This window comes from Carlito syrichta, unplaced genomic scaffold (genome assembly GCF_000164805.1).
Source record: "Carlito syrichta isolate Samal-C Ts95f unplaced genomic scaffold, Tarsius_syrichta-2.0.1 Scaffold311524, whole genome shotgun sequence".
In the NCBI taxonomy this organism is placed as follows: Eukaryota; Metazoa; Chordata; class Mammalia; order Primates; family Tarsiidae; genus Carlito; species Carlito syrichta.
In genome coordinates, this window is record NW_007255620.1 from 469,060 (window position 1) to 534,981 (window position 65,922).

Sequence of the window (65,922 nt, forward strand, 5' to 3'; positions counted from 1 at the left end):
ATATTTTAAAACAACATGCTGTACATGATAAATATAATTTTTGTTAATTAAAAAATAAAAAAGGCTGGGTGCAGTGGCTCAAGTCTGTAATCCCAGCACTTTGGAAGTCTGAGGCGAGAGGATTGCCTGAACTCAGGGGTTCAAGACCAGCCTGGGAAACTTGGTGAGACTGCCTCTCTACAATAAATAAAAAAAAAAATAGGCTGAGCATGGTAGCACGCGCCTGTAGTTCCAGCTGCTTGGAAGACTGAGGCGGAAGGATCACCTGAGCCCAGCAGGTCAAGGCTGTAGTGGTCATGAGCCTGGGTAACAGAGTGAGACTCCAACTCAAAAAATCAATCAATCAATAAAAGAATAACAATCATGCAATCATGTCAGTAGATATGGAAAAAAAATAATTTGACACTAAATTTACTCATGATAACTTGTAGTAAACTAGAAATAGAATGTCCAAACAATGCTATAGCAAATGCCATATTTAGTACTGAAATATTGACAGCTTTCCCTCTGAGGTTAGTAAAAAGAAAACGATGCTTACTATTGTAGTTTCTGTTCAACATTATACTGGAGTTCCTAGTCAGTGCATGAAGACAATAGAGAGAAATAAAATGCTAAGCACTGAAAAAGAAGAAACAAAGCTCCCAATATTTGCAGAATACTCGGTTATGAATGTAAAATATCTAAAATAATCCAAAGACAAATTACTAGAATGACAGGCGAATTCATCAGAGTAGCTGGATATAAGGTCAGTATCAAAATCCAATTTATTTATTTAGCTGGCTGTAAGGTCAGAATCAAAATTCTGTTTATTTACTTATTTATTTACTTAGAAAGCAGGATTTATTGAGAGGACAGAAAAGCTCCCACAGTGGGAGGGGACCTGAAGGGGTTGCCCTAATTATTATTTAAATAGCTTTAGAGATACATGCAGTTTTTGGTTACACAGATGGATTGTACAGTGGTGAAGAAGTCTGGGCTTTAAGTATAACTGTCACCCCCACTAGTGCACATTTTACCCGATAGGTAAATTTTCATCCTTCATCCCCTTCCCATCCTCTGAGTCTCCAGTTGTACCATTCTACCATTCTATATACTTATACAGACCCCTAGTTTAGCTCCCACTTATAAGTGAGAACAGGCCGGGCTCGGTGGCTCAGCCTGTAATCCCAGCACTTTGGGAGGCCGAGGTGAGTGGATTGCCTGAGCCCGCGGGTTCGAGACCCACCTGGGCAACTTGGTGGGCCCTCATCTCTACAATAAATCAAAAAAATCAGCCGGACGTGGTAGTGCATGCCTGTAATTCCGGCTACTTAGAAGGCTGAGGCGGAAGGATCGCCGGAGCCCAGCATGTCGAGGCTGCGGTGGCCGGGAGCGGCGACTGCACTCCAGTCTGGGTGACAGAGTGAGACTCCAACTCAAAAAAAAAAAAAAAAAAAGTGAGAACATGTGGTATTTGGGTGGTATTTGGTTTTCCATTCCTGCATTACTTCACTTAGGATCATGGCCTCCAATTCCATCCATGTTGCTGCAAAAGACATTATTTTGTTCCCTTTTAAGGCTGAATAGTATTCCACGGCATATGTATACCACATTTTCTTTATCCACTGATCAACTGATGGGCATATAGGTTGATTTCACATCTTTACAATGTGGAAAGATGTGCTGCGATAAATGTATAAATGCAGATTTAAAAAAATATAATGATTTCATTGGGTAGATACCAAGTAGTGGGTTGCTGGATCTAATGGTTGATCTTCTTTTGAGGAATATCCATACTGTTTTCCATAGAGGTTTACTAATTTGTATTTTGTTATATACTTTAATTATATTTATATTTAATTTATGTTGCATTCTCATCAACAGCATATAAGCAGAATTAGGGATATCTAAGTTGGAAAAGAAGACAGCAAACTACCTCTGTCAATGATTTGATCTTATACTGAGAAAACCCTAAAGACGCCTCCAAAAGACTCCTGGACTTGATAAACGAATTCAGCAAAGTCTTAGGTCACAAAATCAAGACACACAAATCAGTAACACATTTTTCCTTGGAAAATCAAAGCTGAGAGAATTCGTCTCCAGCAGTTCTGCAATATAGGAATTCTTAACGGATGTTTTAAAGTCAGGAAAATAATTATGCCAGATGTAAAGGAGAATGAAAATTTTCAGAAATGGTGGATATGTAGGTATATATAAAAGTATTTTTTTACTCATCTCAAATTTTTTAAAAAAGATAATAGCTATTTACACAAAAGAGTAATCATGTATTGTGGGGTTTAAAATATATGTAGAAGTAAGATATATAATAAAATATCTCAAAAGACAAGTGTGGGAAATGAAAATACATTTTAAGGTTTTTACATGCTATATCAAGTGGTATGTTATTATTTGATGGTAGACTATAATAATAACATACACATATGGCACATATATGCATATATACACATAGATTATATAGATTATATACATAGTATACATACAAATTATACATATATTAAACTCTATACAAATACCTAGAAAAAGAGATAGCTAATAAGCCAATAGTGGAGACATGATGGAAAATATAAAAAGTACACAATTAATCTGAAAGGAAACAGGAAAATAGGGGAGAAAGACCAAAGAGTAGATGAGTTAATAAACAAATAGCTCCCGCGCCTTGGGAGGCTGAGGTGAGTGAATTGTCTGAGCCCTGGGGTTTGAGACCCACCTGGGCAACTTGGCGAGACCTCATCTCTACAATAAATCGAAAAATCAGCCGGGTGTGGTAGTGCGCGCCTGTAATTCCAGCTACTTGGAAGGTGAGGCGGAAGGATCGCCGGAGCCCAGCGGGTCGAGGCTGCGGTGCCTGGGAGCGGCCACTGCACTCCAGTCTGGGTGACAGAGTGAGACTCCAACTCAAAACAAAACAAAACAAAACAAAAAAACAAATAGCTATCCATGCTTGTCAGTACCTAATCCTGACTTGGACCCCACACCTCTATATTAAAATAAAGTAAAAAACAAAACAAAACAAAAAACAAATACAACTTGGCGAGACCTCATCTCTACAATAAATCGAAAAATCAGCCGGGTGTGGTAGTGCGCGCCTGTAATTCCAGCTACTTGGAAGGTGAGGCGGAAGGATCGCCGGAGCCCAGCGGGTCGAGGCTGCGGTGCCTGGGAGCGGCCACTGCACTCCAGTCTGGGTGACAGAGTGAGACTCCAACTCAAAACAAAACAAAACAAAACAAAAAAACAAATAGCTATCCATGCTTGTCAGTACCTAATCCTGACTTGGACCCCACACCTCTATATTAAAATAAAGTAAAAAACAAAACAAAACAAAAAACAAATACAACTTGGCGAGACCTCATCTCTACAATAAATCGAAAAATCAGCCGGGTGTGGTAGTGCGCGCCTGTAATTCCAGCTACTTGGAAGGTGAGGCGGAAGGATCGCCGGAGCCCAGCGGGTCGAGGCTGCGGTGCCTGGGAGCGGCCACTGCACTCCAGTCTGGGTGACAGAGTGAGACTCCAACTCAAAACAAAACAAAACAAAACAAAAAAACAAATAGCTATCCATGCTTGTCAGTACCTAATCCTGACTTGGACCCCACACCTCTATATTAAAATAAAGTAAAAAACAAAACAAAACAAAAAACAAATACAACTTGGCGAGACCTCATCTCTACAATAAATCGAAAAATCAGCCGGGTGTGGTAGTGCGCGCCTGTAATTCCAGCTACTTGGAAGGTGAGGCGGAAGGATCGCCGGAGCCCAGCGGGTCGAGGCTGCGGTGCCTGGGAGCGGCCACTGCACTCCAGTCTGGGTGACAGAGTGAGACTCCAACTCAAAACAAAACAAAACAAAACAAAAAAACAAATAGCTATCCATGCTTGTCAGTACCTAATCCTGACTTGGACCCCACACCTCTATATTAAAATAAAGTAAAAAACAAAACAAAACAAAAAACAAATAGCAAGATGGTAGGCATAAATCCAATCATATCAACAAGCACATTATATATAAATGGCATAGATATTCTAGTTGAAATGACTAGATACTCTAGTTGAAAGGTAGAGATTGTAAGATTGAGTTTTTAAAATGTCAAATCCAACTTTCTATGCCCTCTAAAAAAAAGAATACACTTTAATTATAAAGACACAGACAGATTTAAAGGATGAGAAAAGATATACCATGCAGAAACTAACAATAACTAACAATAAAAAACCTGGAATGGGTATATTAATATTATACAAAGTAGACATCAAAATAAGGAATATTACCAGAGATAAAACAGGGACCTTCCTGCAAAGAAAACTCCAGGTCCACATGGATACACTGTGAAATAATACCAATCTTACAGAAACTCAGTCAGAAATAATGAAGGAGCGAACATGTTCCTACTTACTTTACCAGGTCAGCATTACCAAAACCAAAGATGTTATAAGAAAAGGAAATTATAGATCAAGATCCATCATGAACATAGATGCAAAAAATACTTAATAAAAGATTTACATTTTGATTCCAGCAGTATATGATGTTAAAACATCATAACCCATGATGAGTGAAGACATTTAAGAATCAATCAGGCCTGGCTTGGTGGTGGCTCAGCCTATAATTCCTGCACTTTGGGAGGCTGAGGTGAGTGGATTGCCTGAGCCCACCGGTTTGAGACCAGCCCGGGCAACTTGGCAAGACTGCGTCTCCATAATAAATAAAAAATTAGCTGGGTGTGGTAGCACGTGCCTGTAGTTCCGGCCACTTGAGAGGCTGAGGCGGAAGGCTCACCATAACCCAGCAGGTCGACGCTGGGGTGTGTGGTGGCCGTGAGTGTGCCACTGCACTCCAGCCTGAGCGACAGAGTGAGACTTCAACTCAAAAAAAATAAATAAATAAAAATAAAACTCAATCAAGCTGAGAATGGTGGCTCATGCCTACCAAGTAGTACCAGCTACTTGGGAGGCTGAGTGGGAGAATCATTTAAGTCCAGGAGTTCAAGGCTACAGCAAGCGATGACTGTGTCACTGTACTACAGTTTGGGTGACAGAGTGACTCTGTTTTAAATTTAAAAAAAAATCAATGTAGTTTACTTTTACTTTTTTTTTTGAGTTGGAGTCTTACTGTGTCATCCAGACTGGAGTGCAGCGGCACGATCCTGGCCACCGCAGCCTCGACCTGCTGGACTCCGGCGACCCTTCCGCCTCAGCCTTCCAGGTAGCTGGAACTATAGGCGCACACTACCACGCCCAGCTAATGTTTTGATTTATTGTGGAGATGAGGTCTCGCGAAGTTGCCCAGGCAGGTCTTGAACCCGTGGGCTCAGGCAATCCACTCACCTCCACCTCCCGAAGCACAGGATTACAGGCTGAGCCACCAAGCCCAGCTTACTTTTAATTTTTTGAAGAAATACTGTACTGTTTTTCATATGGCTGTACCAATTTACATTTCTACCAACAGTGTGCAAAGGTTCTCTTTTTTTCATGTCCTCACCAACACTTGCTAATCTTTTGACTTTTTGAAAATAGCCATCTTAACAGGTGTGAGATAATATCTTATTGTGGTTTTTAGTTGATGTGGTTTTGATTTGATGTAGTTTTGATTTGATCTGATCTGATAAACAGTGAGGTTCAACCTCTTTTCATATACTTGACCATTCAGTATGATTCACATTAGTCAAGATACGGAATCAGCCTAAGTGTCTGTTGACAAATGGATAAAAAAGATATAGTATAGAATGGGTGCAGTGGTGCATGTCTCTAGTCCCAGTTACTCGGAAGTCTGATGTGGGAACCCAGGAGTCTGAGACTAACCTTGGCAACATAGTGAGTCATAAAAAAGATATGGCATATTTATACAGTGGAATATAATTCAGTCTTAAAAAAAAAGATAAATCCTGCCATTTATAGCAACGAGAATGAACCCTGGGAAAATATGCTAAATGAAGTAAGCCACACACACAAAGACAAATAATGACCTTACTTATATGTGGAATCTAAAAAAATCAAACTTATAGTAACAGAGTAGAATGGTGGTTACCAGGTGCTGGGGAGGGGAAAAGGGAGTTATTGGCCAAATGGAACATATCTTTAGTTATAAGATGAATAATTACTGGGTACCTAATGTTTAACATGATGACTATAATTAATGCAGAATTATATACTTGAAATTGTTAAGAGAGTAGATATGAAGTGTTTGTTTCATCACTAAAAAAAGATAACTGTGAGGTGAAGGATATGTTAATTAACTTGATTGTGGTAATCATTTTACAATGTATACATATATAAAAATGTATACATATATCAAAACATATTGTATGCCATAAATATATACACATTTTATTTGTCAATTATACCTCAATAAAGCTTGAAACAAGAAGCAACAAATGAAATTCTCAATATTAACAAAATAAAGGAGAAAAATTATATGGTACTGTCAATAGATGTAGAAATAGCATTCAACAAAACTGATGACAGCAAACTAGGATTAGAAGGTATTAATGTGCTAGAAATTTGAGATTATAGATCAAAGTTTGGCAAACTGTAGTCCATGGAATCAAGTGCAGCCTATCACAGGCAAAATTCAGCCATAACCCTTGGTTTATGTATTTGTCTGTGGCTCTGGTTGTACTATTAATATCATAGTAAAGTTGAATAGTTGTAACAGATGCTGTATGGCTTGACAAGCTGAAAATATTTACTATTTGGCCCTTTATAGACAAAGTTTTCTAATCACTGTTATAGTGCAATCATAAAGAGACCCTAAATGGATAAGCAAGCCAAAAGAATGAACACCATTAAAGTACACACACATCCACACATGAAACTATGAGCAAACATTAGGAGAATCAAATAAAATGTTCAGAAACAATAATGTTAATAATTGACTAAAACTCAGTAAACTAACCAGACACTGAAGAGAAAATTAGCGAACTGGAAGGTAGACCTAAGGAAATTGCCTATACCACATTGCAGAGAGATTAAAAAAATATGAATACAAGATTAACAGAAGTAAAGCCTAAAATGAGAAGGTACAAAATACATTTAATATGAGTTCAAAAATACATTTAATTAGAGAATATTGAAAACCTGGGGGAAAAGCAAAGTTCAAAGAAGTAATGCCTAAGAATTTTCCAACACTGGTGAAAGATATGATTCTGAAGGTTAAGATGCATATTTCCAAAGCAGGAATAATAAAAATGTACTAGACACATAGTAGTGGAATTGCATAACACCAAGACACAGAAAATCTAAATGCTGCAATACATAAAGAGGCAAAATAACCCACAAACTAACTGGATATTTAGCAGACTTCTTAAGAGCAAAAACAAAAGCCAAAAGACAGTGAATAATGTCTTCAATTAGTGGAGAGAAATAAATTGCCAGTTTAGAGTTCCTTACTCAGTAAAACTATTATATAATAGTGAAAGTGAAGTTAAAAAATTTTCTAGCAAAAGTCCAAGGAGTTTATTATTCACAGATCCTTCCTGGAAAACAAATACAGAATCCACATCCAGAAGATGGAGATCAAACCACAGCAAGAATTAAGATACAAAGAGAAATAATGAGCAAAGATATTGGTAAATATATAAGTAAATCTGAGTAACTATGGATTGTAAAAATAATTTAATTATATGATTAACTTTGAGGTGCTTAAAAATGTAACAATGTAAATATCAAACAACAGTAGCGATAGTGCTGTAGAAATTATGCAATGTGGAAAGCACTAGATAAGGTATCACAAGCAAAACTGAATAAATCAGTAATCATCATAAAATAGAAATGATTTAAATTCCCTACTTAGAAGACATATATACTCAGATTGGGAAAAAAGATCGTTATTTTCTATTTACAAGAGATAATGGAATCGGAAAAGCCACATAATAGAGAAAGACCCGGCAGAGGAAGGTATTAACCAAAAAAACTTTTCAGTTAAAATAGAATTTAAGACTGGGTGCGGTGGCTCATCCTGTAATCCCAGCACTTTGGGAGGCCGAGGTGAGAGGATTGCCTGAGTCTGCAGGTTCGAGACCAGCCCGGGCAACTTGGTGAGACCTTGTCTCTACAATAAAAAATCACAAAAACTAGCCAGACATGGTGGTGTGTGCCTGTAGTTCCAGCTACTTGGAAGGCTGAGGCGGAAGGATCACCTAAGTCCACTAGGTGGAGGCTGTCAGTGTGCCACTGCACTCCAACCTGGGCGACAAGAGTGAGACTCCAACTTAAAAAAAAAAAAAAAAGAATTTAAATCAGAAATTATTATTTGGAATAAAGGCTATTAGTAAAATTGATAACCAATTCTTCTGAAAGAATCTGGATACAGTGTAAATTGTATAAAGCAAAATTATATCTCTTTACAGAATATATTAGAAAATCAAAGAAATAGAAAACCTGGTAATATTATGAGAGTCTGATAAGTTACATGAATCAAGATAAATACAAAAATTACTTTCCTCTATACTTTTTTCTTAGCTTTTTTATTTTATATATTTATTTTTTTGAGTTGGAGTCTCACTTTGTCACCCAGACTGGAGTGCAGTGGCCGCTCCCGGCCACTGCAGCCTCGACCTGCTGGGCTCTGGAGATCCTTCTGCCTCAGCCTTCCAAGTAACTGGAGCTATAGCCACGCGCTACCACTCCCAGCTAATTTTTGATTTATTGTAGAGATGAGGTCTCACCAAGTTGCCCAGGCAGTCTCGAACTGTGGGCTCAGGCAATCCACTCACCTTGGCCTCCTGAAGTGCTGGGATTACAGGTTGAGCCACTGAGCCTGACCTGCTTTTTTATTTTAAAGATGTGGGGTACAATTCAGGGTTAGGTATACAGATGTTCATTATGCAGGTACCCTTGTTGATGAGGTGTGCCCTCCCCCAGGCAATCTCGCTTCCCCACCCACTTCTGGCAGTTTCCTGACTGCCAATCCTTTCCTTACAGTATTACGATAATTGTTCAAGTTCTGCTTATGAGGAGAATATAGGATACTCAGTTCTTTGTTCCTGTGAAAGATCACTCAGAATTATAGACTCTAAGTCCATCCAGGTTGCTGTGAAGTTCATGATTTTGTTCTTTATGGCTGCATAATATTCCATCATGTACATGTGCCACATTTTTTTTATCCAGTCCTCTTTTGATGGGCAGCACAGTTGTCCTCTATACTTGTTAAAATTAATTAGAAAAGGGAATTTAAAAAATCACACAGTGACCACAAAACATTATAAGTACCTAGGAGTAAATATAACAAGAATTAATATCAAGACTGAAACTAGCCGGGTTCAGTGGCTCAGCCTGTAATCCCGTGCTTTGGGAGGCCGAGGTGAGTGGATTGCCTGAGCCCGCGGGTTTGAGAGCTGCCTGGGCAACTTGGCAAGACCTCATCTCTACAGTAAATAAAAAAAAAATTAGCCGGGCGCCTGTAGTTCCAGCTACTTGGAAGGCTGAGGTGGAAGGATCGCCGGAGCCCAGCAGGTTGAGGCTGCGATGGCCGGGAGTGTGCCACTGCACTCCAGTCTGTGCGACAGAGTGAGACTCCAACTAAAAAAAAAAAAAAACAAAAAAGACAAACTGTGAAGACTCATATAACAATTCTGGGTGGGGTGACTTCAGTTATAATAATATCAAATGCCTCTAATTCATATAAATTTAACTTGTTTTTAGTCACAATGCTAAGTTTTTTTGAAGGGAGTCATGCAAAATTATTTTAAAGTTCATATGGCAGACTATATGTCCAAAAGAGCCAAGAAAACAATGAAAAAAGAAGAGTAGAATAAGACATACTTTCCATAAAACCCATGTTATCAAAGCAGTGTGGTATTGGCACTTTGAAAAAATTATCATCTCCCTAAGGAAACTTTTTTTTTGAGTTGGAGTCTCACTCTGTCACCCAGACTGGAGTGTAGTGGCATACTCATGGCCACTGCAGCCTCGACCTGCTGGGCTCAGCCTTCCAAGTAACTGGAACTACAGGCATGCGCTGCCATGCCTGGCTAATTTTTGTGATTTATTGTAAAGATGAGGTCTCACCAAGTTGCCCAGGCTGGTCTCGAACCCCCAGGCTCAGGCAATCCTCTCACCTTGGCCTCCCAATGTGCTGGGATTACAGGCTAAGCTGCTGCACCCAGACAGGAAACTTTTAAAGACATTTTTTATTCTAATTGCCTCCCTTCATACAATTTTAATATTACAAATATACTGTATGTCAGCTTATGTATTTTATAAATATATTATGTATCTGTTTATATACTTTATAAATATCTGTAATTTATGCATAAAAAGAATAAGTCTTTTTATGTCCAGCCCCAAACCAGTTTTTGGTCCTTGGAGGCAACTTTGCTCACATTGAGAGTGCATGGTTTAGTGGCAAAAAGAGTTTATAAATGCTGCGGTCATAATTTGAGATCCATCTGGAAGGAAAGAAAACCAACCCCCTATTTCACTCCAAAGCAAAATGGATAAAATATTTAAGTGTAAAAGAGAAATAAAATATTTAGAATAAATTAAGTGAATTTAAATGTGTACCATAGTAGTCAAGGAGACCCTTTATGAAAGCCTAGAAGTCATCAAAGATAAGGTAGACACATTTTACTAAATGAAATAAAATTCTGTATAGTAAAAAGTACCTTTATTTAATTTACTTAATTTTACTTAACAAATCTTTGATGAGCATCTACTATATGTAAGGTGCTTTTCTAAGCACAGAGATTCAGCAGTGAACAAACAATGTCCTTGTCATAGAGTTTACATTCTCATGAGGGATTCTCTTTATGAGTCAATAAACAAAAATAAATATTTATTTTTTTTGAGTTGGAGTCTCACTCTGTCCCCCAGACTGGAGTGCAGTGGCTGCTTCCGGCCACTGCAGCCTCGACCTGCTGGGCTCCAGTGATCCTTCCGCCTCAGCCTTCCAAGTAGCCGGAATTACAGGCATGCGCTACCACACCCGGTTGATTTTTTGATTTATTGTAGAGATGAGGTCTCGCTGCCCAGGCGGGTCTCGAACCCGCGGGCTCAGGCAATCCACTCACCTCAGCCTCCCAAAGTGCTGGGATTACAGGCTGAGCCACCGAGCCCTGCAAAAAAATAAATATTTAATGTTAGGTAGGGTTAAATGCTATAAAAACATAAATTAGGGCAAAGGGATAGAGAATGGGGGTTACAATTTTAGTTGGGGTAATCAAATTTGAAGATCTTTTTTTTTTTTTGAGTCGGAGTCTCACTGTCGCCCCAGCTGGAGTGCAAGTGGCATGCTCACAGCTACCGCAGCCTCACCTTGGTGGGCTCAGGTGATCCTTCCACCTCAGCCTTCCAAGTGGCTTAACTACAGGCATGCGCCACCACACCTGGCTAATTTTCTTTGATTTATCGTAGAGATGAGGTCTTGCCAATTGCTCGGGCTGGTTTCAAACCATGGGCTCAGGCAATCTTCTCACCTTGGCCTCCCAGATTGCTGGGGTTATAAGCGTGAGCCACTGCACCTGGCCTGAACTTCTTGATGAAAGAAGTGAGCAGTTGTCAGATTCAGGATATAATTTTAGGGGATAGGTCGACGAATTGGACATACAGAAAGAATGAGTAGAATGGGAAAACATATTTCCAACTCAAATGGCAGATGAAAAATTAATATGAAAGCACCTAAAATTTGAATTTAAAAAAGGACAAATCACTGGTTTGAAAGAAAATTCACATCCCAATAAAAAGTACAATCCCATTCACAATAGCCAGAAAAAAAATCAAATACCTTGGCATCTTCCTAACCAGAGACGTGAAAGACCTTTACAATAAAAACTACAAAATGCTACTCAAAGAAATCAAAGATGACACAAACAAATAGAAAAATATTCCATCTCATGGATTGGAAGAATCAACATTTTTAAGATGTCCGTCCTATGAATTGCCAAAACAATCCTCAACAAAACAAAAAGAAACACACACACACACACACACACACACACACACACACACACACACACACACACACACACACCAACAAAGCAGGAGGTATCGCACTCCCAGACTTAACTCTATTATAAAGCTACAATAAGTAAAACAGCCTGGTGTTGGTACAAGAACAGGCAGATAGACCAGCGGAACAGAATAGAGATTCCAGAAGCAAAACCTCAATTTCTCAAGCAACTCCTCTTTGACAAAGCCTCTGCCACCAACGACTGGGGAGAGAAGAACCTATTCAGTAAATTGTGCTGGGAAGACTACTGACCACATGCAGAAGATTAAAACAAGATCCCTACCTATCACCATATACAAAAATCAACTCTAAATGGATCAAAGACCTAAAAGTAAAACCTCAAACTATAAGAATCTTAGAAAATGCAGGAGAGGAAGGAGGCAGTGGTAACGCGGGGCTACCCGCTGTTACCGAGGAGTAACCGCCCAGCGACGGGGGAACTGGCAACAAAACCACAGGGGGGTTGGCCGGCTTTTCCGAAGCCGGCGGAGCAGGTTACTCCCACGCGGATTTGGCTGGCGTCCGCTAACTGGTATGAACCCTCTGTCTCCTTATTTAAATGTGGATCTACGATATCTTGTGCAGGATACAGATGAGTTTATTTTACCAACTGGAGCCAATAAAACCAAGGGCAGATTTGAACTGGCCTTCTTTACCATTGGAGGATGTTGCATGACAGGCGCTGCATTTGGAGCAATGAATGGTTTTCGGCTAGGATTGAAGGAAACCCAGAACATGACCTGGTCCAAACCAAGAAATGTACAGATTCTGAATCTGGTGACTAGGCAAGGGGCACTTTGGGCAAATACTCTAGGTTCTCTGGCTCTGCTCTATAGTGCATTTGGTGTTATCATTGAGAAAGCAAGAGGTGCAGAAGATTACCTCAACACAATAGCAGCTGGAACCATGACGGGCATGTTGTACAAATGTACAGGTGGTCTTCGAGGGGTAGCACGGGGTGATCTGACAGGACTAACACTTAGCAGCTTCTATGCACTATATAATAACTGGGAGCACATGAAAGGTTCCTTGCTTCAACAGTCACTCTGAAGGCTTTGCCAACCCATGAATGAAGGACACTTCAGTAGTCATCCAGATCAATTTATAAGTCAGTCTGGAGTTATTCTCTCTCCTACCTACAATTAGTTTGAAAAATTGGAGATTCTGGTTTGCTGTGATGAAGATGAAGATGGTTGACCCAGGACAGGCATTTCTTCCAGCCATTTGTGAGCTGAAGCCAAAGGTGGCTCACTGAGTGAAGTGGTTTTCTTCTACTTTGGAGAAGATCTTGCATCTCTCTGTTTTCTTTCTTCCCCTCTGAAAACCACTTACTCCAAAAATTCAGGTCATGCTTGTTGTCACTACTTTTATCACCAAGTCTGTTCATTTAATGATCTAAAACTGTAATGTTGCACTGTATTCTGAATAAAGGGTAAAAACAGAAAAAAAAAAAAAAAAAAAAAGAAAGAAAATGTAGGAGATACCCTTATGGAAATTGGAACTGGCAACCAATTCCTGATCAAAACCCCAAGTGCCCATGCCATAAGAGATAAGATAGACAAGTAGGACCTCATCAAACTGACTAGCTTCTGCAAAGCCAAAGAAACGATCAAGAGAGTGGGAGACAGCCCACAGACTGGGAAAAAATATTTGCCAACTGTATATCTGACAAAGTCCTAACATCTAGGATATACAAGGAATTCAAATGTGCCAAAAAGAAAAAAACAGCCCCATTACAAAGTGGGCAAAAGATATGAATAGACACTTCTCAACAGAAGACATATGAGCAGCCAACAGATACACGATAAAATGCTCAGTCTCACTAGTCATCAAAGAGATGTAAATTAAAACTACACTGAGATACCACCTAACTCCAGTCAGGATGGCTATCATCAATAACTCAAAAAACAACATGCTGGAGAGGATGCGGCAAAAAGGGAACACTTTTACACTGTTAGTGGGAGTGTGAACCAGTACAGCCTCTGTGGAAAACAGTGTGGCAACCTAAAAGATCTAAAAATTGACCTTCTATGTGACCCCACAATCCCCTTTCTGGGATTATACCTGGAAGAACTCAAACCACTCTATAAAAAAGATATCTGCACATGTATGTTTATTGCAGCATTGTTCACAATAGCAAGAACAAGGAACCAACTGTACTATCCATCAAAAGAGGATTGGATAAAAAAATGTGGTACATATACACAATGGAATATTATGTAGTCATAAAGAAGAACAAAATTGTGAAAGCCACAGCAACCTGGATGGACTTAGAGTCTGTAATACTGAGTGATCTTTCACAGAAACAAAGAACTGAGTATCACATGCTCTCACTCATAAGCTGACAGTTATGATATTGAACAGTTATCATAATACTCTAAGAAAAGGATTGGCAGTAGCCGGGAAACTGCAGGGAGGGGGGCGGGGAAGCAGGATTGGCAGTGGTGGGAATCTGCCTGGGGACGTGGGGCACAGCTCATCAACAAGTGTACCTGTGTAATCAATGTTTGTATACCTAACCCTGAATTGTACCCCGCGTCTTTAAAATAAAAAAAATTAAGCTGGGCTTGGTGGCTCAGCCTGTAATCCCACACCTTGGGAGGCTGAGGTGAGTGGATTGCCTGAGCCCGCGGGTTCGAGACCCGCCTGGGCAACTTGGCGAAACTTCACATCTACAATAAATCAAAAAAATTAGCCGGGCGTGGTAGCGCACCTGTAGTTCCAGCTACTCGGAAGGCTGAGGCGGAAGGATCGCGGAGCCCAGCAGGTTGAGGCTGCAGTCGCTGGGAGCGGCCACTGCACTCCAGTCTGAGTGACAGAGTGGGACTCCAACTCAAAAAAAAAAAAAAAAAGGAAAATTCACAGGAAAGGGAATCCTAAGTACTAATAAACTTATGAAAAAAATGTTTAGTATATAAGCAGTCAAAAAATACAATTAAAGGAATAGTTAGATACCACTTTTCTTGATAGACAAAAATTCAAAATAGCTACTGTTTATAGCACAGTGAGAGTGTGGGGAAACTAGAACTCTCACATTCCTGTTGGCATGGGAATTATTATAATTTGAGGAAAGTATTTAGGTAATATTATTAACATTAAAAATGTGTATTCCTTTTGATTTGGCAATCTTACTTTTGGATATCTATCCTAGAGAAATAAAATTCTCATCATGTACAGGGATGTTTTTTGCCAAATCATTGGGCAACGGCAAAGACATTTAGCCAAAGACAAAAAGCTGGGAAAAAAAAGCTGTATTTAGCCAAAGACAAAAAGCTGGGAATAAGCTAAATGCCTATATTTGAGGAAATGGAAGAATAAGCAGCAATTCATTCACACTTCTAGATGCTATGCTAATAAAATGTTAGATTGATGTCTGTTATCTGAGAGGGGTGTCTGTGATATATTATCAGGTGAATGAACTAAGTTGCAAAATTATGTATGTAATTTGACCACAGTTTTAGAAAAAATTTCCTACATTTACTTGTATTTTGCATTTATGTTTATATGAATATGGATTAAGATAAGAAATTTATAGGACGTTAACACTATGGGTTTTTAATTTTTGAAGAGGAACTTAATAGGGTTTAAATAAAATATTTATTGAAACTTGTGTTACAATGTGTATAATCTGTAATGTGGTATTTCTTAGGTTTGACTGTTCATTCTTGGCAGGTACTCAGGCTTCTGGATGTTGATGGATAAGAGTATCTTTATTCTGTAAACACTAGGAAAATAAGCTTATATTTTTTCAAAACCACAATTGGAACTTTCCAGGTAGAGTGTAGGAACACTAGTTGTTTTTCCTACTCATAATTGTCTTAAAGGGGAAGAGTAATGGAATTTCATAAAAAACAAAACTGGATATTTTGATCAGTTTTTCAACTTATCTTTTTATTCCTTTGGATTCTGTTTTTTCTGTCTTTATCTTGAGCCCTTTATGAGTTCCCTGTATTCAGTTTCTAGATATGCCAGTTATAACCTAGGGTGAGAGATATTTGGGGGCAAATGGGAAACTGCATTTTATTTTTATTATTATTATTTTTTTGAGTTGGCGTCTCACTCTGTCACCCAGACTAGAGTGCAGTGGTACGCTCCCCGGCCACCGTAGCCTCCACCTGCTGGGCTCCGGCGATCCTCTGCCTTCCAAGTAGCTGGAACTACAGGTGTGCACTACCACGCCTGGCTAATTTTTGATTTGTTGTAGAGATGAGGCCTCACCAAGTTGCCTAGGCAGGTCTCGAACTCGCGGGCTCAGGCAATCTACTCACCTCAGCCTCCCAAAGTGCTGGAATTGCAGGCTGAGCTACCGAACCAGGCTGAAAACTGCATTTTAAATGCACTATTTACCCAGGGAATCTTTAATTGTAATAGGAGCCACACCAATTTTATATAAATTATTTCCTAATATTCTTGTGTTTCTCATTCAGCTTCATTATCTCCAAGGTCACTTTTCTGCTTTTCTATGTTCTGCTCCTAAATGTAAAATAACTAATTGTATGGATTCTGCTTATTCTTGTGAATGAGTCATTTGACATTTGTTTAAGCTTTTTTTTTTGAGTTGGAGTCTCACTCTGTCGCCCAGCCTCGACCTGCTGGGCTCTGGCGATCCTTCCGTTTCAGCCTTCCAAGTAGCTGAAACTACAGGTGCGCGCTACCACACCCGGCTAGTTTTTGATTTATTGTAGAGATGAGATCTCGCCAAGTTGCCCAGGTGGGTCTTGAACCCGCTGGCTCAGGCAATCCACTCACCTCAGCCTCCCAAAGGCGCGGGATTACAGGCTGAGCCACTGAGCCCGGCTGTTTTAGCTTATATGTAAAGCTAAATTCATCACCATTGATTTCGGGTACGTTTCATATTTCTGCCTTTATATTGCAACTATCTTAGAAGTACATACTTAAGAATTTTCCTAAAAATTTCATCATTTTGAAAACATCATGTCATTTTGAAAGCTTATCCTCTTTCCCTTCCTTTAAAAGGGATATTTTGAGATTTCTACATCTGTATCTTTAAGGGAAGGTTAACAGTTGTTTTAAAATTACCTGTTTTTCAGTGGCCTTTAAAGAATGTTTAACAAAAATATCATAGTTGGGACATTCTATTGTATGATTTTCTTTTCTTCTTCTTTTTTTTTTTTGAGTTGGAGGCTCACTCCGTTGCCCAGACTGGAGTGCAGGCTCAGGCAATCCACTCACCTTGGCCTCCCAAAGTGCTGGGATAACAGGCTGAACCCATACTGTATGATTTTCTGGCTGTTAATGACGTAGTCTGAGTGAAAATGTTTTGACCCCAGGTTGAAAGTCGTGGAGAAGATAGAAGAGGGTTTCCATAGATCCATCTCTTCTGAATCCTTGCTTCAGTGGGGTATACACACAGATATGGAGTCAGCTGAATTGGGTTGTTGAAATCTATTTACAGTTTTTTTTTCTTTTTAACAATTACCTTGACAGGGATCCTGCCTTTTTAGCAGAAATCAGAGAGAAGCTGCATTAGTCATGGTCTTCTTAAACCTACTAGTTAACTGCCAGATGGACCAGAGAGAGCTATATATATATATTAAAAAAAAGACATGAAGATGATGAAAACCTAATACTTTGAACTATGTGAAAAGTTTTGTGGTCATAAATTTTCCCTGATAACAGCATAATGTGTGCAAGAAATAAGTCAATTAAGATGGTGAAACCTCTAAATGCGTATTTTCCAGAGACATAAAAAGTAACTCATGATATACAAATTCCATGTTCAATATATGTCCTTTCTTTTATCATCCTTTTTTTTTTTTTTTGGCAGTTCAGCTTTGCTAAATCTATTTAGCTCATCAAAGACTTGAGGATTTTGTGACCTCTAAAATTACCTGTGGTAGGGCTATGAGAACACAGTACACATCTGCATAGTGGTTTGGATTGTGCTAGAAGATGTGCAAATACTCCCTTAAAGTTGTACTTGGGTAGACTGAAACATTTATGAAACATTTTATACTTTTGGGCAAAGACTAAAATCTAGTTTCTCTTCTTTTTTCATAAAACTTCAAAGAATCAGCAGGGCGAAAAGATTTTTTCCTTTCCTGTTTGGAAAACCCCTAGTTAGTTAAAATAAATTTTTTTTTTTTTTTTTGAGTTGGGGTCTCTGTCGCCCAGACTGGAGTGCAGTGGCCGCTCCCGGTCACTGCAGCCTCGACCTGCTGGGTTCTAGCAATCCTTCCGCCTCAGCCTTCCAAGTAGCCGGAACTACAGGCGTGCGCTACCACGTTTGGTTGATTTTTTAATTTATTGTAGAGATGAGGTCTCGCTGCCCAGGCGGGTCTCGAACCTGCGGGCTCAGGCAATCCACTCACCTCAGCCTCCCAAAGGCGCGGGATTACAGGCTGAACCACCGAGCCCGGCTAAAATAATTTTATATTTTGAATTATAGACTAAGGAAGTCTGTTTGGAAGGAACCATAATGACAATTTATTCCAATTACTCAGCTGTTTCCTGGAAGTCTCCTCTGTAGCTTTCTCACTGAATTATTAAACAACCTTAAACTCTGGTTTATAGTCTTTTGGGAACCCCACTTCCGCTTTTTACTGAGATAAAACTTGTTAACTCGTATCTTGCATTCACTGGTCTTATTTTCTTTGGGCTGTACAAAATATTCTAATCCATGATGAACCTTCATATACTTGAAAATAATTTTTATTGTTTCCTGATATTCCCCCCTCTTCCCACCAGGTGAACTGTGCAACTTTCTGCTCACTTGAGCCTTTCTTCTGAAGACACTTCAGTTTATTCACACCCCATGACAGAGCTGAGTGTAATATTCAGGGTTTGGGAATAGAGTAGTATAAAATAATATTTCTAAAAACTATATGTTTAAAACAGACTAAAATTAATTACCTTTTTTGGAGCTTTGGGAGACATACTGCACAGCTACTTGTGTTCTTATATTCCTTGTGTTCTTAGCTTCCTTTTCCTAGCTACTTTTCTTTGGAAAGTGCTCTTTACAAATTTATCAGTCCCAAATAGCAGCTACAATGGTGTCTTTCAATACTTATTTTCCTCTAAGTCTCACCTGTCCTTTAATCATCCATTCTTCTTGAAATATTCATCTTTCTTAAGTATCACAACATTTCATTTTACAGGGTTTTCTTATATCTCCCCATCCTTTACTTAACGTTCTTTTTCAACATATTACATATAACAATCTCAGTTCTTGGACTCCTGCTTTTGGTAGCCCACACTTCTCCTTTGAAATACTCATTTACTCTTATGTCTTCAACTATTACCACCACTCCTCTAACTCAGACCTCTCTTTAATGACAAGTGTTACTGTTTATCCCCTTAAGCTCAACAATTTGTTATTCCATCCCTGTCCCTCAAACTACTCCTAGTTTGTTACATATTTTCTGCCAATAGTTTCAAAGTTATGAAGTTGTTAACTGTTTTGTTTCTTTTCCTTACACATGTCAGTCATCCTTATGTGGTGATTTTTTGAAAAAATATATCTATCTCTTCATTTATTCTCTTTCCATCACTCACTACAAGTACTTTTTTTTTTTGAGTTAGAGTCTCACTCTGTCACCCATACTGGAGTGCAGTGGCCGCTACCTGCCACTGCAGCCTCGACCTGCTGGGCTACGGCGATCCTTCCGCCTCAGCCTTCCAAGTAGCCAGAACTGTAGGTGCGCGCTACCACGCCTGCTAATTTTTTGATTTACTGTAGAGATGAGGTCTCGCCAAGTTGCCCAGGTGGGTCTCAAACCGGTGGGCTCAGGCAATCCACTCACTTCAGTCTCCCAAAGCGCGGGATTACAGGCTGAGCCACCAAGCCTGGCTTCCAAGTACCTTTTAACTAGATCTACCTATGATGTTTCTTTCTTCAATCTATTTATTACAGTCTCAAGACTAACACTTTGTGTGTGTGTGTGTGTGTGTGTGTGTGTAATGAAACCGTATTCACTTCACTCTCCTTCTCAAACACTGCAGGTTTCCAGCTGCCTGAAGACTAAAATGTAAGTTCCTGGTTTTTCAAATCTCTTCACATTCTCCTTTTTAGAAGTTTACGACAGAATGCTTCCTGTGGGTCTGCTTCAACAACTAGAAGCATCTAGACCAAGGCATGGCAACCTTTAACCTCTTTGCCTTTCTTCTGCTCTTTCTATTTCACCCAGTATATCAACATCTTATCCATCTTTTGAGACTCATCCAATACCACTACCCCCTTCCCTGTGAAGGCATTGCTTTTACTGTCTCATCCCAAGGTGGGTTATACTGTTCATCTAAACATCTTTTTGTCACCTAGAGTTTATTTTTAAAAATCGTCATGCATGCATATATCACTATATATGTTACAAGCTACTTGATTGCAGGGACTCTGACTTGTATTTTTCTGTATATTCCTAATTGCTAGAACAGCGCCTTGAAAACATTGGCCTCACCATGAGGAGTCATTAGTTGATTGGTTGGATCGGCTATCATTGAGATACTTGTTAAAGGAAATCATTATACATTTCTTCAATTAAAATGTTTTAATTCAGAAGGTATCCAGTCTTTCTTGACTGAATAATATATATATTAAGTTATAAAACAGAGATTTGGAAACTGAGGTTTGTGGCTGAGAAATTTAAAAATGATGAAACTTCTGAAGAGGAGAAACTCTGCAGATATAATAATTAAAGGAATATTATAATTATAATCCACTCAGGCAATGTTGGTAATATGGTTTGTATCTGAAGAATGGGAATCATAATGATCATTTGTCTTATGAGCCTTCCTTTTATTTACACTTACTCTTCTACCTTTTTGTTGTACTTCTTTCTTTTACTTGCCTTTGCCCTTTACTGGGACTTTTGTTTTTTTCTTGATTTCTGATTCTTCCTTTCCTTTAGCTTTGGCTTTTCCTCATCATGTTTCTTGTTTTCAGCATCTTTTCCTTCATCTTGATTTTTCTCTGCATCTCCCTCCTTTTCTTTGTCTTTCTTTACTTTATCCTCAGAACCCTTCCTTCCTTGAGTTTTCTGTCCTTTAGGGACATCTAACTCACTCTTGTTTATTTGGGCTTCCTCTCCTTTAGATTCACCTGCCTCACTGTTTTCGACTTGGGCTTCCTGTTCTTTCAGTACATCCACCTCACTCTTCTTTACGTGGGCTTCCTGTCCTTTCAATTCACCCGCTTCACTTATCTCTATTTGTGCTTCCTGTCCTTTGGATACATCCACCCTGCTCTGCTCTTCTTTGGCTTCTTGTTCTTTTGCTATATCTACCTCGCTCATCCCTGTTTCGTCTTCCTGTCCTTTTGGTTCATTTGACTCACTCTTTTCTCTTTGGGCTTCCTGTCCTTTTGATTCACGTGACTCACTCTTTTCTCTTTGGACTTCCTGTCCTTTTGATTCACCTGACCCACTCTTTTCTGCTTGGACTTCCTGTCCCTTTGATTCACCTGACCCACTCTTTTCTGCTTGGACTTCCTGTCCTTTTGATTCACCTGACCCACTCTTTTCTGCTTGGGCTTCCTGTCCTTTTGATTCACCTGACTCACTCTTTTCTGCTTGGGCTCCCTGTCTTTTTGATTCACGTGACTTACTCTTTTCTCTTTGAACTTCCTGTCTTTTTGATTCACGTGACTTACTCTTTTCTCTTTGAACTTCCTGTCTTTTTGATTCACCTGACTCACTCTTTTCTGCTTGGACTTCCTGTCCTTTTGATTCACCTGACTCACTCTTTTCTGCTTGGGCTTCCTGTCCTTGTGATTCACCTGACTCACTCTTTTCTGCTTGGGCTTCCTGTCTTTTTGATTGTGACTTACTCTTTTCTCTTTGGACTTCCTGTCTTTTTGATTCACGTGACTTACTCTTTTCTCTTTGGACTTCCTGTCTTTTTGATTCACCTGACTCACTCTTTTCTACTTGGACTTCCTGTCCTTTTGATTCACCTGACTCACTCTTTTCTGCTTGGGCTTCCTGTCTTTTTGATTCACGTGACTTACTCTTTTCTCTTTGAACTTCCTGTCTTTTTGATTCACCTGACTCACTCTTTTCTGCTTGGACTTCCTGTCTTTTTGATTCACCTGACTCACTCTTCTCTACTTGGACTTCCTGTACTTTTTGTACTCCCAACTCACTCTTTTTTGCTTGAGCTTCCTGTCTTTTTGGTACATCCGATTCACTCTTCTTTATTTGGGATTCTTGTCTTTTTAGTATTCTAGTGTCACTCTTTACCTTGACCTCCATTCCTATCTTGCCTTTCTCTAAATCAGTGCCTTTTACTTTTCTTTTTGGATACTTTTTGCATATTAATATCAAGGATTCATCAGAATCTGTAAACATGACTTCATTCTTTAGTGCTTTCTTGTTTTCTTCTTGGTTATTCTGAGATCTTGTAGTACCTCCACGTTTTAGAATCTGGGCTTTATAATTGGATTTTTTTGCAAGTTTTCCATCCATGTAACCTGGAAATATGGCTGACAAAACAACAAAAATACATTATTCAGATATCAAGTATTTTTCTCTTTATTTCTGTTTCCCCCTCATATTTGTTTCTTTTCATGTCTTAAAACTAACATACTGGAGATAGCTTGATATTTTCCTGAATCTCAAGTAATCTAAAATGGTGAATCTCTATACATACAATTATGGGAGTACTGATAAAATTCTAGACTCTTTTCAATAAATTGGAAGACTAATGAGAAAAAGAGTAAAATGTACTGTATATGAACTGATACTTTTTCAGCAGATTATGACTAATGAATAATGCTTAGCAGTTACCAGGGGATGTATTCTGAAAATAAACTATTTTAGGGAAAAATTATGGGAAGAAGCAATAATTATCTTTTAACTAGGAAAAGGAAACTCAAATATGCTTTCCATATCAAATAAGAGCACGTCTCATTATGCAAAAGTAATAACAGTACTAGCTAATAATTATCAAAAGCTTACCGTATACCAGGTACTCACTGTTTTGAGCATTTTATGTATTACATCATTTAATACTCAATGACAATCATATAGGGAGGCACTATTATTATCCCCATTTTACAGATGAAGAAATTGAGGTACAGAAAGCTTAAATGAATGTAAATAAGGCCATGTAATCAGAAAGTGGTACCTTTGGGATTTGAACCTGCATAGTCAGACTGCAGGGTTCAGTTTCAGTCATTACTTTAGACTATTTCCTGAAATATCTACTTATTCACTTTGCAAAAATTTCAGTTTCTTTGATTGTGTTCAGGTAAATTAGCTCTGCTATGTCTCAATTCCTATGTTACTTAGTAAACTTGAATTTGTTATCTTCTGATAGGTATTTGTGTTTATTTACTTTATTTTTATTTTTTTATTTTTTGAGTTGGAGTCTCACTTTGTCGCCCAGACTGGAGTGCAGTGACCACTCTTGGCCACTGCAACCTCGACCTGCTAGGTTCCGGCTATCCTTCCGCCTCAGCCTTCCAACTAGCTGGAACTACAGGCGCGCACTACCACACCCAGCTAATTTTTTGATTTATTGTAGAGATGAGGTCTCTCCAAGTTGCCCAGGCGGGTCTCGAACCCGCGGGCTCAGGCAATCCACTCACCTCAGCCTCCCAAAGCGCTGGGATTACAGGCTGAGCCACCGAGCCTGGCTGTGTTTATTTACTTTAAAAAGTAATTTGGTTCCCTGAATTAAGCTATCAAGGAGTTGTGTGAGTTCTTGCTGTGGTGTAGAGACTTATCTTGCTTTGAGAAGAATCTAGTTTTTAATATAGTAGAAAGAATACTGAATTTAAAAGCTGAATTAGAAGATCTGGGTTTACTAATCCTGCTAGCTGCTATTTGGGTGAATCAGTCAATACTCAAAGACTCACTTTTATTTAATCTGCTCTTTTCACTTTGAAGAGTTATTAAAGATTGTAGACAAATATTAAAGGAACATAGCCTTTGGAGACAGACTAGTTCAAATCATGGCTTTACACCTGACTAACTGGGGGACCTTGGGCAAACTTGACTTTCTTGTCTGTAAAATGGGTGCAATAGTAGTAGCTACCTCAAAGAGGTGTTATGAGAATTAAATAATGTTAGCTAAGTAAAATCATTCAGTCCAGTGCGTGGAATATATAATAAGTAGTCAGTAAATATTGACCACTACTGCTAGAAATGAATACAGGCAAAAAGTCTCTGCTCCAATTAAGACAAGGCATTCTTAGTTTCCAACAATAATTTAGAAGAGTAGTAGTTAATTTTATTACAAAGAAAAATTTCTTGTTTACAAATTATCAGACTTTTTGTTTTTTACCTTTAGGGTTTGATGTTTAAAAAATTGGCATATATGCAACCTCACAATTTTATCAGTTGCAAAAATGAAGGACATACGTATTTAGTTAAGAAGATAATTATAAATCAAAAGGATGTTCTAGTTCAGTCTTTTGGTTTTTTTTAAAATTTCAAACTTTTGACATCAAAATAAAAATAACATTAGGAACCTTGCATTATGCTTTCTGAATCCCTTTGAATATTTTACCCCTTAATGCTCTTCATTAAAATATGGTTACTGATATTTTATTCTAGACAAGCCAATTTTCCATTTTCTCATGAAAACCAGTGGTAACATATCCCAAGCATTGTTAAATTGATAAAAATAGTCCAGAATATTTTGATCTTTGGCAGTACTACCAGTGGGCATTGTTTTGTTTGGGTAAGGGTGTGGTGTGGAATAGGATAGAGAAGAGCATGCTTTTCCAAAGAAGCTTCTAACTTTAAGAATTCTGTGGAACATATCTCTCAAACAAGCTGATTTTTCTTAATATACAAATATTTTTAGTTTTATCATCTCTTAGGGGCAATTGCTTCTACTTATAATACTGCATGACCTTTTTTTTTGAGTTGTAGTCTCACTTTGTCATCTAGGCTGGCGTGTGCTGGTGTGATCATGGCTCACCCCAGCCTCAACCTCTTGGGCTCAGGTGATCCTTCTGCCTCAGCCTTCCAAGTAGCTGGGACTACAGGTGCACTCCATCATGCCCAGCTAATTTTTAAATGTTTTGTAGAGACGAGGTCTCACCAAGTTGCCCAGGTTGGTCTTGAACTCCTGGACTCAAGTAATCCTCTTGCTTTGGTCTCCCAAAGTGCTAGAATTATAGGTGTGAGCCACCATGCCCATCCTATAAGACTGCAGGATCTATTTTTAACCTAAATTTACCTTATAAATTTTATTAACCAAAATTAAACATTCTAGGATTCCATGAAGCACCCATGTCTATTCTAGCTACACCTTTTTAAATTTCATAAAATTTAAAACAGTTTTGTTCTTTTTCCCACAACATTGAAAAATGCCTCTAGTCACTTTTAATAGTATCTTCATACCCTTGATTAGTTTGACATTTTTCATTTTATCTTTTCTATCTTGAACTTAATTAACATGGATTAGGTATGCTGGGATTTATTCTTCAGTGCACCTGTAGTCCCAGCTACTAAAAAGGCTGAGGCAGAAGGATCACCTGAGCCCAGGAGGTCGAGGTTGTGGTGAGCTGTGATCACACCACTGCACTCCAGTTAGGTGACAAAGTGAGACTATAACTCACTAGCTATCCTATAAAGTGAAGTTTACTTTTATTTCAATTTTGCATTGCAGAAGTAAGCCACAAATCATTATTCTACCACAAAATTTTCTCTTCCTTCTCCCAGATTATTATTATTATTTTTTTGAGTTGGAGTCTCACTCTATTGCTCAGACTGGAGTGCAGTGGCTGGGAGCGGCCACTGCAGCCTCGACCTGCTGGGCTCCGGCAATACTTCCGCCTCAGCCTTCCAAGTAGCTGGAACTACAGGTGTGCACTACCACGCCCGGCAAATTTTTTTTGATTTATTGTAGAGATGAGGTCTCGCCAAGTTGCCCAGGTGGGTCTCAAGCCCGTGGGCTCAGGCAATCCACTCACCTCAGCCTCCCAAAGCACGGGATTACAGGCTGAGCCACCGAGCCCGGCTCCTTCTCCCAGATTTTAAGATAGTACATAAATCTTTTTTTTTCCTTGGACCTCATAATAGTCCTACATGTACAGTGTAAATCTTCATATTATAAAGATTTCTAAACCCTGGCTGAAAGTACATTTATTGTAGGCAGTAGCCTATACAACAAAGTTATAATACAATCAAAAGACTTAATCAAGACTTTTGGGATCACTGTAATACATTCAGTCTGATTAAAGATTAAAACTTTTAAGTGGGCTGGGTGTGGTGGCTCATGCCTGTAATCCCAGCACTTTGGGAGGTTGAGATGCGAGGATTGCCTGAACCCAAGGTTTGAGACCAACCTTGGCAACTTGGCGAAACCTCGTCTCTACAATTAAAAAAACAAAACAAAATTAGCTGGACATGGTGGCATGCACCTGTAGTTTCAATTACTTGGAAGACTGTGGCAGAAGGATCACCTGAAACCAACAGGTTGAGGCTGTTGTAGCCATGAGTGTGCCACTGTACTCCAACCTGGGTGACAGAGGCTGGGATTAAATGGGATTAATTTTTGTTGATGCTAAAAGATATCATGAAATAGTTATCCTATTAATAATTCTAATTATGTAATACTTAAAGTAATGTAGAAAATAGAACATGGACTTTGTTAAGAAACTATCCTAGGTTCTTAATTCAGTGATCATCAGGGAGAGCACAATCAGATCTAGACTTTTAAGAGATCTGCTAAGCATCAGAGAGAGAACTGTTTACAAATTATGTTGTAAAAGATCATATACTTATTAGCTGAATGAGGAGGTGAGAAATGAGAGACTCAACCTGACAGGATGATAATGTTTGATGGTCTATTGTCTTAAGTCTTTCTTTGAACAATGAATTAAACCTGTAACCATTTTTTCCTAAAAATATCAATTGGGAAAATGTGTTTAAAAGAATATAACACACACACACACACACACACACGAATATGTATTTTTTGAGTCAGGGTCTCACTCTGTTACCCAGGTGGTGGCATGATCACAGCTTTCTGAAGCCTTGACCTTCTCAGCCTCCTGAGTAGCTGGGACTACAGGTGCATGCCACCATGACGGCTAATGTTTTGGTTTTTTGCAAAGATGAGGTCTTGCTTTGTTGCCTAGGTTGGTGTCTAATGCCTAATCTCAAGTAATCCTTCTGCCTTGTCTTTGCAAAGAGCTAGGATTACGGGGGTGAGCCACCATGCCCAGTCAAAAGATTATATTAATATATTTTTATAAGAAATTACAAAACTGATTTTTTCTGGCGACTTAAAAAATTAATATTCATTAAAAACTAACTCTCCTCTAGGAAGAGACTTAGCCTGTGATTCCTTCTCAGTGCGCATGTATTAGTCAGGGTTCTTCTGAGTCAAGGTGATACATGAAATTAACGATCACAGCCTTCTTTCTTTTTACAAGAAAACACACAAGATCCCAGTCCTATCGCCTTTTCTATATGGGGAGGGCATTTGAGGGATGTAGGTACATCATGACCCCTCTGAACACATACTGTTTCTTGTACTGTGAATCACAAGGAAATAATTGCCTTTTACCTTCATCTTCCTGCCCTTCCCCCTCCCAGCCCACCCTCTTTCTAGTATGAACTGAGAAAGAAGAATGAGGCTTAAACATGATTAAATATACATAAATATTTTGTGCTTGTCAGTGTTTGGAATGGTTGAAATGTCTTACTAGGTTTAAGTCTTATTTACTTCTATGATTGTATATTTATAGAAATTAAAACAATTTTTAAATAAAGTTATTATTCTGTTTTGTTTTATATGTTTCTTTGAAGACCCAAGTCATGCATTAAGTACTTTAAAAAAGAGCTAAAAGCCAAACATTGATTTACATGGAAATTCTTCTATTTTTAAAAAGGATTCTTTTGTGTATATTGAATTATGCAACTTTCTTAGTAGATGTATATTTTTATTTACAAACATTTGATTTATAGATAAGGTCTCAGGACTAATCAAAAAAAGGCCATGTGTGATTCAGTATAGGAGGCAATTTGTTGATGTGGGAAGAGTGTGTACTTTGGAGACAGGGGGTTCTGAGTTAAAATCCTGACACTGATGTTTACCAACTCTCTAATCTTGGGCAAATATCTGATTTAGTTTCCTAATCTGTTAAATGGAGGATAATAGCCACCAGGCAGGGGTATGGTAAGAATAGGAGATAATAAGAGATACTGTTTTTGAAAGCACCTAGCACGGTGACAGTATAAAATAGGGTTTAAGTCCTATTGTTTCAAAGGTAAAGTTATTTAGAAGCCAACAAAAAGTAGATGAGATTTGTTCTTAACTAGTTTTATCCCCCAATTAATATGATTCAGAAGGTGTTCACTTATAACTAAAAAAAAAAAAAGAGTTTTAAATTCCCAGCAAAGAACTAATGGAATTCAGAAACCAATCTTTCATTATGTTTTGCTGAGAGTCAGGAAGGAGATTCTTTTTCAGAGCCTAGAAGATGGCCAGAGATTGTGGCATTCTTTCATATGAACTTCATCTCCTTGGCAACAATCTCTTCAAAAAGAGTTATTTAAAATCTTGGAAGAGACTGCAGAATAGGAATATTTAAAATGACCTTAGAAGCACAAGACTCTATTTTGGGAGTAGAAAAAGCCAGGCCAGAAAATAATTATAAGCAATGTAAAATGTCAGAATTGAGAATAGACACAGAACTTACCCATAGGAGACAGTGCTAAAAACAAAACACGAAATAAAGATCAGTGGGGATTTTCTAACTCAAGGAGAACCCACCTTCCTTTCTTTGTGAATTCAGAAACAGGACTTCCAGGAATATAAAACTCTCTGTTTCATCCTCAGGAGTATTGCTGGCCAAACCTCATAGACAGGGTTATCCTTAGGATGTCGTTTAGTTAATGTAAGAATTTGAAATCTCAGGTAAGTAATATCACTTCAAACTGAAATTCAAACTATTGCATTTTCTACCTTTCTTTGTTCTTTCATAAGTCAGTTTTCCTCCCACTGTCCTGATCAATTTGAACACTGTGTATTATTGGTCAATTACTAAAACCACCATTTTGTCCTGACACATATTCTTTTACGTTAATCTTAGAGGATTTTCTTTTGAGTTGGAGTCTCATTCCATTGCCCAGAGTGGAGTGCAGTGGCACACTCACCGCCACCCCAGCGTCGACCAGCTGGACTCTGGCGATCCTTCCACCTCAGCCTTCCAAGGAGCTGTAACGACAGGCACGTGCTACCGTGCCTGGCTAATTTTTGATTTATTGTAGAGACGAGGTATCACCAAGTTGCCCGGGCTGGTCTTGAACCCTGGGGCTCAGGCAATCCACTCGCCTCGGCCTCCCAAAGTGCTGGGAATACTGGGTGAGCCACTGAGCCCGGCCAAAGATTTTCTTTTTTTAGAAAAGATTGCCAGTTGCCAGATTATAGCACAGAGAAAACAGCCTTTGATGTGCTAGACTAGCAGAATATATGTGAATCAAATACAAGACCATTATCGTTTGTTACAAAAGGAAAATATGAGTCAAAATTGAAATATGAGAGAACCACTTATTTAAGAAATATTGACTACTCTAAGGTAAAATAAGTTTTTTTTTTTTTTAGTTGGAGTCTCACTCTGTCTCCCAGACTGGAGTGCAGTGGCACGCTCCCCGCCACTGCAGCCTTGACCTGCTGGGCTCAGATGATCCTTCTACCTCAGCCTTCCAAGTAGCTGGAACTATAAGCATGCACTATCACGCCCAGCTAACTTTTTGATTTATTGTAGAGATGAGTTCTCACATGTTGCCTAGGCTGGTCTTGAACCCGTGGGCTCAGGCAATCCTCTCACCTCGGCATCCTAAAGTGCTGGGATTATAGGCTTGAGACACGCACCCAGCTAACTTTTTTTTAAAGTTAGGATCTTAGTCTGTTGATCCGGCTGGAGTGCAATGATGCCATCATGGCTTACCACAGCCTCAACCTCTTGGGCGCAAATGATCTTTCTGCCTCAGCCCTCTGAGTAGCAAGGACTACAGGCTTATGTCACCATACCTGGTTAATTTTTGCACTTTTTGTAGAGACAAGGTCTCACTATATTGCTCAGGCTGGTCTTGAACTCCTGGGCTCAAGCAATCTTCCTGCCTTGGCCTCCCAAAGTGCTGGGAATACAGGTGTGAGGCACCATGCCCAGCCTAGAACTTTTAATATAAGAAATTCTGAGAAAAAGAACTTAAAGATCCTAGACACATAAGTACTAGGTAAGGAAGTGATTCAAACTTACTGATCCTTCCAGAACTGTCCACTGAAAGAGACAAAGGCAAACATATGAGTAGGTATTGAACTTTCCCTTCTTCTTAATCCCCAAGCCTCTGCATTGGGTGGAATCTATTATATGTCATTAACAGCTGTTTCATTTATTTAGCTGGGAGGAACCTTTATTTCCTTTCTGCCTTCTCTTGGCCTGTTGCAGTTTAGAAAGACCTTGTGATAAGCTACTTTAAGTCATCTTTACATATCACTGTTAATCATTAGCAAGTGTGTCTAGAGTGTCAAGATTACAACTTATAAAATATGGACTATATAATGGTCTTGCTTAGAAGATGTGTGCTAACATTATTTACTGACATTGTTTGATATGAAAATTTTTTTTCTTTTTTTGAGTTGGAGTCTCACTCTGTCGCCCAGACTGGAATACAGTGGCCGCTCCTGGCCACCGCAGCCTCGACCTGCTGGGCTCCGGCGATCCTTTCTGCCTCAGCCTTCCAACTAGCTGGAACTACAGGTGTGCGCTACCACGCCCAGCTACTTTTTGATTTATTGTAGAGATGAGGTCTCGCCAAGTTGCCCACGCGGGTTTCGAACCCGCGGACTCAGGCAATCCACTCACTTCAGCCTCCCAGAGGCGCGGGATTACAGGCTGAGCCACCGAGCCCGGCTGATATGAAATTTTTAAGGTACAGTTGTTGCCAGGTACTGAAATGTGTGTATCTCTTGTGTTGATGTTACTTGATATGCCAAACATAGAAAGCAAGAAATAATCAAGATAACAGAAAAGTATGAAATTCTGAAAAACATAATGCTAGGATCATTTTCCAGGGGTAAATATGTAGAATTAGGGAGGTTAAACCCTAGAGCAAGGGTTGGCAAAGTACAACCTGTAGAACAAAAGTAACTTGCTTTCTATTTTCTTATATCCTGCGAGGTAAGAATCTATGGATTTTATGTATTCAAATAGTTGAAAAAATAAGAATAATACTATTTTGTGATAATTGAAAATTATATGAAATTCAAATTTCAGTGCCTACAAATAGTATTTTATTGGTATATAACCATTCTCATTCTTTTACATATTGTCTATGACAACAGCATATTGTCTGTCAACAGTAGAGTTGAGTAGTTGTGAAAAACTTTATTTATTTTATTTTTTATGTTTGAGTTGGAGTCTTACTCTGTCGCCCAGACTGGAGTGCAGTGGCCGCTCCCGGCCACCGCAGCCTCAACCTGCTGGGCTCCTGTGATCCCTCCGCTTCAGCCTTCCAAGTAGCTGGAACTGTAGGCGTGCGCTACCAAGCCCGGCTAATTTTTAAAAAAAATTTATTGTAGAGATGAGGTCTCGCCAGGTTGCCCAGGCAGGTCTCGAACCTGTGGGCTCAGGCAATCCACTCACCTCAGCCTCCCAAAGTGCGGGATTACAGGTTGAGGCACTGAACCCGGCTTGTGACAGACTTTATGGTGTATAACACTTAAAATATTTATTATCTGGCCTTTTACAGAAATAGTTTGGCCATTCCATTCCTAGAAGAAAGTAAAGTGCTAGAAATAGATTAGAGACATACTGGTATGTATTTGATTTTCCTGCTCATTCTGGTTCCCTTCATCTGTGTTGTCTTAAATGCTAATAGAATATAGTTGGGTAATGAGAATTAGAAGAATAAATGCCAGTATGTTTATGGCAAAGAAGCTACAATTGCAAATTTGCATTTTCCTGGTTCTGTTATAGACTGCATCCTGGTGTTAGAAGCAATTTGTTTTACTATCAGAAAAAAATTGTTAATCATTTTCTTTAACAAAAATAAAATTAAGATGATCCCCCCCAAAAATACTAGTATGTATTTGAAAATCAAAACAAGAAGTAGGCTAATGGTCACATGTTTGGATCAAAAATGGAGTCTGTATCTGACTTGGGTCTAGGGTAATATTAATCTCAGAATTAATTAATTTTACTTAAAAGATAAAAAAAAATACAGTTCTTTCGCCCTCCAATACCCCAATTCTTTCTTCTAGGGTACCATCAAGACTTCTTGCAGAATACAGTGAAATATAGTGAGACAGCAGATCCCTTAGTGTGTTATAAAAACCTGATTCTTTTTACCATCTTTATGACTTTTTCTGTGGTCAAAGTTATTGTCATCTCTTTAATTGCCTTCTCTGTCAACTTGCCTTCCAGTCAACTCCCAGTATAGCTGCTAGAGGGATTCTCTTAAAATGTCCTTTCTGCTTAAGATTGACCAACGGCTCCCCGTCTTACTTGAGGCAAAGTCAAAGTCACTACAGTGACTTTTTTTTTTTTTTTTTCGAGTTGGGGTGTCACTCCTTCGCCCAGGCTGGAGTGCACGCACACTCACGGCCACCCCAGGGTCAACCTTCTGGGCTCCTGTGATCCTTCTGCCTCTGCCTTCCGAGTAGCCGAAACTACAGACGCACTACCATGCCTGGCTATTTTTAATTTTGTTGTAGAGATGTGGTCTCGTTAGGTCCCCCGGGCTGGTCTCGAATCCGTGGCCTAAGGCAGTCCACTTGCCTCAACCTCTCAAAGTGCTGGGATCACAGACTGAGCCACCGAGGCTGGCCATTACAGTGGTTTTTAAGGAAGGCTCTAGAAGATCTGACCTTCCCTTAGCTCTTTGCTAGCTTCTTTTTGTCATGTTTCCTTCTCTTCCAGTTATATACTATTTACTTTCTTGTTTTTCCTCATATAACCTGAAAATATTTCTACCCCAGGGCATTTTACTTGTTATCTCTTCTGATTGAAATATTTCCCACTCAGATATATCTGCATGACTAAATCTCTCACCTGTTTCATCTTCTATCTAGTAATCCTAGCAATGGGTGAGAATGGGGTGTTGAACTTTCCAACTATAGTTGTGTGCTTTTCTATTTGTCTTCAGTTTTCTATTAGGTGTTTTTTTTCTAATGTATTTTGAAGCACTATTGTTTGATGCATGCACATTTAAAATTTCTGTGGTCTTCCTATATTGATCTTTTTATCATGGTAATTTTATTTGCACCAAGGTCTACTTTATGTGGTCCAAGTTATTGTCATCTCTTTAATTGCCATCTCTTTATGTGATATTAATATAGCCACTTCTGCATTAAAAAAAAATCAATACCTTCATGGTATATATTTTTCATTCTTTTGCTTTTGTTGTTAAGCTTGAAGTGAGTTTCTGGTAGACAACATATAGTTGGGTCATGTTTTTTATATACATTAATCCCCAACATATGAATGAATTCTGTTCTGAGAGCGTGTTCATAAGTCCAATTTACTGTAAATCCAACAGAGTTAGCCTAGGTACGCAACTAACACAAACTGCTATATAGTACTCTATGTATTTAACAGGCTATACTGTCACCTTGTGGAGAGAAGTAATACATAAAAAATGCATGTTCACATCTTTGAAAGTTTACAACTTGAAAGTTCATATGTAGGGGAATTCCTCTGTTCATCTTTTATTTAAAAATTGGTGTATTCAGATCTACAGTATTTTTCTTAAATGGAAACACAAATAAATTTGTGTAATTTGGTTGAGTATTATGAGAAGCAAGTCTTAATTCAGTTATTTCAAGGAGGGGGAAGTCAGAAAAGACTTATTCTCTGTAGGTGTGGTAGTTTAAGTTTAGATGTGACAAACTTTAAGAAGAGGACACATACTAGTCTTTCTCTTCTATTTTCAATTCTACTTTAGTTAGTGCTTTCTTTGTTTACAGTTTGCAGTCTGTCCCTCCTTTTACTTCCACTTGCTACATCTTTATTTCTACCTTTTATCTTTTGGAATTTTGTTTTGTGACCCTATAGTTTCAGAATGTGAAGTAAACTCAGTAAATTATTTCCATGGTCTTCCCAGCATATTTTGTTAACATTGTTTCATTTTGTTTCATTTTGTAGCTTAATATTCTAACCAGAAAAATTGTTTTTTGCCCTTTCTGTGTGGTTACTTATTTCTATGGGCCTTTCATTTACCAAAAAACCAACCAACCAAACCAAACCAAAATAAAATGTGACATTATCAACAATATCAACCAAAACCAAAAACTCTATTAATATCTTCAAGAAATATTAGAAATGTGAAGGAAAAGAGACAGAAAACAGTTTGACTCCTGGGTGAAGAGTGCTCAGATGTCAAAAGTATCAGTAAAAATAAAGGAACCCAGATGCTATAGAAGACCAGAGGAAACTGAGAAAAACAATAGGAACTTACTGGTTGCTATTGGACAGATTGCTAAAAAAGAAAATAAAACAAATTAGTTAAGAAAAACTATGAACTGAATTCCCATCGGAAATCCACTTGGAACATCAGAAAAGGGACTTTTGGGAAACATTAACTCTCACAAGAATACGCTATTCCTTATTAAGTCAATTTTAACCCATTTTGATAACTTTAATATCCAGGCCATTTTGGGAATCCTGTGTGATGGATTATATGAGTAAAGGTCATTTTTTTCTAATGAAACAAAAATATTTTTAAGCATTCTTACCCAGGGCAAAGGGTCACATTCTTATGTTCCCTCTTCATCATCTTTTTTGTCTTTTTTTTGAGTTGGAGTCTCACTCTGTTGTCCAGACTGGAATGCAGTGGCTGCTCCCGGCCACCGCAGCCTCGACCCGCTGGGCTCCGGTGATCCTTCCGCCTCAGCCTTCCAAGTAGCTGGAACTACAGGTGCACGCTACCACGCCCGCCTAATTTTTGATTTATTGTAGAGATGAGGTCTCACCAAGTTGCCCAGGCGGGTCTCGAACCCGCTGGCTCAGGCAATCCACTCACCTCAGCCTCCCAAGGTGCGGGATTACAGGCTGAGCCACTGAGCCCAGCTCTTTTTTGTCTTTTGATACTCTCTTTCTTTCAGATCCCTGCCATCATGCCAACTCTCATCATGTTCTTTTTTACTGAACAGAAAGTTTATTTATAATTATGAGTTTTTAAATATTTGTCATATTAATTTTTAATGTATTTTCTTTGTGATAATCTCTGAGGTTTAATCAGAATTCTAAGGCCAGCTTGATAAATAACAAGTGTCAGAAGAAAACTTTCAGATATTTTAGGATACTGAAGAATAGCAGAATTAATAAAGAGAAAAGGAATTTATATACTAGGCTTACATCTTTCTGTGACTGAATATTTGTGTCCTCCTAAAATTTATATGTTGAAGCTCTAATCTCCAATGTGATGGTATTTGGAGGTGGGGCCTTTGGGGAGTAATTAGGTTATGAAGGTGGTACCCTCATGAATGGGATTGGTGCCCTTTTATGAGAAGAGACATGAGAGAGATGGTTTCTCTCTGCCATTTGAGGATACAACAGGAAGGCAATTGTCTGCAAGCCAGGAAGAGCACCCTGACCAGGAACAAAATCTCCTGGCAACTTGATCTTGGAATTCTCAGCTATTAGAGAGTGAGAAATAAATGTTTATTTTCACTCAGTTTAAGGTATTCTGTTATAGCAGCCTGAACTAAGACACATCTTTGTTAAAATACCAACACAAACAAATGTGGTTTTCTTTGGACATGGAGATGTTTGCTTGCACATTTCCCAGAGGTATTAGAACAGGGTAGAACAACAATGTTATAATGTCAAAAAAGAAATTCTAAGAACTTACATTTCTTGATCCTTCTATAGTCCTAAATCTTTCATAGTGAATATCTTTGGAGTTAGTAATGCTTCTTTTAATTTAAATGTTACTTTTATTTTTCTTCCTATTTCAATTTCTAATATCATATCTTTGTTTTATTTTTTACCTTCTGTTATACCCTCTTTTAGGACTTCATTACTTAGCTTACTTATTCCTTGTTTTACTTCAAACATATCAGAGTGATCTTATTTTAGGAATTTTATTTAAAAATTTTTGTACAAAATAATTTTTTATTATTTTGTAGAGATAATCTCAATATGCTGCCCAGACGGGTCTCAAATTCCTGGCCTTAAGTGATCCTCCCCTATCTTGTCCTCCTAAAGTGCTTGGATTATAGGCAAGAGCCACCATACACATTCAGAAATTCTATTGTTTAAAATAGCAAGCCCATATTATGTTATTTTCTTTATTCGTTGCATCGATAGATTTTTTTTTCACTTAAAATCAATAATTTTAGAAAATACAAGAAAATCTGGATGTAAAGAGATAGGGAAATATGCCACATAGGTTTTGAGTTAACATAAATGAATACAGCCAGTCAACACATGGGACCTGAACCCTGTGGAAAGCCAAAAGACACTAGAATTGCCAGAACTGCCAACAAGCAGTATATTGTTGGAAAACCAGAAGATACTAGAATTGCCAACCAAGCAGTATATTGTTGGGTTTTTGAAAAGAACTCTAATAAATCAATACACTACAAAGTTCAAGCTTCCAAAAATTCTGTTATCATATTTCTTTCTTTCTTTTTTAAAAAATAGAGATGGGATCTTGCTATGTTGCCCAGGTGGGTCTTGAACTACTGGGCTCAAGTGATCCTCTCATCTCAGCCTCCCAAAGTGTTGGGATTACAGATGTGCACCACCACACCAGGCCAACTAATCATATTCTTTATAGTGGGAGATGAAAAGAATTCCTGAGACCATTCTCCTTCCTAAGAAGGAAGCTGCAATGAAATGTTGTATATCAACCTCTCTGTTTCTGTCCAGTAGCCTAAGGCCAGAGGTCAAAGCTGGAGGCATCAATATACCCACAACTTCAAATAAACTAGGCAACTGGAGTGGTGGGGGATGATTTACAGTTAGGAATTATTAATATATAGATATTATTTTTAATGTGTCAAGCATTAATTTCATACAATTATAGACAGGCATTATTAGAGTTAGAAGCTAATAGTGACAAAAAAGACTCTTGCTACAATAGTTAAAAATTTATCCTTAGCACATAGGTCATTTAGAAAAATGTTGAAATGCAGTGATTTGATAAAAATGGCTGGCCCTGTGTGGGTGATGGGAGAAATATGGAAAACTGCTGAAAGATTGGCAGGTTTATCAGAAATTCTTTTCCAAATCGAAGCCATACCTCCACCCAGTGTCTTGGAAAAAATTTATCTTTCCTCAAAAGCACAAATAACCAAAGCAAAGATAGATGAACTGAATTACATCAAGCTAAAAAGCTTATACACAGCAAAGGAAACAATCAACAAAATCATCAAGAGAAAATATTTGCAACCTATCCATCTGACAAGAGATTAATAACCAGAATACATAACGAACTTGAATAACTCAATTACCAAAAATCAAATCATCCAATGAAAATATCTGGGCAAAAAAATCTTAATGGGTATTTTTTAAAAGAAGACAAACAAATGGCCAGCAGGTATATAAAAAAGTATTCCACATCACTAATGGTCGGAGAAATGCAAATCAAAACCACAATGCAATATCATCTCACCCCAGGTAAAATGACTTGTATCAAAATAAGACAGAATAGCAGATGCTAGAGAAGATGTGGAGAAAGAGGACCTCTCATATATCACTGGTGGAAATGTAAATTAGCACAGCCACTGTGAAAAATGGTAGAGAGGTGTCCCAAAAAACTAAAAATAGAATAACAATGATTCAGCAATTATACTACTGGATATATATCCAAAAGAAAGAAAACCAATACATCGAAAGTTATCTGCACTCTTTGTATGTTTGTTGCAGCACTTTTACAATAGCAAAAATATAGAATCAACTTAAGTGCCCATCAATGGATAAATGAATAAAGAAATGTGGTATCTATACATAGTGGAATGTTATTTGGCCATAAAAATGAAATCCTGTTGTTTGCAGCAACATGGATAGAACTTGAGGTCATTATGTTAAGTGAAATAACCCAAGCACAGAAAAATGCTGTATGTTCTCACTCATATGTGGGAACTTAAAAAGTAGATTTCATGATGGTAAAGAGTAGATTGGTGGTAACCAGAGACCAGGAATGGTAAGGAATGGGGGAAATGAAGAGAAAGTGATCCATGGGTACAAAAATATAGTTAAATAGAAGTAAGACCTGGTGTTCGATAGATCAATAGGCTAGATCAATCCCCCAATTACCCTTATTTGGTAATATGAAAATACCAAATTATCACACGTGCCCCCAAAATATGCACTATTATGTATCATTAAAAATAATTTAAGCTGGGCTCGGTGGCTCAGCCTGTAATCCCGCGCTTTGGGAGGCTGAGGTGAGTGGATTACCTGAGCCCGCGGGTTCGAGACCCTCCTGGGCAACTTGGTGAGACCTCATCTCTACAATACATCAAAAAATTAGCTGGGTGTGGTAGCGCGCGCCTGTAGTTCCAGCTACTTGGAAGGCTGAGGCGGAAGGATCGCCGGAGCCTAGCAGGTTGAGGCTGCGGTGGCCGGGAGTGGCCACTGCACTCCAGTCTGGGTGACAGAGTGAGATTCTGACTCCAAAAAAAAAAAAAAAAATTAAAATGTTTTTAAAAGATGAAGAAATGTATGGAAATGCCAATATAACCCAGATGTCCCCATGAAATATCAAAATAAAATGCTCTATCTAAAAAAAAAAAACCAATGCTCTATCTAAAAAAAACCCCAACGCTCTATCTAAAAAAAAAAGAATTTGTCTTAAAATTCTCAAAAATTTTCACTAAAAGTATGTTAAAACAGATCCTTGATCCTTGAAACATAGTAAGAGGAAGGAATCAGATGTTGCCACATTCAAACTTAGATTTTTTTTTTTTTTTTAGTTGGAATCTCACTCTGTCACCCAGGCTGGAGTGCAATGGCATGCTCACAGCCACTGCAGCCTCGACCTGCTGGGCTCAGGTGATCCTTCCATGTCAGCCTTCCAAGTAACTGTAACTACAGGTATGCACCGCCATGCCCAGCTAACAAACTTAGATTTTATAATTTTCCTGCATTTGTTCTTTTGACTGAGAGACTCAATTTCTCTGCTCTCCAGTAGGGATCTATCTTTTATAATGAGTTATAAATAAGTTAATCAATTGTTTTAGTAATATGGAGATAGAAGAATGAGAATATCAGATTTGCAAGGAGGTAACTAGAAATAATACCACATAGAGATAATACAAATAAAATTTTTAGAGAGATTAAATGATTTACCCAAAGCCACATATCTGGCGTTTTAGCTGGGATTTGAACCTAGATACATTTGATTCCCTTCTTAATAATTATATTTATTACCTTTAAGTCTTATTACCAATTAATATCATACAAATAGTTTTATTCCATAAAATATAGTATCCAGTCACATACTGCAAATTTGCTTCCTAAAGGGTTTATGTTAACTTAAATGGGATCATTAATGTATGAATATATACTTTTTATTAAAATATTCATCATATTTAATTATATATTAAAACACATTATTCATATTATTATATTAATTGTAAATTAAAATATTGATAATATTTAGATTTTCCTCTTAAGTGAAAAACACTACCTCAGGGTCTTAATTTTTTATCCTTTATTTTATTTACTTTTTTAATGCATTGGGCATACTGTAGTTTCTAAGTTCATCAGTAACTTAAAGGGATGCTAGATAATAGGGAGGCAAAGAGGACTAGGAAATATGCATGCAAAATTCCTTACTTCAGGGAAAATTTTCTAAAAGGACAATGGAATTAAGAAATAGATGAATGATAACTTACCAACAGGTACTGGAGTAACTGGCAGAACAATATGAAATAAAAATTAGAGTTTTTGTATCAAGAATATAGTTTCCTTCTTTGCTTTTTTAAAGAGGTTAACAAAGAGATCTTGGATGATACCAAACCTCCCTCAGAAAGATGTCCATAGTAGAATAAGAGGAGTTAACATTTCTTTTGTGGTAAAAGAATAGTTTCAGTCTGATTTTACTGGTTTTAGTATATTTCATTTTAGTAGAAAGACAGAAAGGGGCTAACACATACTTTCTGGTAGGAGGGTTTAAATACTGCAGTGAGCTTTTAAGCAGCTGCACATTTGAATGTTAATTGCAGTTATTCCTTCTCTCCCATACTTAAAATATCTCCCTTTTTTCCCTCTATTCTATGTTAGTATCTCCATATTTGTTATATCCCAATCTGCATATCTTTCCTTTCTGTCGTATGCAAAGTTTTGTTATTAGAAGCTATTTGAATTTTTTTTTTAGAAAATGAAATATTTATCTTTTACTTAGTCTCCTGGTCAATTTTTTTCCCTTTCCATTGTGTAATTAATAACACAGCATACTGCTGGAAAGAGAGAGAGGGGATATTTATAAATAGAAACATTAAATGGAATTTGGGTCAGAGTTAGGAAAAAGTGTCTTCTCATTTTGGGATACCTATTTGTACCAGATTTATGAAAACAAAAGGAACTTACTGAGAGGTACTGCTTCATGTGCTAAAATCCAAACACAAATTATTAGTATGATTGACATTGATAACAGAATTGACAATGATAATAGAATTTATACTGATATTGTTTCCAAACAGGAATTTCTAGGACGAAAAAGAAGAAATAAGCTCTAAGCCTTTTGCATGAATTACTTTAGTCTTGTTTCCCTCAGTAATATAGTTATTTTGAAAGGATGAGAAATGAGTTATTTTCCTTTTATTATCCAGTTTCTTTTGGAAGTTGAAATATCACAAAGCTGGAAAAATTGCATTTCCCTTAAACTTAGCTTTCATATTTATTCCAGTCTTTTTTCATTGCTTATTTTTTCATGAATTTTATCTTTTTTCTTTACATTTAGTTGAAAATGTATTCTTTTTGTTGAAAAGTCAGCAGAGCAAATCCCAAGAGATTTTTATCCTACTCTTAGTTCCTCCTGTTGTGAAAGAAAATAAAATTTTAGGACCCTTTAAATGTATTATTCCAGAGGCTAAGTTACGCTTTGGAGACTGAGTCACATAGCATGTTTGAGATTCTGCTTCTTAGATAATAGTTTAACTGTCTTCCTCATTGTTACTGTTCTGTTAATGATGAGGTGAGATCAGTCATTTGGAGTCCTTCCAATCACTGATCTTTATAGATTAACTGCCTCCTTTAGCGTATTGGTTCTAACTCAGACGTATGGTACCCAAGATCCCGTGAGAATTATTACATCTTCATTATAGAATACTAAATATACCAGTCCTGAAAGAATAGTGTCCTCAACTAATCAGATTGTTGTTAACTGTGCATTGAGCCTTAGTAGAAAGATGTTGAAATTCTGTTAAATTTCTCTAAGCTTTGTCTATATATGCAATCCCAAACTTCTATGCGTTGGAACACTGGCTTTCATTCTTTAGAATCTGTGCTGCCCTGGTGGCCTGTTTCTCAATTTTCCACTTGAATAAACTCTCTTAAACTAAATTCTACCCCCTTTGATTATTTTAGGTTGACACTGTGTCAGTTTCATTTTCAGATGTTATTCAGTAACCAAAGGGAAGAAACTGGTTGATGGTATGCAAAAATCAATAAATATGGGCAATCCTAACATATTCAGCCATATTTACTACTTGTTCTGCTTCCCTCCTCAGTCAATAGTGTAGAACCTCTAATATATCCTTAAATGAATCTTTTTAAGTATGTATCTAAATTCTTATTTGTTTTTAGCACGACTTTTTTTTTTTTGAGTTGGAGTCTCGCTCTGTCGCCCAGACTGGAGTGCAGTGGCCGCTCCTGACCACCGCAGCCTCGACCTGCTGGGCTCCAGCGATCCTTCCGCCTCAGCCTCAGCTAAGTCATTTAGCTGAGAATAATCTTCAGATTGTTTTGTTCAAATCCCTCTTTGGTTCATTTTTATAAAGAAAGGATAGGAGTGGAATCATTGAGAAAGGCTGTTTCCTCCTGATTTTTGTCTGATAATTCAGATTTCAAGAATCATTGGTAAGATTTTTATGTCATTTACATTTTATTGCCTTTTCTTCTTCTTCCTCTCCTTCCCTTTATTTCTTTGGGATGATTGTGTTGATTCATCAAGATCATTACACGATTATTCTTCTCTGCTAATTACTGTTTTTAAGGTTAATTTTAGAAAGTTTCTTTTCCTCCATAAGCATCATTATCTTATGGTTGAGTGACTGTATTCCTCACCACTTGGCCATATGGAGGCACAGCCTGACCTCAGAGAAAGGTAAACCTGGCACTTACAATTGTGGGATCATGGGCAAGTTACCTAGTCTCATTATTTCCTTCTCCGTATAATAGAAATAACACTTATCTGATATAATATATATGCATATATAAAGTCCTAAGCACAGTACCTAGCACATTTTTAAGTACTTGATAAGTATTATTTATTATCATAGCACCACATCAGGTACCAATCAATTTCAATTATAGCCTCCAAATCGTCATTGGCAGCTGAAAATGAAGCAAGCCCTGGAAATAGAAACGGTGAAACTAAAAGCTAGAAGGTAAGGAATGCTGAAGAATCAGTAAACCATAGTCAGAAACAAAAATCTTAAGTCTTGGTACATTCACACTACAAAAAGTTTCAAAAGGGCTCTAGAACTATAAAAATCAAGGATAACAGAATTGAGAGAATCATGGGACTTACTTTTAGACTTTCCAGGTGTTGCTTTAATAAAAAGACAAACAAATTAGTGTGATTGATGAAAAAGAAACAAACGTTCATTGTTGTCATTTCTAGGAAGAGTGTCATATACTGAATGGTAGTAAAAAGAGGGATTAAGCATGGACTGCTTTGCCTTTGGGGACATTATGGAAGAAAAGATCCACAGCTAGTGATGGAGCTCACTACTCCCTCTCCCATCTAAGTCTCTGGTTGAAATCAGGAAATGTGTTGTGTCCCAACCTATTATAGTAGAGGTATTTTCTAGGCCCTCCTTTGTCATTTTTCTGTCTAAATTCTCATCTACATTCTTGATCTCTGCACTCCTCACTTGTTCCTCATTTGATTTCCCCAGATTATCACTTCCTTCTCTAAGAGCAAGTGCTGTGTTCTCTTCACCAATCTCTATATTTAGCATGGTCTTTGTAAGAACAAGCACTAATAAATGTTTGCTGAGTCAGTGAAGAAATTCCCCTTACTGTGGTCAGGATCAGCATGCTCCTCTTTTTTCTTTTTTCTCATGCACTCATTAGTCATAAAGATTTTGTGCCTTACAAGTGAAACAATCAGGGTATTGGAAGTATGGAGGGGGAGAGTGAACAAAGATATCACAAAGTTTGGGTGAACCAAAGAGGTTGCTGGGGGAGGAGTGATCATATGACATTTTATGCCTAAGTTCTGGCAGGATTTTAATGATAAGATTTTGCAAACTCAATGAGGCTAGGAATAATAATTTCAAAAGAGTTTTTGATCTAGCAAGAGGTAAGATAATAAATATACTTTTGGGACAGCTTGTTCTTTTGTTCTAGGAAACCACTGGAACGGGCCAAGTATGAAAAAGTAAAGCAGAGATCATGGGAAAAAGTAAGGTTTGTAAAGGAAATATTTGATACCCTATGTCTTTCAGTAACCAATTCACTCTATGTAAGAATGAAAGAAACCTACATAAAAGAAAACCATTGTTCTCTAAGTATGAACTTGAGTTGCACTAATGCTGAAAACTGTTCCTTGAATGTGTGAGCATATGTGTGTATGTGTGTTCTTGTTCATAGATGACTAAACAGCAATTTTATTGGGATATATTATGAGATTGTGATATTTTGAGGACTCAGATGACAAGTGTGGGGTAAGAAATTCTCATTCCTAGTGCAAGCCTGCACCACAAAGCACTTTGAAGATCAATGGCTTTTTCAAGATCTGAAGGCAGCACCCTTAACAAGGAAGAACATTAGCCATGGAAGTAACTGAGGCTTCTTCAAAGAGCCTCTCTAAACAGTGGTGAAATAAAGGAAGCTAGAGAAGGTTTGTTCTCATGGACTAGTGGGAGAGGAAGTATAGTCACTCCTTAGAAATTTTAAGAAATACTTGAAGTAACAGGACACATTGCAAGAAGCACTGGATCTTTTGCTGGTGAACCTACTGGTAATCAACAGCCAAATTTGCCAAGATGACCTACCTTCTTAGGGCTTCACAATATAATTGTCTTATTTGCTTTCTTTCTACTTTGAGATATTAAAAAATTCTCAGACAAAAAATCTTAGGCATTGATAGTCATATCGTTTGTTACACTTGCTTCTTTTATTTTAAGAAAGAAAATATTACAGGATGAGTAAAATCCCTTTTAACCACCAATTCCTGGTTCATTCTCTTCCCTCTGCTCTTTGGATGAAACCACTATTATGAGTTCAGTGTGTATTTAATATTTAAAAATATTTAACATTTAAAAAATGATTTTATATGTATGTGGCCCTTAAGCAATATGGGGGAGTTAAATAATTTTTTGCATGTGTCATATTTTAATACCACTTTACATCTGGCTTGTTTCATTCAACACTGTGGTTTGAGATCTTTCCTCAATTATATGCACATAAACATTAATTTTAAACTGGTTAATTTACTTCTGATTTTCTATTATTAAAATGGTGTTATGACATTCTTATATCTGTCTTCCTATTTACATATGTAAGACTTTTCTCTAGGGTTTGTACCCAGAAGTAGCGTTTATAGGGTATGTACATATTTAACTTAATGCTAACAAGTTGTTGTTCAAAGAATGATAGTTCTCACTTCACCAAACATCACAATAAATACTTGATCTTGTCAGGCTTTGAATTTTTGCCAATATATTTTGAGAAATGTAGTGACTAATTTGTATGTTGTTGTTCTTCTCCTCCTCCTCCTCTTCTTTCTTCTTCAAGTCAGGATCTCACTCTGGCATGGACTGGAGTGCAATGGTGCTGTTACCACTCACAGCAGCCTCGAACTCTTGGGCTCAAGTGATTCTCCCTCCTCAGCCTCCCAAGTGGCTGGGACTACAGATGCATGCCACCACGCCTGATCAACATTGTATTTCTTGATCATTCGTGAAATCTAGTCACTTTTCTTACATTTATTAGACATTTAGTATCCCTATTTTGTGAACTGTTTATTTTTATCCTTAACTCATTTATTTTTTTTCTTACTCATTGTAGAATTTTATTTATATTCTCAATACTGATAACATTGATAGTTACATACATTGCAAAGCTTTTCTCTCAACCGGCCGCTTGTCTTTTAACCTTGTATGTAGTGTTTTTTCTCAATAAGAAGTTTTGAGTTCTTGTTAGTCAACAGTTTTGTTTGGTGTTTTCTGGTTCTTATAAAAGAAAGCCTTCCTCTCTATATGAGAGCATAAAATTTAAGAAAAATCCTATATGGTAGGGTTTCTGTGTTGGTATTTAATTTGTTTGGACTTTTTTTTTTTTTTTTAACATAAAGGTACTGAAGTGTTCCAAGACTGTTTGTTGAGTTCTCCATCTGATATGAGATTAATGTTGTCATATGACAAAGATCTGTCTTAAGACTATTAATTCTGTCATGCTGATTTGTTTGTTTCTGTAACAATACTACATGTGTTCATTCACTATACTTACATGACTTGATAGTCAAATGTAATTCCTAAGGTGAGCCGCCCCTCTTAAAAACTTCAGGCTTAGATATATGTTATTTTTTTCCTGGGTCTTTTTACTTCCATAATGAATTATAGAATTGATTTATCAAGATCCACAAAAAATTCTGTTGGAGATTTTTATTAAAATTTTATTAAATTTATAAATTACTTAGAGGAGAGAATTGACATTTTGTTTATTTTTTGCTTTATGTAATTGATTTTTTCAGCATCATAAACCATATCAGAGTTCATATAATTTTACTGTATGAGACTTCAATTCACTATGTATATTTTTTATTTTTAAAATTATTTTAGGTTCAGGGGGTAGATGTGCAGATTTGTTACATGGGTATATTGTGTAATGATGAGGTTGGGCTTCTATTGAACCTGTCACCCAGATAGTAAACATGGTACCTTGTAAATATTTAACTTTTATCTTCCTTCCTCTCCCCCCATCTTCTGCTTTAGGAGTCCCTAGTGTCTGTTGTTTCCATCCTCATACCTGTCAGTGTTTAACTCCAATTTATAAGTGAGAGCACACGGCATTTTGTTTTCTGTTTCTGCATTAATTTGCTTAGAATAATGGCCTACAAGTTGCATTCACATTACTGCAAAGGACATGGTTTAGTTCTTTTTTAAGGCTGCATAGTGTTCCATGGTGTATAGGTATGACATTTCTTTATCCAGGCCCCCACTGATGGACACCTAGGATGGTTCCTCGTCTTTGCTATTGTGAATAGTGCTGTGATAAACATAGGAGTATAGGTGTCTTTTTGGTAGAATGATTTATATTCCTTTGTGTATATACCCAGTAGTGGGATTGCTGGGTTGAATGGTAAATCTATTTTTAGTTATTTGAGAAATCTCCAAACTGCTTTCCACAGGGACTGAACTAACTTATATTCCCATCAACAGTGTGTGAGAATTTCCTTTTCTCAGCAACCTCACCAACATCTGATTTTTTTTGACTTTTTAATAATAGGCATCCTGAATGGTGTGAGATGGTATCTCATGATTTTGATTTGCATTTTTCTAGTAAGTAATCATGTCGAACATCTTTTCATATGCTTGTTGGCTGTCTGTATGTCTTGAAAAATGTCTGTTCATGTCCTTTGCCCACTTTTTAATGGAGCTATTTTTTTTCTTGTCAATTTGTTTAAGCTCTTTATAGAGTCTGGATATTAGTCCTTTGTCAGATGCATAGTTTGCAAATATTTTCTCCTATTCTCTAGGTTTTCTATTTACTCTATTGAGTTTCTTTTGCTGTGCAGAGGCTCTTTTGTTTAATTAGGTTTCACTTGTCAATTTTAGTTTTTGCTCCATTTGCTTTTGAGGATTTGGATATAAATTTGATGCCTAGGCCAATGTCCAGATGATTGTTTTCTAGGTTTTCTTCTAGGGTTTTTATAGTTTGAGGTCCTACATTTAAGTCTTTCTTTCTTCCTTCCTTCCTTCCTTCCATCCTTCCTTCCTTCCTTTCTTTCGAGCTGGAGTCTCACTCTGTCCCCCAGACTGGAGTGCAGCGGCCACTCCCGGCCACCGCAGCCTCGACCTGCTTTGCTCCGGCGATTCTTCCGCCTCAGCCTTCCAAGTAGCTGGAACTACAGGTGCACGCTACCACGCCCGGATGATTTTTTATTTATTGTAGAGATGAGGTCTCGCCAAGTTGCCCAGGCGGGTCTCGAACCCGCGAGCTCAGGCAATCCACTCACCTCAGCCTCCCAAAGGCGCGAGATTACAGGCTGAGCCACTGAGCCTGGCTCATTTAAGTCTTTAATCTATCTTGAGTTAACTTTTGTATGTGTTGAGAGGAAGGAGTCCAGCTTCATTCTTTTACATATGGTTAGCCAGTTTTCCTAGCACCATTGAATATCAATAGGCTGTCTTTTGTCCAGCATTTAATTTTGTTGGCTTTGTCAGAGATTGTAGATAAGTGGCTTTATTTATTGGCTCTCTATTCTGTTCCATTAGTCTACAAGTTTATTTTTATCTTTTTATTTTTATTTTTTGAGTTGGAGTCTCACTCTGTTGCCCAGACTGGAGTGCAGTGGCCGCTACCGGCCACAGCAGCCTCGACCTGTTGGGCTCCGGCGATCCTTTCGCCTCAGCCTTCCAAGTAGCTGGAACTACAGGCGTGCACTACCACGCCTGGATGATTTTTTTAATTTATTGTAGAGATGAGGTCTCACCAAGTTGCCCAGGCGGGTCACGAACCCGCGGGCTCAGGCAATCCACTCACCTCAGCCTCCCAAAGCGCTGGGATTACAGGCTGAGCCACTGAGCCCGGCTACAAATAAACCAGTACTGTGCTTGCTGCTTGATTACTGTAACCTTGTAGTAAAGTTTGAAGTTTGGTGATGTGATGCCTCCATTTTTGTTCTTTTTGGTTAGAATTGCTTTGGCTATTCGGGCTCTTTTTAGGTTCCATATGAATTTTAGGATTGTTTTTTCTAACTGTGAAAAATGACACTGGTAGTTTAATAAGGATTGTATTGAATCTGTAGATTGCCTTGGGCAGTATGGACATTTTCATAGTATTGATTCTTCCAGTCTATGAGCATGGGATGATTTTCCATTTGTGTCATCTTTGATTCCTTTCAGCAGTGTTTTGTAGTTGTCATAGAGATCTTTCACCTCCTTGGTTAAATGTATTCCCAGATTTTTTTTTGTTTTGTTTTTTTGCTAATGTAAGTGGGATTGTGTTCTTGGTTTGTTTCTCAGCTTGAATATTGTTGGGGTAAAGAAATGTTACTGATTTTTGAACACTGATTTTTGTATCTTGTTTACTGAAGTTGTTTATCAGGTCTAAGTGTCTTTTGGTGGAATCTTTAGGGTTATCTGGATATAAAATCATATCTGCAATGAGAGATAATTTGACTTTTTTCTTTTGAATACCTTTTCTTTCTTTCTTTTGCCTGATAGCTCTGGCTAGCGCTTCCAGTACTATGTTAAATAGGGGTAGTGTGAGTGGATATCCTTGTCTTGTTGCAGTACTTAGTGGGGATGCTTCCAAATTCTGCCAGTATGAAGATGGTTGTGGGTTTGTCATAGATGGCTTTTGTTATTTTGAGGTATGTTCCTTCAATGCCTAGGTGGTTGAGGGTTTTTGTCATAAAGGGATTTGGCTATTATCAAGTTTTTTTTTTTTTTTTTTTACACATCTATTGAGATGATCATATGGTTCTTGTTTTGGTTCTGTTTATGTGGTGGATCAGGTTTATTGATTTGCATATGTTGAACCACCCCTGGCTCCAAGGAATAAAGCTCACCTCATCATGGTGAATGATCTTTTTGATGTACACTTGATATGCTTTGCTAGTATTTTGTTGAAGATTTTTGCATCTGTGTTCATTAGGGATATCAGCCTGTAATTTTCTTTCTTGTGTCTTTGACAGATTTTGGAATCAGAATGATAACTGGCTTTGTAAAATGAGTTAGGGAGGTGTCCCTCCTCCTTGATTTTAAAAAATAGCTTTAGTATGATTGATACCAAATCTTCCTTTTATGTCTGGTAGAATTTGACTGGGAATCCATCTGGTCCAGGACTTCTTTTGGTTGGTAGGATTTTTATTATGGATTCAATTTTATGACTTGTTATTGGTCTGTTCAGGGTTTTACTTTCTGATTGTTTCAATCTTGGGAGGTTGTGTGTTTTTAGGAATTTATTCATTTCCTCTAGAGTTTCTTAGTATGGCATGTCCAATCTTTCGATTCTTAGATTGTTTTTGTGGTTTCTTTGTTTTGGATTTCTGCTTTATCTGGATCTTATTGAATTTCTTTGCCATCTGTGTTCTGAATTATGTATCTATCATTTTGGACTTTCTGATTATGATCCATTGCTGGGGAGTTGGTGTGGTCCTTTGGAGGTATTAAAAACTCTGGCTTTTTATGTTGCTCGAGTTTTTATGTTGGTTCCTTCTCTGAGGGAGCTGACATTTCTTTTTTGAATTTGCTCTAGTTTGGATGGGGCTTTTTGATTTTTCCCTCCTGCGGGTGTCACTTTGGTTTACATTATATATCGTCAGTCAGCTATGTTTCTGGGTGCCTTCAGATGACCACAGCTCTGTATGGGTTCCTTTATTGCAGATGGTGTGGTGACTTTCACAGATGTTGCTTGCTATGAATTTTAGTTTGGTGATGTAGTTCAGGATATAGTCCAGTAGACGGCGTTTAAGAGTAAGAGCTGGCAGGTGGGCTTTTTGTTCTTTATGTGCTGGCCCACAGCCTGGCGGGGCACCAAAAAAAGCCAGAAAGTGCCCTCCCGCTGCACATGTCTTTGGAGGGAGTGGAGCTGCTGAAGAAGAGAGGGCACCAGTTTCTTTATGTGCAGCTTTTCAGGCTCCAGGGTGGGAAGAACTGCTGCCACATTTACAACTGCACTGGGGAGTGGTGTTTGAGAGTTGGTCCCTTTCCGAGCTCTTTTTCGGGCCATGTTCCTTTGTCCTAAAGAGTGCTTCAGCAGGCTGGCTTCCCCAGTCTCTTAGGGGTTCCTGGGCCAAGGGCCAGATCTCCAGGGAACCCATTACTCCGGGGAACCTGCTGGTCCCCTGTGTTTGACAGCATAGGTTATGGGGGGAAGTCTGTGAGTGGTCTGATGGTGCAGTAATTTGTGGGCTGATGGTCGCTGGGCAGGGCAGTGTCCTCGAGGATCACTAGGCAGGGCAGTATCCTCTTAGATGGGAAACCAGTGCCCACCTTTTTGACCTGGACCTAGAGGAGAGAACCTCACGCTGTGCAGCTTGGCCACCTAGCTCTTCCTTCCTGAGATGTCCAATAACCACTGAGGTATAGCTCTGGACCCCCAGAGCAGAGAGGTTTCCCAAGTGTTTAACAGCCAGCAGATTGCTGGAGGAGTATTTCCACCTACCTTTTCTGGCTGGCTCTGAGCTCTACAAGGGTCAGTCTCATTTAAAGAACTCTTTGTTTTCTTTTTCTCTGTGTGCCCCAGCTCTCTTGTGTGGGCGTCCAGTTTCCTCTCCATTTTTCACTCAAAACCTGGGCATTTGCCAGCAAATTTATCTTCCCTCTGAAGAGAACTGGTGTGTGATGTCTTTAGTCAGCCTTCTTGAAAAAAAAACTGGCATTTTTATATTGTTGAATTGTCCTGTCTTTAAATCTGGTTTATCTCTTCATTTATTCAGATCTTTCATGCCGATGTTTTTTAAAGGTCTGTATATATTCGTTAAATAAAAACTGGAGGCAAATTAAACACTGAAAAACAATTTTCTTTTCTTCTTTCAAGATGCAATACTTGCAAGGGAATCCTGTTTTCAGACTTGGTTCACTGAATAAGGGATAGAGCAGGAATTGAAGGGAAACAATATCTATAAGGCTATGGTTAGTTTGCTATTTTCATTGGTGGAAAAATAACTCCCTATTATAATTATATATTAGCAAGGGTCACACATTTGTGCATATCAACATTGTAAATATCAGCACTAAAATTACTTCCATTAGAAAGTGACCAGTTTAGAGAAAATGGACTTAAGGCTTTATTTTAGGTTTCTGTGCTGAACAGAACTATTGATCAATCTATAAAAACATAAGGCTATACACATAATAGTTGTACCTCCCTCCCTCCCTCCCTTTCTACTGTTTTTCCTTCTTTCTCTCTTCACCTTTCTACTTCCCTAAGTTCGTCTCAGGATACAAGGTTTTTCAGACTGTCATGTGTAATGCTAAATGCCAAGGCAAAATGACTGCTCTGGCTAGGCCAGCAAAGTGTTCATTTTGCAGTATTTTTATATTTTTTTCAGTGAATTCTCTTATGGTTTTAAATAAATATTGCTGTACCTTTAAGTCTCTTTTTTTTTCTAGCATGTTTGTGCTTTTTCTTTTCTAGTGTTTTGTTACGTAATAATTTTATTCTCACTTATTTCTATGCTGTAATTTTACTCACAATATTCTTTGTAACCTGGGAATTATTTAGAAGTATGCTTTTTAGTTTCTAGATATGTATATATTAGTGTTTGTTATTTATTTTTAATTTTGTTGCCTTCTGCTCAGAAAATATGATCTGTATTATGTTAAAAGTATATTTTGGAATTAGTTGAAACTCTAGTTGAGGAAGTTGGTGGTCAAATTAATACATTTTCCATCTGTGCTTTTTGGGTTGGAAGGTTCTCTGTACATCTATTAGATCAAACTTTTTCTGTGTACATCTATTAGATCAAACTTTCTTTTTTTTTTTTTTGGGTTGCAGTCTGTCACCCAGACTGGAGTGCAGTGGCCGCTCCCGGCCACTGCAGCCTCAACCTGGTGAGCTCCAGCGATCCTTCTGCCTCAGCCTTCCAAGTAGCTGGAACTACAGGCGTGCACTACCATGCCTGGCTAATTTTTGATTTATTGTAGAGATGAGGTCTCGCCAAGTTGCCCAGGCGGGTCTCGAACCCACGGGCTCAGCAATCCACTCACCTCGGCCTCCCAAAGCGCGGGATTACAGGCTGAGCCACTGGGCCCGGCTAGATCAAACTTTCTAAAACTGTGTCAAAGCTTCTCTAGTCTTTCTAATTTTTTGGCTGTTTTATCTATTTACTCTGTGAGATAGGTTTTATGAAAATCCCCCCATTTAATTTTAGATGTATTGATTTCTTCTTTGCTATTTTGTCAATTTTTTTTTTAAAATTTCGAAGTCTATGCTGTAAGATCATTATCATTATATAGTCTTTAAAATTTTCTTCTATCGGCCGGGCTTGGTGACTCAGCCTGTAATCCCAGTGCTTTGAGAGGCCGAGGTGAGTGGATTGCCTGAGCCCGCAAGTTCGCCACCTGCCTGGACAACTTGGCGAGACCTCATCTCTACAATAAATCAAAAATTAGCCGGGCATGGTAGCACGCGCCTGTAGTTCCAGCTACTTGGAAGGCTGAGGTGGAAAGATCGCTGGAGCCCAGCAAGTCGAGGCTGTGGTGGCCAGGAGCGGCCACTGCACTCCAGTCTGGGCGACAGAGTGAGACTCCAACTCAAAAAAAAAAAAAAATTCTATCAATATTGAATATTATTCTTTGTCTCATTTTATTTGTGTTGCATTTTATCTGATATATGCACAATTATATATGTGTCTGATATGTTTTAAAATTACTTCATTTCTGTGCTATTGTATTTTAGGTATATTTCTTAATATAATTTAGCTGTCTTCCTTACATATTTTCATAGAAAGATAGAAATATTTTAAAAATTTCTCATTACACTTGAGAGTTTCTATCTTTTAATCTATGAGTTTAGCTCGTTATTGTGTTTATTGTTTTGAGTGACATATTTAGACTTTTTTAGATGCTCTTTAAAAAATAGCTTTTTATTTGTTCTCTTTTTTCTCTTACTTTTGAATTAATACACTTTTTTTTTAACTTTTGAATTAACACACTTTATTTTCCTCATGGATTCAGAATGTTGTATTTTTATTATATTAACAATTGTCTTTTATTTTTTGCCCTTAATATTCAAATATATATATATTTTTAACAAAGTAAAAAGTGTTTTGTTTTTAAAAAAAATATTTTTTTTTTGAGTCAGAGTCTCACTCCATCATGGAGTGCAGTAGCACGCTCATGACCACCCCAGTGTTGACTTGCCGACTTGCTGGGCTCCTGTGATCCTTCCGCCTCAGCCTTCCAAGTAGTTGGAACTACAGGTGCATGTTACCACACCTGGCTAATTTATCTATCTATCTAATCTATCTATCTTAGAGATGAGGACTTGCCAAGTTGTCCAGGCTGGTCTTGAACCCATGGGCTCAGGCAGTCCTCTCACCTTGTCCTCCCAAAGGACTGGGATTACAGGCTTGAGCCACCGTGCCTAGCCAAAAAATAAAAAGTTAATCAGTATTGCTGTCTTTTGTCAAATTGCCTTTATTTATGAAAACCAGCCCTGTCTCTGAAGTTATTTTTTTCTAATGCTTTAGGTATAGTCATTTTAAAACACACTAACGTATTTCTGTTTTACTTTCTCCTTCTTTTCTTCTTGCTTCCTTTCCTCTTGCACCTCCTCCTCTTTTTCTTCTTTACAGTCAGCATTTCAGATTTGTCATCATGTTTTGTTGATTTATTTTCTTACATATGTTTCTTTGTTCTAACTCCTTTTTGAATTTTTATTTTCACTGAAGTAAATCTCTTCAATAATTATTTCATTTAGGATCTGTTTAGGGAGCATCAGTGATCTTTTTTCTCTTTTTAAATCGGAGTCTCACTCTGTCGCCCACGCTGGAGTGCAGTGGTTTGATCACAGCTCACCATAGCCTTGACCTCCTGGACTCAGGACATCCTATTGCCTCAGCTTCTCAAGTAGCTGGGACTATAGGCATGTGCCATCACACCCGACTAATTAAAAACAATTATTTAGGTAGGTCTCACTGTGTTGCCTAGGCTGGACTTGAACTCCTGGGTTCAAGCAATCTTCTTGCCTCAGCCTCCCAAAGTGCTGGGATTACAGGCATCAGCCATGCACCTGGCCCTATGTTCTTTCTTGAATATGTGAAAATTATTTCATTTTATTCTCACTCAGTAAAATTTGTCTGGTTGTAGCATATGAGCTTACAGTAATTTTCTTTCAGTTCCTTGATGATATTTTATTGTTCTATTAAATTCTGCCACATTTTATTGCTAAGGAGAAGCTTAGTTTTAACATGATTTCTTGTAGATGGTCTGCTTCTCTGGTTGTCTTTATGATTATGAATTTTCTTTTTATGCCTGTTTATCAGTTTACTATGATGTGTTTTGGCACGTGTGTGTTTTTGTATACATTTGTCTGTTTTCAAGGTATATAATTTCAGTTCTTAGTGGACTCTTTTGATCTGAGGACTTTTGTCTCTTTTCCTCTGGAAAATTATCAATTACTATCTTTTAAAGTATTATCTGACATTCATTTTTTGAATTCTCTCTTACCAGATTCCTATTATACCTGACCTATTCTATTCACAGCTCTTCTGTTCCATATTTTCAATCTCTTCTTTTATGTGTACTATTTAGAGAGATTGATTCAGTTCTTTTTTTTTTTTTGAGTTGGAGTCTCACTCTGTCGCCCAGACTGGAGTGTAGTGCGTGCTCCTGGCCACCACAACCTCGACTTGCTGGGCTCCAGTGATCCTTCTGCCTCAGTTCCAAATAGCTGGAACTACAGGCGTGCACTACCACACCGGCTAAGTTTTGATTTATTGTAGAGACAAGGTCTCGCCAAGTTGTCCGGGTGGGTCTTGAATCCACAGACTCAGGCAATCCACTCACTTCATCCTCCCAAAGTGCTGGGATTACAGGTTGAGCTACTGACCCCGGCTGAGGTTGCTTCAGTTCTGTCTTCCAGTTTACTCTCCTTTAAACTGTGATTGATATATTTAATTGTTATTTATATATGGTTATATAACTGTAAATATTAATATGTTATCTAACTATTATTTCAACTTCAGTAACTATTTTTCATTTTCAAGTTTTCTGCTTGACTCTTTTTTTATTTTTATTTTTATTTTTTGAGTTGAGGTCTCACTTTATTGCCCAGACTGGAGTGTAGTGGTGTGATCACAGCTCACTGCAGACTCAACTGCTGGGCTCAGGCTATCCTTCTGCCTCAGCCTACCGAGTAGCTACAGGTGCAGGCCACCATGCCTGGAAATAAATACATATTATCATCATCATAATTTTTTTTTTTTGTAGAGATGAAGTGTTGCTATACTGCCCAGGCTGGTCTCAAACTCCTGGCCTCAAGTAATCGTCTCACCCTCGCCTTCCAAAGTGCTGGGATTATAGGCATGAGCCGCTATGCCTGGCTTGGCCCTCCTTGTTTTTCTTTAAACTGTTTCTAAAGTAAATATTTTCTTCTTATATATTTTCTTAATGGAAAGTCTTTCTTTTATCTCCCATGAGGCAAACCATAACCTGTCAAAATTGTGGCCTTTGGTGGCATTTTTATGCTATACTAGCTGCCATATGCCATATCAGTTTCCTTATCTTTTAAAATTTTATTATCTCCTTAACCTCCTCCAATTAGGTTTTTCTTCCACCTAGTCTATCAAGGTTACTAATGACCTTTACTTTGCAAAATTTATTGTTAGTTTTTAGTCAAAACTGTTTCTTGGCAGTTTTTTTTAAACTTTTTTTTTTTACATTTTATTTATTTATTTATTTATTTCGAGTTGGAGTCTCACTCTGTCGCCCAGACTGGAGTGCAGTGGCCGCTCCCGGCCACCGCAGCCTCGACCTGCTGGGCTCCGGCGATCCTTCCAAGTAGCTGGAAGTAACCTCTAAAATGGATGTTCTGAGGTTAATCTTAGTCCTCCATCTTTACATATACCTTTGGTGGTCTAATTTAGTCCAGTGGTTTTTAAAGTTATTTATATGTTGATTACTGTCAAGTTTATTCTCCACCTGATCTCTCCCTAAATCTTCAGGCTCAAATGCCTAATGACTTTTTGATATATAATATATACTTGGATGGGGAACAGGATGTTGATTGACAAGTAGGGTTACAAAGCTGATGACAGAGGCTGTGTCTTCCCATTTTCTTCCTCACCAAACTGATGAGACAAGCATCGCCCAACTTCAGAATACAATGGGAAATAATTCTTGGAGTTGTGCATTGCAGAGGTGCTGCTTTCAGGCTTTAATTGATGATGGCCAAGTTAGCTCTGCTATTCTAAATGCCACTTTTTTCCCAAGCCTACAGAAGCAAGAAACTATAAGGGGAAGGCAACTTAGGGCTACCTTTAGAGTTGTGAGTAGCTCACTAAGGAATGACATTGTAGGGGAGGAAGAGATAGTGTTTTTTTGTTTGTTTGTTTAAACAACAGAAATTTATTGTCTCACAAATTCTTGGGGCTAGAAGCCCAAGATCAAGGTTTTCTTCTGAACCTCTCTCCTTGGTTTGCAGATGGTTATCTTCTCCCTGTGTCTTCACATGGTCTGTCTTCTCTGTGTACTACTCTCATTTTTTAAACATTTATTTTAAAGATATGGGATACAAGTCAGGATTCGGTATGTAAGTGGTCTATGTACAGGTGAAGTTTGGGCCTCCCACTGGGCGTCACTTTGCCTGGTTTAGGATCAGGTACCCTTAGTGATGTTATGTTCCCCCCCCCCGACCCCTGGCAGTTTCCTGCTACTGCTAATCCCTTTTTCGTAGTATTATGATAAATGTTCAAGATCCACTAATGAGTGAGAACATGTGGTATTCAGTTCTTTGTTTCTGTGATAGATCATTCACTGAGTATGATAGACTCTAAGTCCATCCAAGTTGCTGTGACGTCCATAATTTTGTCCTTCTTTATGACTGTGTAGTATTCCATTGTGTATATATGTACTGCATTTTTTTTTAATCCAGTCCACTTTCGATGGGCAGCACATTTGTTTCCATATTTTTGCTATTGTGGATAATGCTGCAATAAACATGCATACACAGGTATTTTTTTGTAGAATGATTTGAATTCCTCTGGGTATATTCTCAGAAGGGGGATTGCTAGGTTATATGGAAGGTCAATTTCTAGATCTTTTAGAAATCACCACACTGTTTTCTTCAAATTATAAGAATCTTGGAAAACACAGGAGATACCCTTATAGACATTGGAATAGGTAACCAATTCCAGATCATAGTCCCCAAAGCCTATAACATAAGAAGTAAGATAGACAAGTGGAACATCATCAAACTGAAAAGCTTTTGCAAAGCAAAAGAAACCATTAAGAGAGTGGGGAGATAGCCCACAGAATTGGAAAAAAATATTTGCCAACTGTGTATCTGACCGAGGCCTAACATCCAGGATCTACAAAGAACTTAAATGTGCCAAAAGGAAAAAAGCAAACAGCCCTATTAAAAAGTGGGCAAAAGACTTGAATAAGATACTTCTCCAGAGAAGACATACAAACAGCCAGCAGTTACAGTGCTTTCTTTTTGGAAGGCAAATGAGAAGGACTTTTAGATTTGCTTACAAAATTTGGGGGTATTTTCTGGGAGAAAGAATGATTTCTGGTTGAATAGTGAATTTGTTGGTTTGTCTTGTGCCTATTTGAACTGAAGAAAAAATAAAATTGGAGAGAGACAGTGGTGCTCAGTGTTCTTTTTTGTGACAAGGATTTTTGAGCTTCCTGAGTGTTCAGTGGACAGTGCAAAAGACATCCAAGGCTGGAGTCTTCTTGCTGCTATGTCACTCAAGTGAATGGCCTACTTGGAGAAAGCACCTCTGCAGTACATATATGTTGTGAAGTACATTGCTGGGAGAAAGCTGAGGGGCTCTGGAATAGGCAAGACTGGAGTCAGTACTCACACATCAGGGACTAGGCAGTGGAGCACTCAGAACTGGTCAAGCTCTTGCAGATTGTTTCAAAGAACTCTAATATTGTTCTATAAGACATTTGGCTACCTTCCCTAGATGACATCAAAGGACAGTCAGTCTCAGGTTCTCAAAGAAAAGGATCTACAACTAATAAAGGAGGGAAATTGCATGCCCCAAATCCATCCTCCCAGCTTCAACTCAGTGGGAGTTATAACAACAAGGAGAGTGGGCAGAAAGGAGAAGCAGACTGGACTTCCTTACTATTTTGAGTTAGTGGGCCTGAGACTGGCTACGAGGAGGGGGAGTGTTTTAAGAGGGATGGCCTGAATGTTTTTAGTAATTTAAAGTGACGAGAAAATTATGAGTTCTAAGATATCACTAAGTGAAAGGAAACATATGTATCAGAGAACATGCTTGAAGCCTGCTGAACACAGACTGTTTAATAAATTCCTAAGTGTCCCAGGAATCTAGAACTTAACATATGCAAAACCGAACTCACAGTTGCCTCCTGTAAATCTGCTCTTCTTTCTACCTACCCAAATCAATAAATAATAGTCTCATTTGTCTAATTGATTAGGCTCCAAATCTAGGAGTAACCCTTAACTACATTCAGTTCACCAGCAAGCCTTGTTGGCTCTGCCTCCAAAACAAATGGAATCTGAAGACTTCCGCATCTCTCCTGCGGTCACTTTTCTCCCTGTCACACTCGCCTGCAGTTTCAGGCTTGCTAACTGGTCTTCTTGCTTCCTCACTTGAATCCTCTACGCTTGTCACTATCATCACCCCAGCTAATCCTCAACAATAGTAGACAGAGTGATCTTCTAAAATTATAAAGTAGACCCTACCACTTCCCTGTTCAGACCCTCCAGTTGCCTCTCACCACATCTAGAATAAAATCTGCATTTTTTACTAAGCACTGCAAGTCCCACATGATCTGGCTCCTGCCCCTTCAACCTAATCTTCTACTGCTCTGCCTCCTTCTTTCAAGCTTATTTCGCCATTTTGTACCCCCATAGCAGGCCTGTTGTACTTGTTCCTTTTGCCTGAAGTACGCTTTCTCCCCCTTGTATACTCTCTTTCTCTAGTCTAGTCTGTTAATCTTCTTATTTTTCTTCGTGCTTGATATTTATTATGTGCTATCGTTTGCCTGTTTGTATCTCAAAATATAAACTCCTTGAGTGCACAGACTTTGTCTTGTTCACTGTTATGTTCTCAGTGTTTAGGATAATGCCTGGACTAGAATAGGCCAATATATAGTTGTTAAATGCATTAATATATTTTGAGAGTTTAAGTTTCTGATTTTAGTTCTCTTCAGATTTCTCTAGCTATATTTTTCTGGGTTGTAATTCTCCAATTTGTTGGGGCTTGTGAAGTGTCACTCATATGCTACTAGATTTCCTCATAGATCTCATAATGTTTCTGTAGTTTCTTATTAGTTGGGAATGATCTTTTGTGGATATTTATATAAATATCCAGGTTGTGGGGCCCTTCTTGTGGGAAGTTTTGTGGTTGCTATTGCTCCCTGGGTACACCATCACTGAACCAGAACTCAACTGTTTTGACTTGGGATATACGCACTGCATGGATAGCACACCTCCAGCAGGGCTCTGAATCCTGTGCAGATTTAGACCTGGACCTGTGTGTGTGTGTCTGTTTTCATGCAGTGGGCAGATGGGTAAAGGTATTTTAATTCCTCTCCGTAAACAGGCAGTGTATTTTCTGCTCCTGGCTTTACTCAGGGTGCCCTAACTCCACTTCCCCATCATGTTGGGTCCTGAGGCTTTGGCTGCCATCTGGGAGCAAATGTTGAAACTCTAACTCTGTTCCCCAAGCAAAGCTACTACTTCTTTTTCCTCATCCCCTCACCTTTCCTGACAAGAGTTAACTTTAGCTTCTCTTCACAATGTATTCTTATATTCAGTTCTGCCCCTTAGAAATCACTCTACCCTCCTTTTTAATGCTTAGGCTTAGCTGTGTATTTCTAATTTAAAAAGTTAACAGCCAACATTAAAGCAACCAAAGAGAAGGTGGCATAGTCCCCAGTTACTTAGTCCTATTTTTTTTTCCCTCCCAACACGTTGGGTCTTGGATTTTTACATTTTACATTTCTTTCCTTGTCATTTTCTCTGATGATGCCACTGCAAAGGACATCATACATTCAATTTGGATGATGACTTGTAATTTCTAACTGTGAGACCAATAACATCTTCTCTGTTGATGTCTAGTGGGCCTTTGTTTCTGTTCCTAATTATAGGACCTATGCCCAAATGTGGACATGTGGAATTTCCAGCCTCATCCTTGGGTCTGAACCACTGACTCTGTATTTTCATCTGTGCAGTGAGAATATTTAGTTGATCAGCATCTTGGCTCATGATTCAGAAAAAATGTGGATGAGGACTTCAGAGGGACACTTGTTTATTCTGTGTTAACAGCTCCAGTTCTCCTCCCTCAAATATCAATGCCTTTGTCCTAGCATTATTGAAATTATTATATTGTATAAATTATTAATGTTATTATTATAAAAATTATATTTGGAGTGTGTTTAGAGGGAAGTGGAGGGGGGCATAGCATTTTGCAATCTGTTACAGTAATCCAGATATTTATTGTGTTTATAAATTGGGAAATTTTACCTAAAATCTGGATTAAGTGAGTTGTTTGGCAACTCTAGGTCTGCATTCTTGTATGTAGAAGTTGGCTATAGCTGAGCAGCAGCTACCCTCTTTAGATTGCATGTATCTTCCCAATTCTACACGATTCTTAAGAGACTTACCTCACCTCACTCATTTACATTATCTACCTGGGCTCTGTTGGCATCTGAATTTTTAACCTTGGCAGGAAGTTTGGGTTTTAATGTTAATGTGATTTAATTTCAGTCCAAGGAATTCCACGTAATACTGGGTTTGCTTAAAAATTATTTGTAACCTAGGTATGAGAACCAGATTTGCATTCTGAAACTAAGGCATAGTGTGAAAATTTTATGAACGTATAAATAATATAGTTTTATGAATTCTATATTAAATATCGCCATTGTCAGTACTATATCTGGACTCAATATTGAGTCACTGTTGATGTCTGTTACCTGTGAAATTGAGTTAAGAACTGAAATGAACCGTAAGTTCAGTTCTTAACTGTAATCCTGAAATTCTACTTAACTGAAATCCTACAGTTATGAATCAAAAAGATTGTCTTGCAGTACTAATCTGGAGGATGTTGAGTAACATGGAAGCAAATTAATATGAGAAACATATTCCATATATGATCGGGTGAGAAAGAAAGAACTTACTTGTGGTTCTTTGTGAAATTACTAAAAAAATAAGCAAAGAGAAATTCATTTAATTTTCTTAGAAAAAAACATAGTATAATTTATTTTGCTGGAGTCTGTGAGGGGAAGACTTGGATGGGTAAAGAAGGAAGCATCCCAAACAACCCTGTAGGTTAGTTGCAATGCAAACTGGATTTACTCAAGGTGGCCCGGTTCCAGTTCCCCACCATGTTGGATCCTGAGACTTTGGCTGACTTCTGGGACATATGTAGAAACTCTAGCTCTGTTTCCAGGGCAAAGCTGCTACCTCTGATTCCTTATCCCCTTACCTTTCCTGCCAAGAGCTTGACTTTAGCTTCTCTTCACAGTGTATAAGATTAAGCAGTGATGATGTGATAATGAAGTCAGAATTTCCTTAAAGACTATTTTCAGTTTTTGGACTTGAACAATTTTGAGTATAGTCTTAGATAAAGACCACTGGAGCTCTCTGTTTCTTTCAAATAGCAATGTAATCTTTATTTATTATTATGAACTTCATTTTTTTCTTTCTCTTTCTAAAATATTCTGCCTATTTCTGTTATTTCATAGTATTCTTGAGTTTTTAAAAACAAATGCTAGCTTAGTCCTTTTAATTCATGTTTTTAAAAATTCTTAATTTGCTTCTCAAATGATCTATAATGATCTTAAATGTAGGGCAATCTGGGTAAAAGAAAGCAAGAGAAGAATGAGAAACTCAGATCACAGAAATGAAGTGAAAGGGACCAAAGAGAATCAAAGTAGAGAAACACATTTAGTACTTACTTATGGGTGCCACAGGTGGACCTAAAAAACAAATTATATATCAGTGAATATTTGCTTGAAAGGAACAAATTTCCTTCTAGGGAGGTGTATTTGTATAGAGAAGAAGCTTGTTAGTCACACAGCTCTGGGTTCTAATGATGGTTCTAGAACTATGTATTTTTGGGCAAGTATTTGGCTTTAGTTTCTTATCCCTTAAAAAAGGGTTAGTGAAGTTACTCTAAGGATTAAATAGAATAATGTAATTAAAGTACCTATATAGTTCTATAAGAGGTGCAAAGTAAATATATTTCTGAAATTAAGTAAATATAAACTTCCCTCACAAGGAGAAGCTAGATGAGCAGAAGACAAAGGAAACTGGAAATTATGTGTCTCAGGTTGTTGCATACAGTTAAGTCAGCAGGGCAGAGACAGATTCCTAGGCCTTTTAGAAAACAATAAGAACAACAACAGAAAATAGTAGAAAAAGAAACTGAACTTACCACTAGGCATTGAAGGTGGGCCAGCTGAAAAACAGAGAGGTATTTTAGCAATCTTTTTTTCTTCCACTATTTTTTTTCTTCTGTTTAGAGAGTTTCTTCTAGGTCATAGTAGTAGGTCATAGTAACAATAGGGCAAACTTTCCCTTTGCCCTACCTGGTCTATTTTTCCATATTTAAATTCCAAGATATCTCAGGAAAATACCCTGGCTATACAGGGATTTTTAAGGGCTTGAAGTTGGTATTTTCTTGATGCTTTGCTTTTACATTACTCACAATTCTCTCAGCTTTTAAATAATTGCATAGAAAAAAATCAAACTTTACTGATTACATAAAAAATAAGGAGTAGAGAGGAAAGTTCCTCAGGAGTTCAAAGTGATATATTACAAGGGACTTCACAAATTGAAAAACAATTTGAACAAGGACGAAAGTAAAAGGAGATAACAATCTTCTCTGGTCTATTTACCAGCTGGATCCATTCCACTTGCCATCAGTAAGTCCACGCTTTCACCACTGTGAGGTCCTAGAATCTCTCCTTTCCCTGACAGGCCTAAGATTTCTGGGCTTGGGATGCATACAACTTGAACCACTTACCTTCCCATTATCAAAATTCCAATGAAGTTATTCAATTTTTGTGGTAAGTTCAGTTTCTGCTTATTCACATGAAAAAGAAAAAAATACCAAAGGGAAAGTTTGCCCTATGGCACACCTAAAGCCCTTTGTATTTCTCTATGGCTAGATAAAGATTCTTGAACTCCACAGGAGACCTACTGACTCCTCAGGAGATAATTAAATAAACACAATCAGACTTACTGATTGCGTGAGGAGGTGAACTAACTGAAAGACAAGCAGAGAGATTTCTTATTACCCCCTTCTTGTCTCAACTACTCATTTTTTCCTGTGGGCAAATTTTCTAGTGATATGGTTGTTTGAAAAGTTTTTGTAACCAGAGGCTTTAGAAATTTCCAGAAAACAAATTATCAGCTGGTAGAATTCTGGATAATGGGAAAGCAAAAAAGCAAAGAAAAGAAGAATTTCTAGTTCCTGTATTGGAACTCAAGTTCCACGTCTCTGTACATATGGCTATTACATTCTTGAGAGTGTTTCTGAAGATAGTCATCTAGTAAATGGAATTAGTGGGTCAAAGAGAATGAGCAGTTTTTGCTCCAATTTACATCTCTACCAATAATTCATGAGGGTGCCTGTTTCTTCATGTGCCCACAACTCTACAATGCTATCAGTTAAATAAAAATCTTTGTGTAGTTTGTCTTTAAAAAATTTAAGTTCCAATAGACATCACTAGACTTTGATAAGTTCACAGCAGAGAAACAAATAAACAACTTACTAATTGCTTGTATAAATGACCCAGCTGAAAAACAGAAATGTTATCTATATCATTTTTCTCATTCATTTTTTTCTTTCTGTATGAAAAGTTCCTAATTGGCATTCTTTAGAACCATGGATAAACTTTTTTCTTTGATTTTTAATTTTTATGTGAGCCAGTGAACATTTCAGAAACTTACCAATAACCTAGTGATGTTCTGAGTAATGGAAAAATTAGTGGCCAAGGAAATTGGAATGGTAAGTTATTGTATCTTAATGTGGATAAATAAATTTTGGTTTAAGATATGTGAGACACTGTTGGAGACAATTGAGTTTCATCATGAAGGAAGACAGTCAAACTTACAGGAGGATTCCGTAGCTGAAAAACAAAAAGAGAAATCAGTGTGGACAGACTGGTGAATGAGTAGCTAATTTTCCTGTTACTCATCTGAGAGGACATATCAGAAATGGTAGTAGAAGGACTATCCTCTTCAATGAAGGGACATAAAGCCCTGTGCTGGAGAATATACCTGCCATCTTGCCTTGTGGGGATTCTGCCTCCTGTTTAGTATAGGAGGCTAACTCTTATGGTGGATTGATAATTTCTTTAAACTGTGCTGCCTTTACGTTTTTTCTCCCTACTTCTGTGCAAGCTTTCTTTCTTTCTTTTTTTTCTCTTTTAATTTTTATTTTGAAATTGTGGGGTACAATTCAGGGTTAGGTATACAAATATTCATTGTGCAAGTACCCTTATTATTATTATTTTTTGAGTTGGAGTCTCACTCTGTCACCCAGACTGGAGTGCAGTGGCCACTTCCGGCCACCGCAGCCTCGACCTGCTGGGCTCCAAGTAGCTGGAACTACAGGCGCGCGCTACCACGCCTGGCTACAAGTACCCTTATTGATGATGAGGTGTGCCCCCCCTTCCTCAGGTGGATATTAACTACTGTTAATCCTGTGCAAGCTTTCATTCATTCATACAAATATCCTCCCCTTCCCTTGCTGGCAAGTCACTAAAAACTTTAGTTTCCTCTGATCTCTATATTTTGGGTTAATCCATGGGGTTGGTGTCCTTTTTTCATTCCTTTCAGGGGGTGGAGTAGCAGCTAAATAGTGGAATAAGTAAAGGAGACAGAGGAACATGAGTTTCTATTCCCACAAGACAGAAACAAGCAAGGAGGAAAAGGATCCCAGACCTGTAGGAAGCCAAATGCTGCCATCATATAAGTATAGACATGGAACTTACTGGTCATTTCAGAAGTTTCAGCTGATGGAAAAACAAGAAAAAGAGGGAGAAGTTAGCATGTATAGAGTCAAGAGAACTCGATTTTCCCTTGACAGGCTTAAAGAGGGTAACTGTAGAGAGGTTGCAGGGGCTTCTAAGACCTGCCTGTTAGCTCAGTGCAGTGTCTGGTTTAAGCACTCCCCTTTGTCCTTTGCAGCCTCAGACCTGTTTCTGCTGGTTTGAGGCAGAAGACTGGTTATAAAATAGTAAAGTGAGACTGGTTCATCCTTCACGTTTCATTCAGGGATGGGAAATGCTTGAAACATTTCTAGAGGCTTATAATGTCTTAAACTTGTACTTTTGTTATTCTTGTTTTCTTTATTCACTGTTTTCTACCTATTTATTTTTTGAGTTGGAGTCTTATTCTGTCACCCAGGCTGGCTGTGGTGCTGTGGCACACTCACAGCCACCCCAGCGTTGATCTGCTAGGCTCTGGTGATCCTTTCGCCTCAGTCTTCCAAGTAGCTGGAACTACAGGTGCGTGCTACCACACCCGGCTATTTTTTATTTATTTATTGTAGAGACAGGGTCTTGCCAAGTTGCCTGGGCTGGTCTCACACCCTCGGATTCAGGCAATCCAGTTGCCTCAGCCTTCCAAAATCCTGGGATTACAGGCTGAGCCACTGAGCCCGGCCTCTACCTATTTATTTAGGGGGTACAAGAACAGATTTCTTACATGTATATATTACATAGTGATGAAGTCTAGGCTGTTAATGTACTTGTCACTTGAATAGTAAATATTGTTCTCAATATTAACCTTTTAATTTATTTGAGAAGTTTTTTTCCTAGTTGGGAGTCACTAATTTTTGTTATAATCGTTAATATTTAAATCAACGCACTTTGCACTTTCTCCAAGTCATCTGAGATTTAAGGGAAAGCTAGGAAGGAATAAAAATAACAATATAACTTTCAAGCCGGGCTTGGTGGCTCAGCCTGTAATCCCGCGCCTTTGGGAGGCCGAAGTGAGTGGATTGCCTGAGCCCGCGGGTTCAAGACCCACCTGGGCAACTTGGCGAGACCTCAT

General features: G+C 38.1%; 1 protein-coding gene and 1 pseudogene across 2 annotated transcripts; one reads left to right on the forward strand and one right to left on the reverse strand.

The window, feature by feature from the left end:
* Positions 1-7,838: 7,838 nt before the first annotated feature.
* LOC103271321 lies at positions 7,839-13,170 on the forward strand (annotated as a pseudogene). Its single transcript, XR_505040.2, has 2 exons — positions 7,839-7,885; positions 12,366-13,170. The product of XR_505040.2 is annotated as a mitochondrial import inner membrane translocase subunit Tim23 pseudogene (transcript).
* Positions 13,171-20,698: 7,528 nt separating this feature from the next.
* On the reverse strand, positions 20,699-49,935 carry CUNH6orf10 (chromosome unknown C6orf10 homolog). The gene is given in 2 exon segments (XM_021717923.1): positions 20,699-22,371; positions 49,761-49,935. Coding segments are annotated over 2 exon segments (1,848 nt in total).
* Positions 49,936-65,922: the final 15,987 nt, after the last annotated feature.